General features: G+C 42.9%; 1 long non-coding RNA gene across 1 annotated transcript; it reads left to right on the plus strand.

Annotated features, from left to right (window-relative positions):
- Nucleotides 1–3,639: 3,639 nt before the first annotated feature.
- Nucleotides 3,640–22,881, plus strand: LOC120991573. Its single transcript, XR_005776727.1, has 3 exons — nucleotides 3,640–3,649; nucleotides 18,187–18,195; nucleotides 22,754–22,881. It is a non-coding gene; the product is annotated as an uncharacterized LOC120991573 (long non-coding RNA).
- Nucleotides 22,882–72,089: the final 49,208 nt, after the last annotated feature.

Consider the following 72,089-nt stretch of genomic DNA (forward strand, 5'->3'; position numbering starts at 1 on the left):
GCCAAAAAAAATGTGTTTTTTTTGACCCACAATGTCACAGTTGTAGTCACTGATTATATTTCACTATCAAATTTGCAGTGCAGGCCTCAAAGTTACTTTATGGAAAAAAATATATAATTTTTTCACCCACAAATGAAACAGATGGATTTACTGATTTTATTTCTGAGGCAAAACCAAGAAATAGAGAAGAGCTGTGGAATGTAGTCCAATCATCCTGGGCTGGAATACCTTTTCACAGGTGCCAGAAGTTGGTTGACTCAATGCAACACAGATGTACAGCAGTTCTCAGAAACAGTGGTTATACATCTAAATATTAGTTAAGTGATTCAAAGGAAAGCACAATCTTCAAACATTTTTCAGTTTATATAGTGAATGTTTAAGTTTGTAAAGAAGAATACAAACACTGCTATTTTTTTGAACAGTTTAACAGTTTAATCACTTTCTTAAATTTTTTTAGAGGAACAACACAAACAACACAAACTTGATATATTTTCCTTCATGTTTTGATTTGGAATTGAATGTGTAGTGTTCCCAATTCATTTGTGTGAATTGAAATAAAAGCTATTAGAAGGAATTTGAGCTTTATTCACTTTTTAAACACACTGCTACTATTTTGAACGCAACTGTACAGATTAAGGATTAAAGAGGAGTAAGGCAGACCCCTCCACATATGCCAAGAAACTAAAGAACAGAGACTTTTGTGCTGATTTATGTGGACAATCTCATAGATTGTTTTGAACAAGACGAGGACGAAACAAAAATACTACAAACTCTAAATGTGAATTTTGATATTAAAGACCTTGGAAACATAAGTCATTACCTTGGTATTCAGATTGAGAGAGAAAGAAAGATAGCTGTTTTGTCTGAACCAAAGGTACAAGATTCAAGAAATGATCTAAACTTTTAGCCTAACTGTTGCAAAACTAGTAAAGTCTGCTATGGAAATCACACTTAAACAGATGAAAAGGGTTAATCCCAGAACCATGCATATTGATGTAAAGTTCTTTTTTTTTTTTAAGGATCTTCAAGAACAAGGACTTCTTAACTTGAATTACTGACCAACTGCGGATATGATTGCAGATATATTCACAAAGCCTGTGAATGTTCAAAGACACTCCAGGCTAATATAGAAGCTGGGCCTTACTGATTAAGGCTTATGTCCCCTACACATATGTCTGGCAATCCGGCTCAATTCCCCTCCGACGTGAAGCAGAAAAAGCTTGGAGAACCGATCCCATAGTTTTCTATTGGATAGTTCTCATGCATCCGGCGCTTCAGTTGTGATGCTGGATGTCAAATATTGCCATACAGAAAAATGCTACATGCTCAGTTTTTCTGTGCGGCGCTATCTGTGTACATATATTAGTTGTGTCCAGCTCCAGCATAAAACAACTGGCCAAGCACAACTCATGCATGTGAAGGTAACCTTACCTGTTGAGAAGGGCAGTCGTACAGCAGCGGGTGTCAGACCTTCACCAATCAGATATTAGTGTTAAGGAAATTATCCAGCTTTTATGAAAGTGGATATAAAATTCATAAGATGTTTTCATTTTCTCTGTATACGTGATACAATGTGGTGACATTTGGAAAAGAACAAGCATAAGCTAAAAAAAACCTAAAGGAGTGAGCTGTGTATGTTAAGATAAGATAAGATTTGTACGTACTACTAAGCAAAAATATGCATCTTTTGCTAAAACATCTAAACTCATTAGTTAACACATTTTTGCTAAAGTGAAACTGGTAAAATACTAACCAATCAATAGATGGATTCAAAAGCCATTATTGAAATGTCTGTAAACCAATCATGTTTTACTTTGAGGGGTTACACCCTTTTGAACTGTGTATAAATAAAGGATGCAGGACACATTATGTTAGGGTCCTGACAAGGTTTTGAACTACTGTAAACTCAGACTTCTGTCATTTTCCTCCGTCGACGTCATTCACCTGAACATGAGGCAACGATCATCACGTGGCTGACCCTTGGCCTGCCACAACATTAGTGACCTATCCTTAGAGTAGGTAATAAATACCATGAGTCTAGAATCGTCCTTGTTGCAACTCAACAAGGAATAGATTTTTGCACAGTATTCTTTTGGGTGTGCACAAGTCTTTCATGTCTTTTTCCTCTTTTTGTATATTATTTATGACATGGGTAGCACCCTGTACTTTCATTTTACTCAATCAATGTGGTGCCCACCATTATACATTTTTCTGGGCAGTTATATAATAACATGCACTAGTGTAACAAGCATCATATGTTTAGACAGATGTTCTATTCTAATATCGTATGATTAAGCCCTAGGGGTGTACTGCCAGAAGAAATATTCTAAATAATTTAGTGTAGTCATTCAAATATTTCCCTCTTCTTTTAATGTGCTATACACTGTGTGCAGAATTATTAGGCAAATGAGTATTTTGACCACATCATCCTCTTTATGCATGTTGTCTTACTCCAAGCTGCATAGGCTCGAAAGCCTACTACCAATTAAGCATATTAGGTGATGTGCATCTCTGTAATGAGAAGGGGTGTGGTCTAATGACATCAACACCCTATATTAGGTGTGCATAATTATTAGGCAACTTCCTTTCCTTTGGCAAAATGGGTCAAAAGAAGGACTTGACAGGCTCAGAAAAGTCAAAAATAGTGAAATATCTTGCAGAGGGATGCAGCACTCTTAAAATTGCAAAGCTTCTGAAACGTGATCATCGAACAATCAAGCGTTTCATTCAAAATAGTCAACAGGGTCGCAAGAAGCGTGTGGAAAAACCAAGGCGCAAAATAACTGCCCATGAACTGAGAAAAGTCAAGCGTGCAGCTGCCAAGATGCCACTTGCCACCAGTTTGGCCATATTTCAGAGCTGCAACATCACTGGAGTGCCCAAAAGCATAAGGTGTGCAATACTCAGAGACATGGCCAAGGTAAGAAAGGCTGAAAGATGACCACCACTGAACAAGACACACAAGCTGAAACGTCAAGACTGGGCCAAGAAATATCTCAAGACTGATTTTTCTAAGGTTTTATGGACTGATGAAATGAGAGTGAGTCTTGATGGGCCAGATGGATGGGCCCGTGGCTGGATTGGTAAAGGGCAGAGAGCTCCAGTCCGACTCAGACGCCAGCAAGGTGGAGGTGGAGTACTGGTTTGGGCTGGTATCATCAAAGATGAGCTTGTGGGGCCTTTTCGGGTTGAGGATGGAGTCAAGCTCAACTCCCAGTCCTACTGCCAGTTTCTGGAAGACACCTTCTTCAAGCAGTGGTACAGGAAGAAGTCTGCATCCTTCAAGAAAAACATGATTTTCATGCAGGACAATGCTCCATCACACGCGTCCAAGTACTCCACAGCGTGGCTGGCAAGAAAGGGTATAAAAGAAGAAAATCTAATGACATGGCCTCCTTGTTCACCTGATCTGAACCCCATTGAGAACCTGTGGTCCATCATCAAATGTGAGATTTACAAGGAGGGAAAACAGTACACCTCTCTGAACAGTGTCTGGGAGGCTGTGGTTGCTGCTGCACGCAATGTTGATGGTGAACAGATCAAAACACTGACAGAATCCATGGATGGCAGGCTTTTGAGTGTCCTTGCAAAGAAAGGTGGCTATATTGGTCACTGATTTGTTTTTGTTTTGTTTTTGAATGTCAGAAATGTATATTTGTGAATGTTGAGATGTTATATTGGTTTCACTGGTAAAAATAAATAATTGAAATGGGTATATATTTGTTTTTTGTTAAGTTGCCTAATAATTATGCACAGTAATAGTCACCTGCACACACAGATATCCCCCTAAAATAGCTAAAACTAAAAACAAACTAAAAACTACTTCCAAAAATATTCAGCTTTGATCTTAATGAGTTTTTTGGGTTCATTGAGAACATGGTTGTTGTTCAATAATAAAATTAATCCTCAAAAATACAACTTGCCTAATAATTCTGCACTCCCTGTACAACTTAGAATTTCACTACTACTTGCAAATGTCAGATGCAGGCATGTTGAGTAACCCAAAGCTAATTAATTGCCAACACAGACGCAGTGGTTGAACACTAAGAAGTGGAAGAGTATCTCAGGAGGAGGTGCTGATGTCCAAGCTGCTTGACTCTGCAGCAGATGCAAAACCCAAGTGCTACTCATCAGTTTAATAAAATTATGACTCCTTAGCAATATTATTCATAATAACGCAACATGTTGTTAATTCTCAGATGATTCCAGTATAGCAAATATTATTACAGTCATACATGATCAACGCAAGGGAAGTGAATTTTAAGGGAAGTCATTCCAAAACTTCTGATATCAACATGATCCTAAACACCTATATAGGAATCCTTATGGGTAAATTAGGCCTAACAGAACATCTGGAAATGTAAAAACAGAAGTAATATTCAGCAATAAAGGTGATGTAATTAAATGAAGAAAAAAAACACAATAAAACAAGGACTTATTGGCTTTTAAATAACTCATTAAACATAAAATTCACAAAACTGGTTCTGTGGAAACTTTTATAACTATTTTATAACATTGGTATTGCACCCTTTGGCAGAAATAAACTGCAGCAAATGTTTCTTATAGCTATCTACTAGTTACTGATGTTGACTGGGAGAAACATTTTCTTTTGATTTTTTTTCAGCTGAGAGACGTTCTTTACATGTACAGCACCTCGAGGAGATTCAGATCAGAACTTTGACTTGGCCTTTAAGACCATCCAGCTGTTTTTCAGTCATTCAACTGTGGATTTACTGGTATGTTTAGGCTCTTTGTTATGTTGCATCCGCCTTTGGAAAAGCTTCAGTCTTCTGACAGATGGTCTTATGTTATCCTCAAGGGATGAGGTGCAATGAAGAATTAATAGGGAATTCTATGATGGTGAGCTGTACTAGCCCTGATGCAATGCATCCCCAAACTACAACAGATATCTCACTATGCTGTATAGTTGGTGTCAGGAACTTCTGATAAAAGATTGTCTTTGGTTATGTTTGGTTATCACTAGGGATGAGCGAACCCGAACTGTATAGTTCGGGTTCGTACCGAATTTTGGGGTGTCCCTGACACGGACCCGAACCCGAATATTTTCGTAAAAGTCTGGGTTCGGGTTCGGTGTTCGGCGCTTTCTTGGCGCTTTTTGAAAGGCTGCAAAGCAGCCAATCAACAAGCGTCATACTACTTGGCCCAAGAGGCCATCACAGCCATGCCTACTATTGGCATGGCTGTGATTGGCCAGTGCACCATGTGACCCAGCCTCTATTTAAGTTGGAGTCACGTAGCGCCGCACGTCACTCTGCTATGATCAGTATAGGGAGAGGTTGCAGCTGCGACGTTAGGGCGAGATTAGGCAGATTAACTCCTCCAAAAGACTTCATTCTGTGATCGATCTGCAGCTGTGGATCATTGAAGTGCTATTATTGACTTGCTCACTTTTTTGAGGCTGCCCAGAGCGTTTTTAGATCACTTTTTTTCTGGGGTGATCGGCGGCCATTTTGTGACTTGTGGTGCGCCAGCACGAGCTATCACCAAGTGTATTTAACCATCGATAGTGTGGTTATTTTGTGCTATATCCTACATCAGCTGCAGGCTGAGCCTGTGTCACCGAAGTGCATTTAACCATCAACAGTCTGGTTATTTTTTGGCCATATACTACATCAGCTGCAGGCTGAGCCTGTGTCACCCAAGTGCATTTAACCATCAACAGTCTGATTATTTTTTGGCCATATACTACATCAGCTGCAGGCTGAGCCTGTGTCACCCAAGTGTATTTAACCATCGATAGTGTGGTTATTTTGTGCTATATCCTACATCAGCTGCAGGCTGAGCCTGTGTCACCCAAGTGCATTTAACCATCAACAGTCTGATTATTTTTTGGCCATATACTACATCAGCTGCAGGCTGAGGCTGTGTCACCCAAGTGCATTTAACCATCAACAGTCTGATTATTTTTTGGCCATATACTACATCAGCTGCAGGCTGAGCCTGTGTCACCCAAGTGTATTTAACCATCGATAGTGTGGTTATTTTGTGCTATATCCTACATCAGCTGCAGGCTGAGCCTGTGTCACCCAAGTGCATTTAACCATCAACAGTCTGATTATTTTTTGGCCATATACTACATCTGGTGCAGGCTGAGCCTGTGTCACCCAAGTGCATTTAACCATCAACAGTCTGATTATTTTTTGGCCATATACTACATCTGGTGCAGGCAAAGCCTGTGTCACCCAAGTGCATTTAACCATCAACAGTGTGGTTATTTTTTGGCCATATATTACATCAGGGGCAAGTTGAGCCTGTCACCCAGCGCCTAAAAAATAGACCTGACATTTCTATTCAACCAAATCTGTACTGTTTTAGCTGGTCAAGTTATTTGTATTGACCGTAAAAGCACACTTTTTTTTCTGGGTTGAAAAAGCATTCCCAAATTTGCCATTCTCAAAATAACTAGTTTCTGGTATTTGAGGCCTACTTGAAATCTATCCCAAAAAGAAAATCTTACATTGAAGGTATTGATAGTGTCATTCAGAAAAACCTAAGACACACGCTAGCGTGCTGATAGAAGTGTGATTCTGTGATTAAACCTATACCTGTCACACAGCGCAAAAAAAAACAGGTCTCACATCTCTATTCAACCAAATCTGCACTGTTTTAGCTGGTCAAGTTATTTGTAGTGACCGTAAAAGCAGACTTTTTGTTCTGGGTTGAAAAAGCATTCCCAAATTTGCCATTCTCAAAATAACTAGTTTCTGGTATTTGAGGCCTACTTGAAATCTATCCCAAAAAGAAAATCTTACATTGAAGGTATTGGTAGTGTCATTCAGAAAAACCTAAGACACACGCTAGCGTGCTGATAGAAGTGTGATTCTGTGATTAAACCTATACTTGTCACACAGCGCAAAAAAAATCAGGTCTCACATTTCTATTCAACCAAATCTGCACTGTTTTAGCTGGTCAAGTTATTTGTAGTGACTGTAAAAGCACACTTTTTGTTCTGGGTTGAAAAAGCATTCCCAAATTTGCCATTCTCAAAATAACTAGTTTCTGGTATTTGAGGCCTACTTGAAATCTATCCCAAAAAGAAAATCTTACATTGAAGGTATTGATAGTGTCATTCAGAAAAACCTAAGACACACGCTAGCGTGCTGATAGAAGTGTGATTCTGTGATTAAACCTATACCTGTCACACAGCGCAAAAAAAAAACAGGTCTCACATCTCTATTCAACCAAATCTGCACTGTTTTAGCTGGTCAAGTTATTTGTAGTGATCGTAAAAGCAGACTTTTTGTTCTGGGTTCAAAAAGAATTCCCAAATTTGCCATTCTCAAAATAACTAGTTTCTGGTATTTGAGGCCTACTTGAAATCTATCCCAAAAAGAAAATCTTACATTGAAGGTATTGATAGTGTCATTCAGAAAAACCTAAGACACACGCTAGCATGCTGATAGAAGTGTGATTCTGTGATTAAACCTATACCTGTCACACAGGGCAAAAAAAAACAGGTCTCACATCTCTATTCAACCAAATCTGCACTGCTTTAGCTGGTCAAGTTATTTGTAGTGACCGTAAAAGCAGACTTTTTGTTCTGGGTTGAAAAAGCATTCCCAAATTTGCCATTCTCAAAATAACTAGTTTCTGGTATTTGAGGCCTACTTGAAATCTATCCCAAAAAGAAAATCTTACATTGAAGGTATTGATAGTGTCATTCAGAAAAACCTAAGACACACGCTAGCGTGCTGATAGAAGTGTGATTCTGTGATTAAACCTATACCTGTCACACAACGCAAAAAAAAACAGGTCTCACATCTCTATTCAACCAAATCTGCACTGTTTTAGCTGGTCAAGTTATTTGTAGTGACCGTAAAAGCACACTTTTTTTTCTGGGTTGAAAAAGCATTCCCAAATTTGCCATTCTCAAAATTGTGGTGAACGGGAACAATGAGGAAAACATCTAATAAGGGACTCGGACACGGACGTGGACATGGTCGTGGTGGTGTTAGTGGACCCTCTGGTGCTGGGAGAGGACGTGGCCGTTCTCCAACAGCCACACGTCCTAGTGAACCAACTACCTCAGGTCTCAGTAGCCAGCAGAATTTACAGCGATATTTGGTGGGGCCCAATGCCGTTCTAAGGATGGTAAGGCCTGAGCAGGTACAGGCATTAGTCAATTGGGTGGCCGACAGTGGATCCAGCACGTTTACATTATCTCCCACCCAGTCTTCTGCAGAAAGCGCACATATGGCGCATGAAAACCAAGCCCATCGGTCTGTCACATCACCTCCATGCATATCAGGGAAACTGTCTGAGCCTCAAGTTATACAGCAGTCTCTTATGCTGTTTGAAGACTCTGCTGCCAGGGTTTCCCAAGGGCATCCACCTAGCCCTTCCCCAGGGGTGGAAGAGATAGAATGCACTAACGCACAACCACTTATTTTTCCTGATGATGAGGACATGGGAATACCACCTCAGCACGTCTCTGATGATGACGAAACACAGGTGCCAACTGCTGCGTCTTTCTGCAGTGTGCAGACTGAACAGGAGGTCAGGGATCAAGACTGGGTGGAAGACGATGCAGGGGACGATGAGGTCCTAGACCCCACATGGAATGAAGGTCGTGCCACTGACTTTCACAGTTCGGAGGAAGAGGCAGTGGTGAGACCGAGCCAACAGCGTAGCAAAAGAGGGAGCAGTGGGAAAAATCAGAACACCCGCCGCCAAGAGACTCTGCCTGCTACTGACCGCCGCCATCTGGGACCGAGCACCCCAAAGGCAGCCTCAAGGAGTTCCCTGGCATGGCACTTCTTCAAACAATGTGCTGACGACAAGACCCGAGTGGTTTGCACGCTGTGCCATCAGAGCCTGAAGCGAGGCATTAACGTTCTGAACCTTAGCACAACCTGCATGACCAGGCACCTGCATGCAAAGCATGAACTGCAGTGGAGTAAACACCTTAAAAACAAGGAAGTCACTCAGGCTCCCCCTGCTACCTCTTCTGCTGCTGCCGCCTCGGCCTCTTCTGCTGCTGCGGCCGCCTCGGCCTCTTCTGCTGCTGCGGCCGCCGCCTCAGCCTCTTCCTCCGCCTCTGGAGGAACGTTGGCACCTGCCGCCCAGCAAACATGGGATGTACCATCAACACCACCACCTGCGTCACCAAGCATCTCAACCATGTAACACGGCAGCGTTCAGCTCTCCATCTCACAAACATTTGAGAGAAAGCGTAAATTCCCACCTACCCACCCTCGATCCCTGGCCCTGAATGCCAGCATTTCTAAACTACTGGCCTATGAAATGCTGTCATTTAGGCTGGTGGACACACACAGCTTCAAACAGCTCATGTCACTTGCTGTCCCACAGTATGTTGTTCCCAGCCGCCACTACTTCTCCAAGAGAGCCGTGCCTTCCCTGCACAAACAAGTGTCCGATAAAATCAAGTGTGCACTGCGCAATGCCATCTGTGGCAAAGTCCACCTAACCACAGATACGTGGACCAGTAAGCACGGCCAGGGACGCTATATCTCCCTAACTGCACACTGGGTAAATGAAGTGGCGGCTGGGCCCCAGGCGGAGAGCTGTTTGGCGCACGTCCTTCCGCCGCCAAGGATCGCAGGGCAACATTCTTTGCCTCCTGTCTCCTCCTCCTCCTACTCAGCTTCCTCCTCCTCTTCTTCCACCTGCTCATCCAGTCAGCCACACACCTTCACCACCAACTTCAGCACAGCACGGGGTAAACGTCAGCAGGCCATTCTGAAACTCATATGTTTGGGGGACAGGCCCCACACCGCACAGGAGTTGTGGCGGGGTATAGAACAACAGACCGACGAGTGGTTGCTGCCGGTGAGCCTCAAGCCCGGCCTGGTGGTGTGCGATAATGGGCGAAATCTCGTTGCAGCTCTGGGACTAGCCGGTTTGACGCACATCCCTTGCCTGGCGCATGTGCTGAATTTGGTGGTGCAGAAGTTCATTCGCAACTACCCCGACATGTCAGAGCTGCTGCATAAAGTGCGGGCCGTCTGCTCGCGCTTCCGGCGTCTGCGCTACAGCGTAACTTCGGCCTTCCCGCTCACCGCCTCATATGCGACGTGCCCACCAGGTGGAACTCCACCTTGCATATGCTGGACAGACTGTGCGAGCAGCAGCAGGCCATAGTGGAGTTTCAGCTGCAGCACGCACGGGTCAGTCGCACTGTGGATCAGACCCACTTCACCACCAATGACTGGGCCTCCATGCGAGACCTGTGTGCCCTGTTGCGCTGTTTCGAGTACTCCACCAACATGGCCAGTGGCGATGACGCCGTTATCAGCGTTACAATACCACTTCTATGTCTCCTTGAGAAAACACTTAGGGCGATGATGGAAGAGGAGGTGGCTCAGGAGGAAGAGGAGGAAGAGGGGTCATTTTTAGCACTTTCAGGCCAGTCTCTTCGAAGTGACTCAGAGGGAGTTTTTTTGCAACACCAGAGGCCAGGTACAAATGTGGCAAGACAGGGCCCACTACTGGAGGACGAGGATGAGGAGGAGGTGGAGGAGGATGAGGATGAAGCATGTTCACAGTGGGGTGGCACCCAAAGCAGCTCGGGCCCATCACTGGTGCGTGGCTGGAGGGAAACACAGGACGATGACGATACGCCTCCCACAGAGGACAGCTTGTCCTTAACTCTGGGCAGCCTGGCACACATGAGCGACTAAATGCTGCAGTGCCTGCGCAACGACAGCAGAGTTGCCCACATTTTAACGTGTGCGGACTACTGGGTTGCCACCCTGCTGGATCCCCGGTACAAAGACAATGTGCCCACCTTACTTCCTACACTGGAGCGTGATAGGAAGATGCGCGAGTACAAGCGCACGTTGGTAGACGCGCTACTGAGAGCATTCCCAAATGTCACAGGGGAACCAGTGGAAGCCCAAGGCGAAGGCAGAGGAGGAGCAAGAGGTCGCCAACGCAGCTGTGTCACGCCCAGCTCCTCTGAGGGCAGGGTTAGCGTGGCAGAGATGTGGAAAAGTTTTGTCAACACGCCACAGCTAACTGCACCACCACCTGATACGGAACGTGTTAGCAGGAGGCAACATTTCACTAACATGGTGGAACAGTACCTGTGCACACCCCTCCACGTACTGACTGATGGTTCGGCCCCATTCAACTTCTGGGTCTCCAAATTGTCCACGTGGCCAGAGCTAGCCTTTTATGCCTTGGAGGTGCTGGCCTGCCCGGCGGCCAGCGTTTTGTCTGAACGTGTATTCAGCACGGCAGGGGGCGTCATTACAGACAAACGCAGCCGCCTGTCTACAGCCAATGTGGACAAGCTGACGTTCATAAAAATGAACCAGGCATGGATCCCACAGGACCTGTCCATCCCTTGTGCAGATTAGATATTAACTACCTCCCCTTAACAATATATTATTCTACTCCAGGGCACTTCCTCATTCAATACTATTTTTAATTTCATTTTACCATTATATTGCGGGGCAACCCAAAGTTGAATGAACCTCTCCTCTGTCTGGGTGCCGGGGCCTAAATGTGTGACAGTGGCCTGTTCCAGTGGTGGGTGACGTGAAGCCTGATTCTCTGCTATGACATGAATACAGATTCTGCGCTGACATAAGGCCAGATTCTCTGTTACGGGACCTCTCTCCTCTGCCTGGGTGCCTGGGCCTAAATGTGTGACAGTGGCCTGTTCCAGTGGTGGGTGACGTGAAGCCTGATTCTCTGCTATGACATGAAGACAGATTCTGCGCTGACATAAGGCCAGATTCTCTGTTACGGGACCTCTCTCCTCTGCCTGGGTGCCGGGGCCTAAATGTGTGACAGTGGCCTGTTCCAGTGGTGGGTGACGTGAAGCCTGATTCTCTGCTATGACATGAAGACAGATTCTGCGCTGACATAAGGCCAGATTCTCTGTTACGGGACCTCTCTCCTCTGCCTGGGTGCCTGGGCCTAAATGTGTGACAGTGGCCTGTTCCAGTGGTGGGTGACGTGAAGCCTGATTCTCTGCTATGACATGAATACAGATTCTGCGCTGACATAAGCCCAGATTCTCTGTTACGGGACCTCTCTCCTCTGCCTGGGTGCCTGGGCCTAAATGTGTGACAGTGACCTGTTCCAGTGGTGGGTGACGTGAAGCCTGATTCTCTGCTATGACATGAAGACAGATTCTGCGCTGACATAAGGCCAGATTCTCTGTTACGGGACCTCTCTCCTCTGCCTTGGTGCCGGGGCCTAAATGTGTGACAGTGGCCTGTTCCAGTGGTGGGTGACGTGAAGCCTGATTCTCTGCTATGACATGAAGACAGATTCTGCGCTGACATAAGGCCAGATTCTCTGTTACGGGACCTCTCTCCTCTGCCTGGGTGCCTGGGCCTAAATGTGTGACAGTGGCCTGTTCCAGTGGTGGGTGACGTGAAGCCTGATTCTCTGCTATGACATGAAGACAGATTCTGTGCTGACATAAGGCCAGATTCTCTGTTACGGGACCTCTCTCCTCTGCCTGGGTGCCTGGGCCTAAATGTGTGACAGTGGCCTGTTCCAGTGGTGGGTGACGTGAAGCCTGATTCTCTGCTATGACATGAAGACAGATTCTGCGCTGACATAAGGCCAGATTCTCTGTTACGGGACCGCTCTCCTCTGTCTGGGTGCCGGGGCCTAAATGTGTGACAGTGGCCTGTTCCAGTGGTGGGTGACGTGAAGCCTGATTTTCTGCTATGACATGAAGACAGATTCTGCGCTGACATAAGGCCAGATTCTCTGTTACGGGACCTCTCCTCTGCCTGGGTGCCTGGGCCTAAATGTGTGACAGTGGCCTGTTCCAGTGGTGGGTGACGTGAAGCCTGATTCTCTGCTATGACATGAAGACTGATTCTGCGCTGACATGAAGCCAGATTCTCTGCTATGGCATGAAGAGACTGATTCTCTGCTGACATGAAGCCAGATTCTTTGCTATGGCATGAAGAGACTGATTCTCTGCTGACATGAAGCCAGATTCTCTGCTATGGGACCTCTGTCCAATTGATATTGGTTCATTTTTATTTTTTTAATTTGAATTTCCCTATCCACATTTGTTTGCAGGGGATTTACCTACATGTTGCTGCCTTTTGCAGCCCTCTAGCTCTTTCCTGGGCTGTTTTACAGCCTTTTTAGTGCCCAAAAGTTCGGGTCCCCATTGACTTCAATGGGGTTCGGGACGAAGTTCGGATCGGGTTCGGATCCCGAACCCGAACATTTACGGGAAGTTCGGCCGAACTTCTGGAACCCGAACATCCAGGTGTTCACTCAACTCTAGTTATCACCAAACGTCTAATGGATCGGGGCCAAAAACCTTTGCCTTGTTTGTTCAGAGTATTTTTTTTTTACAGGAATTGTGTTTGCCCTCATGTTCATGTGAAAACCTCAGTCTAAATCCTCATTCACACGTCAGTGTTTTGGTCAGTGATTTCCATCAGTGATTGTGAGCCAAAACCAGGATTGGAGCCTTAACAGAGATAAGGTATAAGGAAAAGATCTGCAGCTGTTCTCTGTTTGGAGCTGCACCTGGTTTTGGCTCAAAATCACTGATGGAAATCACTGACGGAACATTGACTGTATGAATGAGACATAAAACTTAGGACTCATTCACACGACCTTAATTTCAACGGGACTGCAAAAGATGCGGACAGCACACGGTGTAGTTCCATTCAGCGGCCCTGCAAAAAATATAGAGCATGTCCTATTCTTGTCTGCAATTGCAGACAAGAGTAGGCATTTTCTATAAAGGCCATAGTGGCCATGCGGATCTGTGGTTGCGTGAATGCGCCCTTATTTTTGTTTCCGATAGCAAAGGTTTCTTATTTGCACATTTTCCATGTACTGTAAATCTGATTTGTGCAGCCTCTTTCTAATAATAGACTCATGCACTTTGACATAAACAGTGGTGATGATCTCCTGACGGTCCTGTGAGGACATGCTGGGATTCTTATATACTTCATTCAGCATCTTGTGTTGAAGGTACAGGGAGCCTCTGAGGAGCTAGTGCAGAGTACTGCCTCAGGCCATCGCACCCAGGAGCTTGGTGCAGTGAAAGTGTAGATTGAAGAATCAGGCCAAATATACACTCACCTAAAGAATTATTAGGAACACCATACTAATACGGTGTTGGACCTCCTTTTGCCTTCAGAACTGCCTTAATTCTACGTGGCATTGATTCAACAAGGTGCGGATAGCATTCTTTAGAAATGTTGGCCCATATTGATAGGATAGCATCTTGCAGTTGATAGAGATTTGAGGGATGCACATCCAGGGCACAAAGCTCCCGTTCCACCACATCCCAAAGATGCTCTATTGGGTTGAGATCTGGTTACTGTGGGGGCCATTTTAGTACAGTGAACTCCTTGTCATGTTCAAGAAACCAATTTGAAATGATTTGAGCTTTGTGACATGGTGCATTATCCTGCTGGAAGTAGCCATCAGAGGATGGATACATGTTCTCATTCTGTTTACGCTGTTAAAGATGTGTGAATTTTATTCTATATTTTTGTATATCTAGGATTGTAATGAGTTAACTTTTTCTTCTCCAAGTGCCCACCCACCCCCTCTTTGTTTCAAGACTGGAGAAGAGAGGGGGGGGGGGAAAGAGCCGTGCACGCGCAGTGCCCCAACTTGGGATTAAGAGGACCGACCAAGCTGCTTTTTCCATCTCCAGGTTCCTAAAATCAATTCAGTTTGGTGTATCAGAGTTTGGTCTGTCACTGTGAAGGCAGTCGAAGGTACCCGGCCTAAATTTTTTTTCACAAAAGGCAATCCCACCCTGATATGGGACGTAACAGGGATTAAATTGATGAGAATAGTACTACAGAAAATACTACTCATATCGGGTGTGAGAGTAAATTGCATGGCGCAGACGCAGTGACCGTGGCGTGGATTCAAACAAAGGGGAGGGAGCCAGCGTTTTTTTTAACCATCTCCCCGTTCGAAAAATCAATTTAATAAATGGACCCCAGATTTGGGACGTAACAGGGATTAAACTGATGAGAATAGTACTACAGAAAATACCACTCATATCGGGTGTGACAGTAAATTGCACGGCGCAGACGCAGTGACCGTGGCGTGGATTCAAACAAAGGGGAGGGAGCCAGCGTTTTTTTAACCATCTCCCCGCTCGAAAAATCAATTTAATAAATGGACCCCAGATTGGGGACGTAACAGGGATTAAACTGATGAGAAGAGAGAACTACAGAAAATACCACTCATATCGGGTGTGAGAGTAAATTGCACGACGCAGTGACCGTGGCATGGATTCAAACAAAGGTGAGGGAGCCAGCGTTTTTTTTAACCATCTCCCCGTTCGAAAAATCCATTTAATAAATTGATCCCAGATTGGGGACCATACAGGGATTAAACTGATGAGAATAGTACTACAGAAAATACCACTCAGGGGTGTGACAGTAAATTGCACGGCGCAGACGCAATGACCATGGCGTGGATTCAAACAAAGGGGAGGGAGCCAGCGTTTTTTTTAACCATCTCCCCGTTCGAAAAATCAATTCAATTCACCTTTTGGGGACCCTTGGTGTTGTACGTGGCTGGGTGGAGGAAGAAACCTTCAATGACATCAACGGGACATGTCTAGCTTGGTATCCAACCTTGTGCAAATGGGAAGTTTGTGGTTGGGAAAATGGACTGTTTGCGGTTGTTTGCGGTGCATTAAAAGGGGAGTTTGGTCTGTCAATGTCTGTGAAGCGGGCGTAACCCTTACACTACCTGATCGATACAACATCATACCTGATCGTATACACACACTGGATGTTTTAAACCACGTTGTTCAAAAAAAAATTGGATTGTTAGGTGATTTATGCCCTTTATGGATTAAAATCCAACTCTGCATCAACTATGTAATTTTCCATGGAAGTTTTGCCATGGATCCCCCTCCGGCATGCCACAGTCCAGGCGTTAGTCCCCTTGAAACAACTTTTCCATCACTACTGTGGCTAGAAAGAGTCCCTGTGGGTTTTAAAATTCGCCTGCCTATTGTCTATGCCGGTTCACCCGGTTCGCGAACATTTGCAGAAATTCGCGTTCGCCGTTCGCGAACGAAAATTTTCATTTTCGCGACATCTCTAAGTCTGAGAGCCATCATTTTTTTTTTTTTTGGTCGATTACCTTGGGTAGGGTATGATTTTTGCGGGATGAGATGACGGTTTTATTGGCACTATTTTGGGGTGCGTGTGACTTTTTGATCGCTTGGTATTACACTTTTTGTGATGTAAGGTGACAAAAAATGGTTTATTTAGCACAGTTTTTATTTTTTATGGTGTTCATCTGAGGGGTTAGGTCATGTGATATGTTTATAGAGACGGTCGATACGGACGCGGCGATACCCAAACTTTATTTGGTGAAAATGACGTTTTGTTTATTTTTACTTGAAACTTTTAATTTTTTGGGGGGAAAACTTTTTTTTTTCAACTTTTTTTTCACTTTCTTTTTTGTCCAACTTTGGGACTTGAACTTTTGGGGGTCTAATCCTTTACAATGCATTCCAATACTTCTGTATTGGAATGCATTGGCTGTATGAGTAATACTGTGTGTATTACTCATACAGCTTCCGGCCTGTGAGATCCAGGGGGCTGGATCTCACAGGCTCTTCACCGGAAGGCAGCGCAATGCCTTCCTTAGACATCGCGCTGCCTTCCATGCCATAGGGTCCCCCCTACAGCCGCATGGGGACCCGATGGCACCGCCGCACAGTCGCCACAACCGCAGGTAAAAGCCGCAAACCGCAGGTCTGAATTGACCTGCGGTTTGCGGCGATCGCCGATACGGGGGGGTCACATGACCCCCCCCGGCGTTGTGACAGGATGCCCGCTGAATGATTTCAGTGGGCATCCTGTTCCTATTAACCCCCGCCGCAATGTCTGTTTAAAGTTAGGACGTACCGGTACGCCCTGAGTCCTTAAGGACTCGGGAAACAGGGCGTACCGGTACGCCCTAAGTCCCTAAGGGGTTAAATGGCTGTCTGGGCAGTTACGCTAATAGCATAACGCACAGGGAAGCCTTATGGGTTTTTCAGATACACCATTTACGCGCCATGCAAAACACGGTTGTGTTCATGTAGCCTAAGCCCCCTTGCACACGATCGTATGCTCTCCGAGACATGCGGTCCATGAGCATGCCATATGTTCCGGAGCGGCATACAACGTGCACACGGGAGCGCGCAGAATCATAGGTTACTATGCCAACAATGTATATTAACCATAGGTTAATATTGATGCTGTGCGCATTGGCCACCCGTGGGACGATTGTCCTGCATTCATATGAGCACAGGACTATAGTTCCATGGGCGGCCGATGCGGAGAGTATCATAGTAACCTCTGCTGCTGTGCGCTCCCATGTGCACGATGTATGCCACTCCGGGACATATGGCATGCTCATGGACCGTATGTCTCAAAGGGCATACAGTCGTGTGCAAGTGGCGTAAGTGTCTAAAGTAGCTAAAAAATATAAAAGACCCCAAAAAATAACATTAAACTGTGTCCCAACTATAGCTAATCCAAAAAACACTATAATGACCATAAACATATGTAACTTCTGGATTTTGATGTAAATCTGAAGTGTTTATACACCTACTCCACACAATGCACTAATTGTCTGCTAAACTAAATTGCATTAATATTTTATTTTATTTTAAACATACAGTAATCAATAAATGCCATAAACGAATGGCCAAGTTCCAGAAGGAGCATCAAAAGGATCTATTGGCTCTCCATAAGCTGCTGCGGCAGGTTTCTAAGAAGGTTCAGAGGATGCATAGGAGGAACCGTCAAATAATGAAGGAAATAGTGGATTTCCATGAAAAACTAACAAAGTAGCCCGAAAGGACAGTTATTGTTAAAATGTTGTTAGTTGTTATTGTTAAAATGTTGTTAAAAATATTGATCTGCCACAGACTCGATGTGCCCGATCTTGAAAGTTCTAGCAGTCTGAGGAACACATCGTTTCGTGTGTAGCTAATTTTGTACTTCTTTTTCTTGTTGTTTAAAAAAAGAATTATTTATTTAAACAAAAAATTTAAAAAGTCAAATAGTGTATTTTTTTTTATGTTAGCCCATTCCTGCTGCACACTTACAACATGATGCTGTCAGAGGTGTCTTGGTTTATTTTTGGTGTTGTCCTGGTATGGTGGGGGCCCATTCCTGGGAACACATTCCTGCTGCACACTTCAAACCTGATGCTGGCTATCGTGCTGAGTTAGGCCGAGTTATGTGTAGGCCTTATACTGGACCCTTAACATCTACCTGCTGCTGATGCTGAAGTCTGTCCTGACTTATGTGTGGGCCTTATACTCCACAGTTACCAATACTTGCTGTTGTAGCTCCTGACACTGCTGAGTTATGTAGGCCTTATACTCCACCGTTACCGATACTTTCTGTTGTAAGTCCTGACACTGCTGAGTGATGTGTGGGCCTTATACTCCACCGTTACTGTTACCGATACTACCTGTTGTGGGTCCTGACACTGCTAAGTTATGTGTGGGCCGTGTGCTACAGTGTTACCATGTACCTACTGCTGTCTGTCCTGAACAAGATGAGTTTGACCCTGGAATAAAGGGGCCTTACAACTAACTTATAAAATTACACTGTAACATCACATTATAAAAAAACAAAAGCACGCGTCCATTTTTTTAAATCGGAGAAGGTGCTTTTGCTCCATGTCACGCACCTTCTTATTGACTCGATGCTGCAGCTTTTTCATTTCCAGCATGTCATTCTTATATTCTTTTAAAAAAATTTCCAAGTGCTTTATGCATAAAGCACTTGGAATTTTTTTTAAAAGAATATAAGAATGACATGCTGGAAATGAAAAAGCTGCAGCATCGAGTCAATAAGAAGGTGCGTGACATGGAGCAAAAGCACCTTCTCCGATTTAAAAAAATGGACGCGTGCTTTTGTTTTTTTATAATGTAATGTTAAAAAAAAAAAAAAAAAAAATGTATTTCAATTACGGTTACTTACATGACAATTAATGCATTGTGTGTAGTATGTGTTTAAACACTGCCGATTTACATCTAAATACAATAACTATAGATTTTTACGTTAATTATATTTTGGTTTGCTTAGTGATAGTTCGGATAGAGTATAATGTTATTTATTTGATTAATTAATAGTTTTTAGGTAGTTTACAGAGTATGTCACATTTTTTTTATTTTCCCATTACACTAGTTTCTGTTGTCCCCTCATTGTTGCCACTTTTAACCACTTCACAGCCGGCCATTAAGAGTAGGCCTCAGCGATACGTGACTTGACGCAGAGGGACAGTCTATTACGGACCAACAGATACCCTGCCCCCAGGCATAAACGTTTGTGAACCGGAGTGCATATGCTGCTCAGCTAAACAGGCAGCCATGTTAACTCAGTGGCGGATCCAGAGCCTGGTCTCGGGAGGGGCACTTCCAGATTATTTTCTGTCCGCCGCCACAAAACAATGGTGCTTATAGAACAGACTACACAGTGTAGCGGTATACTGTATATTGTGTGGCACAGTGTAGACTATATGTGTATAACATAAACATATTTCACATGAAAACTTACAATTATTTGGCTTGGCCCTTGGGGATCTCGGACACCACTTCAACACTTGGCTGGGGGGCTCGGTGGAGCTGATGTTGTGTTTTATCCTAATGAGAAATATTTCATAATAAGGATTTGGAGAAGGGGCAGAGGAATAGCAGAGCAGGGAGAGGATGGTGCTGCTACTAGGGGGTCATACCATGGGGGAGTAATAAAGCCCACCATAATGCCCCCCCAGTAGAAATAATTCTCCTTATAATGTGACAGTGCAAAAAATACCCCCTTGTAATTCCCCCAGTTGAGCTAATGTCCCCATAGTGCCCTCATAATGTGCCAGTATAAAATACCCCTATATAGTGCCCCCAGTAAATGCCTCCATAGTGCTCCTCTCCCCCCTTCCTCCTAGTGCCCCCATAATGTACCAGTATAAAATGCCCCAGTAGATGCCCTCAGTGCCCCTCATAATTTGCAAGTATAAAATACCCCTTCTTAGTGCCCCCCGTAGATGACCCCATAGTACTCCTCTCCCCCCTTCCTCATAGTACCCACCATAATGTGTCCCAGTATAAAATTCTACTGTACAGAGCGCCCATATAAAACACCCCTTCTTTGTGGCCTCAGTAGATGCCCCTATAGTGCCCCCAATAATGTGCCAGTAATAACAGCCCCCTCATCATGTGCCAGTAATAACAGCCCCCATCATGTGCCAGTAATAACAGCCCCCCATCATGTGCCAGTAATGACAGCCCCCATTATGTGCCAGTAATGACAGCCCCCCATTATTTGCCAGTAATGACAGCCCCCCATTATGTGCCAGTAATGACAGCCCCCCATTATGTGCCAGTAATGACAGCCCCCCATTATGTGCCAGTAGCCAGAGACCCCCATTATGTGCCAGTAGCCAGAGACCCCCATTATGTGCTTATATTTACCTCCTTTATGTGCTTATACTTACCTCCTTGGCAGCGATGCGATGCAGGCCTCTTCCGGCCTGTGTCCCGCGCTGTACGGCTCAGGTGGCGCAATGACGTCATCGCGCCGCCTGCGCCAGCCTCTGATAGGCTGCCGGCCTAGTGCATCTCCCTCCCCTGCCTCAGCACAGTCATCTGAATCGCTGTCCTGAGTACGGCGATACAGATGACTATGGAGATGAACGATTCCACAATGGAAGAGTTCATCTCCCTGTGCCCCGCCGCCGCCCCCCCACTTTTGAGCAGCTCGGGGGGCGGGGGGGAAATTGCCCTGTTGCCCCCCCCCCCCGATCCACCAGTGTGTTAACTAAGGGCTGCTATTTTTCAGATTCATTACACATGTGCATTGCAGCTCCGGAGATGCAGGGTGGTGGGGGGATCATGGGATGCTTGTGAATATGTTATGTATTCCGAATTATAGTAATGCGTGCACATATTTACCCTCCTGGTGGGGGGTGTAAACCACCTCTTCCTCCTCCTCTTCTGGAGTTGGGGGGCGGAATCTGGTGGTTGGAAAGTTTCGGCATCCTCCGTCTCAACTTCCTCCGTATCGCAAATATCAGGGGGGGAAGTGGCATCAACATTTTCTGAGGGTCCGGCATCTTCTCCTTCCGCCTGCTCCTCACACTCCTCCTCCTCCATGGAAACCTCCTCTAAATTTTTTTATTTTTTTTTGTGGGGGCAGACGGAGGGAACGGGTTGACCTGGAATAATGACACAATGTTAAGAATTTAGACAAACAACTCAGAAATCATAACAAAGGTAAAGATCAAAAAAATTCCTCTATGGAGGAATCTGCATGGGATTATGAAATATTAATTTTGTTGGTAAATAACATGCCAAAACCAGTGTTATAGATGGGTAGAACTAGTCTAAATTACAAGGTAGGATAAGGTAACAGGGGATTTGTTAGGAAGGTGTCCTATAGGGTATTGTGACTGGGTTATTGACGTTTTGGGAAACCAAACAACAGTTCGGAAATTAGATAAGGGGTTATTGGATGGTGTTATGTTGGGTATATCATTTTTTGTGGCTGCCAGCCGCTGTCAAGCCGCATTTTAAAGATCTGCTGCCAACCCTCCCTCCCACCCTCCCTTCCTGTTGATTTAGTTGTCATGGTCACTTTATAATTAGAAGGATGGGTAAAGTCTCCCCTTTAACTGTGACTTTTACGGTGACCGCCCCTTGAACAATGACTTTGACGGTGACCGCCCCTTCAACAGTGACTTTGACGGTGACCCCCCTTTAATAGTGACTTTCACTGTGACTATCCTAGAGAGCCCGCAAGATTTCTTTCCAGGTAGCAAGGGATGTGTATACCAAGTTTCGTTGAAATCGATGCTTGCGTTTTAGAGTTTTTGCGGAACATACACACATACGCACATACGTCCTTTTTTATATATATATATATATATATATATATATATATACTGTATATACAAAATCTTGAATCCCATGCAAATTGTGTGGGGGATGTATGTAATGGTCGGGGACTTTGACCAGAATACTGAATGATGTTTGCAGTTTATGTATATATAAACAAAAATACCTATATATATTTATGTGTGTGTGTGAAATTTATGAAATCATCCGGTGACATCATACATCAGTACCGCGCTGTGTGTATAACTATATATATACAATCTCAGCGAGGTAGAGATGTATGATGTAACCGGAAAATTTGGTACATGTCACACCAGATATTAGGTAATCATTTGAAAAGGGATGAAATACGGATGTAGTAGAGCTAACACACATGCTTTATGAGACGTGTTATGTAAACTTAATGCAATTAAATGCGTTAAGCTATTTTATAAAATGACCTCACCTCTTCCTCAGTGGCTTAGTAAGCCACTGAGGAAGAGGTGAGGTCACCTCGAAACGCGTCTGGCAGACTAAAGGAACCAAACTATCAATTAAATTAAATTATCCTGCAGGATTAAGAAGTACAGATCCGAAAAAGCTGGAATCATTCAAGATAACTTCGACAACTTCGTCTTTTTCTTAAAACGTATCTATCTACTACCACGTGGGACGCCGATAGCTGAGCGCCACAACCACACCATACGAAAAGACAAAAGTTCTGGGTCTGGGTGAGTAGCTGAACTGTGAGAGGGATGCCTCTACAGTAAGCGCTATAGAATTTTATACGAACAAATGACTACCTGATCTTATGCAAGATACATCGTATTATTAATTTGAAAGTCACCCATTGATATAACTGCACTGCATTAGTGTCCTATTGAAAATAACAGACACTTCAGTGCATAAATCAAGGATTAGTGTTGAGCGGCATGTCCCATATTCGAATTCGCGAAATTTCGCGAATATTCGAAAGAATATTCGTAAAATATTCGTGAATATTCAAATTCGTTATTATTTCGCATATGCGATAATTCGATAATACATATTATGCGATACATTTAACACTAATCCGACAAGCGTCACTTCACTGTGTTGTTAGAATATACCATCGGATCTAAGTTTTCCATACGTTCGTGAAAACTCAGTTCCGATGGTATATTTTAACTAATGCGGCAGGGTTAATAGCATTTTTCAAAAATTTGCCTATTAGCTGGCTGGATAATTCGCTTATTCGCTATATTCGTTTATTCGCTACATAACCACTTAAAATAATGTGATGCTATTGTTCGCGCGCACGTGCGCGCGCATTATAGGCGTGGTTTATCGCAAGTACGTCAGGGTCAATAGCATTTTTCAAATATTCAAATATTCACCTAACCGCTGCCTGTTAGATAATTTGCCTATTCGATATAGTCGCTTATTCTCTCTATTCGTTTATTCGCTACATACACCACCTGTTAGTGTGTTGTGATTGTGCGCGTGCACATGCGCACGTGCGCGCGCGCGCATTATAGGCGTGGTTTATCGCAAGTACGTCAGCTCTATTTTAAGAGTGAATCTTCCTGAGAAGAGATAATGGTGGGCACAAAATTCCACGACGAAGAGGATGAACTCCTGCTAACCGTAAGTACAAAACTTCATGTCATAACATTTTGAACGCATGTTCGCACCATATCTGTATAGTATAGTAATTATTAAGCAATAGTATGTTTAATACTATATTCGCGCATGCGCAGTTATGCGGATATATATATGCGCACTAAATATAACTTTATTTTTAATCATGTCTGATTAGATAATCATCATTGTTGTAATAAGTATTGTTTTGACATCACAGCACTTTGTAAGAAGTATGTATGTATGTATGTATGGACAGCAAAAATGATGTTTTATTGTCTCCATGTTCTAAGAGCTATATATTTTTTTTTTTTTGAGAGATTTTCTTATGTAGGGTCTCATTTTTTGCGGGATGAGGTGACGATTTTATTGGTACCATTTTGTGGGACATACGCGTTTTTGATCACTTGGTGTTGCACCTTTTGTGATGCAAGGTGACAAAAATAGCTTTTTTTGACACATATTTTATTATTTTTTTTACGGTGTTCATCTGAGGGGTTAGATCATGTGATATTTTTATAGAGCTGGTTTTTACGGACGCGGCAATACCTAATATGTATACTTTTTTTAATTTGTTTTACTTTAACACAATAATAGCATTTTTGAAACCCAAAAAATTATGTTTTAGTGTCTCCATGTTCTAAGAGCTATATTTTTTTTATTTTTTGAGAGATTTTCTTATGTAGGGGCTCATTTTTTGCGGTATGAGGTGACGGTTTTATTGGTACCATTTTGTGGGTCATACGCGTTTTTGATCACTTGGTGTTGCACCTTTTGTGATGCAAGTTGACAAAAATAGTTTTTTTTGACACAGTTTTTTTTTTTTCACGGTGTTCACCCGAGGGGTTAGGTCATGTGATATTTTTATAGAGCTGGTTTTTACGGACGCGGCAATACCAAATATGTCTATTTTATTTTATTTTTTCTATTTTTAGAAAAAAAAATGTATTCCTTATTTGGGGCCTTTTTTTTTTTTACATGTGAAACTTTTTTTTATTTTATTTTTTCAACCCTTTATTTATTTATTTTTAATTTTACACTTTTCGTCCCCCATAAGGTCATACAAGACCTCTGGGGGACATTTACTTAACTTTTTCTTATTTTTTTCACTGTTGATTTCTCCTGTAACTGGAGCTGACATAGTAGCCCCAGTTACAGAAGAAATGCACCCCCCAGAGAGGCTGTACAGCAGTATACAGCGCTGTACAGCCTCAGAGCAGGGCTGATCGAGGTCTCTGAGAGACCTCACACAGCTCCTGCACTCTCCGGTCCCTGCGGTCACATGACCGCCGGGCCGGAACAGGAAGCGCACAGCGCTAGGTGATCGCTGTGTCTGCAGCGATCCGGAAGGCAAGGACACCTGGGCACTGTCCCTGCCTTCTCTCTGGGTTGCCCTGCTGTCACTGACAGCGGGCAACCAGATCAGCAGCTGCACGATTAGCGTGCAGCTGCACTTTCTGAACGGACGTTTTAAAACGTGGTTTCAGAAATAGAGGTCCACCTATAGGACGTTTATATCCTATGGGCGGACGGAAAGTGGTTAAAAACTCTCATAAGATAAGCATGGTCCTCACTGGAGTGAACTAGCGCATTTTTTTTGCAACTTTTTTAATAGTCCCAATAGTAAATCTGTCTAGAGATTCATCTACATAAGAAAACATGCCCACTGCGCAGTTTTAGCGTTTGCGCATTTTCTTGCAACTTTTTCACTCCATTATTCTGACTTGAGCTAATGATAAATCTGGACCCATGTCTTATTGGTCTGGAGAAGAATTGAAAATTTCTTCCTGCCATTATTTGCTGGTTCATTTAGCGTTACCCAGGGTGCACCACGGGGAGGCGAACCAGCTGTACACCCCATAGCGTACCGTCACTTATTAGACAGGTACATATCAGCTCAGCCGGCCAATATCCGATTGCTCAGACCCCACCCACATACAATCGCAATACAATCAGATCTTATAACGTGAACATTAAATATAATATTTCCACCTTCTAACAAATACTTTTTGCTGTGTTTTGGATGATATTTATTAATAATCCTTGTATTTCCTAAATTTTGTAATACATGTTTGCATCTTTATCCTGCAGCGCATGTTGTTGAAGGGTTATGAAAGGACCCGGAAGCAGGCAGAGAAGAGCGCAATAGTCATGGGGGTCGTCAACGTGTTAAAAAAAAAATTGGACGGACCCACGACAAAATGCAGATTGTGAAGAAGTGGTCCGATTTGAAAAGGAGGCACCCGGCCTGGGTCAAAGAGCTCAGTGAGAGAGTCTGCCCTGGTACTTTTTTTTTTTATCACCCGTTACAAATTATTACTTATTTTTACCTGTTGTGAAACATAGCAAATCATCCTTTAACCTCATACATCTCTCCCTCGCTGTGAGTGTATATATATATATATATATATTTATCCACACAGCGCGGTAGTGATGTATGATGTAACCGGCTGATTTTGTACTTTGCACACACACATAATAATAAATATATGTGTGTGTGTATATCTAGATAAACAGCAATCATCAATCTGTATTAGGGCTGTTTCACACGAGCGGATGCCGTGCGTGACATCCGCTGCGTGAATGACAGCCAAGACCCGATGCAGACTGCAGAAGCACGGAGCATTAACATGATTGATAATGCTCCGTGCCTCTCTGTGATCTCTATACTACAAAATCACAGTGACAACTTTATCTCGCTATGATTTCGTAGTATAGAGATCACAGAGAGGCACGGAGCATTATCAGTCATGTTAATGCTCCGTGCTTCTGCTGTCCGCATCGGGTCTTGGCTGTCATTCACGGAGCGGATGTCACGCACGGCATCCGCTCGTGTGAAACAGCCCTTAGGCCCCTTTCACACGGACGGATTAGGTCCAGATACGTCCAGGGTGTGTTCAGTGAAACTCGCACTATTTTGCAATAAAGTTGACTCAGTTTAATCTGCGATTGCATTCAGTTTTTTTACACGCGGGTGCAATGCGTTTTGATGCGTTTTTCACGTGCGTGATAAAAAACTTCAGGTTTAGACACAACATCTCTTAGCAACCATCAGTGAAAAACGGATCACACCCCCACTTGCTTGCGGATGCAATGCGTTTTTCACGCAGCCCCATTCACTTCTATGGGGCCAGGGCTGCTTGAAAAACGCAGAATATAGAACATGCTGCGATTTTCATGCAACGCAGAACTGATACGTCAAAAACAACGCTCATGTACACAGACCCATTGAAATGAATGGGTCAGGATTCAGTGTGGGTGCTATTCTTTCACGTAACGCATTGCACCCGCGCGGAAAACTTGCTCGTGTGAAAGGAGCTTTACAATAAAAGTCCCCATCCATCATTACATTACATACATCCCCCACTTAGGTTAGTTTCACAATAGCGGCATGGACGTCGCCAGGCTGTTCCCTCATGTGAACAGCTTGTCGGATCGGTCCTGCCGCTAGTGTACGTGTGGCCCCATACTACAGCTCCATCACCATTGACTTTCAAGGGATCGTGGCGTTATTCCTGGGCATGAACATCTGCAAACCATGCCGACATGTTCTAGTTTTATTCTGTGCACCTCTCAGCATGGTTTATCGTTGTAGCCTTGGTATGATGCCCCGTTCCCACTACAGTCAATGGGTCCGGAGCGGTATTCCTGAGCCACACGTACACTAGCGGCAGGACGGATCCGAGGTTCCAGAGCTCTCTGCTGCTATTGTGAAAATAGCCTTACTTAGCATTTATTATTAGTTCTGAGTTGTTTCTCTAAGGGCCCATTCACAAGTGCTCAATTTCATAATTTATTTTTCTGAACTGACTTGAGGACCCATTCATCTCTAAGGGGGCCGCACGATGTGCGTCCCGTCTCCAGAAAAGCGGACCCGCACTTCTGGATCCACATATCAGTTCTTTAAAAAAAATGAACGAATATATTTTTGCACTAAATATAACTTCATCTTTTATTATGTCTGATTAGATATTCATCATTGTTGTAATAAGTATTGTTTTGCCATCACAGCACTTTTTATTTAGCAAGTATGTATGTATGTATGTATGGGCAGCAAAGAAATATCAAGCACATGCACATTGCATATACATTTTCCTACCACACACTGTATACCACATACAAACACATAGTCTATTTATTAGAGTTTATGTCTTATTGGTCTGGAGAAAAACTAAAAATTTCTTCCTGCCATTATTTGCTGGTTCATTTAGCGTTTCCCAGGGTGCACCACGGGGAGGCGAACCAGCTGTACACCCCATACCGTACCGTCACTTCACTAGACAGGTACATCTCAGCTCAGCCGGCCAATATCCGATTGCTCAGACCCCACCCACAATCGCAATACAATCCGATCTTAAAACGTGAACATTAAATATAATATTTACACCATCTAACAAATACTTTTTGCTGTATTTTGGATGATATTTATTAATAATCCTTGTATTATTGTCCTCAATTGAGGCCAAGAATAGTCATATTATATTATTGCCATTGACGTGCGGTCTTCAAAATGCGTCACGCACATTGCCGGTGTCCTTTTTTTTTTTTTTTTGTGTGGGTGGATAAGAAAAACACATTACGGACGTTTAAATTGAGCCTAAATCCAAACGTTGTGTGATTACAGGGCTTCCAGTGCCAAAGGTCCGCCGCCGTCTAACCACGGCGGATTTCGATCTGGTGGAGGTCTCCGCTGGGGAGGAGGAGGAGGAGGATGAGCAGGCGGGCCCCTCCCACAGTCTTAGAGGTGCCACCAACCCACCTGATGTGGGGAATGTTGTGGAGGTGGCATCTGATGAACCCGGACCCTCTGTAGGGCCGAAAACATCTTGCCCAGCTCCTGCAGAGGAGGATATGCCCACCCCAGCTCCTGAGGAAGACGATCAGGCGTTGGTTACCACCCCGCACCAGGAGGGTAAATATGTGCATGCATCATTGTAATTATGTATACATCACATATTTAGAAACATTAACCCTCAGTACCCAATGCCCATTTTTACTTTAACGCTAATTAAAAAATTTTTTACAGACACCTAACACTGTCTGGCTATCTATTTAGGTACCGTATTACACTAATACAGGCACAGCAGTAATGACAGATTTAGCTGAAAATAAATGTGAGGCCTATTTTTTTCAAGCTGTGTGACAGATATATCTTTAAACACAGAATTAGACTTGTATCTGCACGGTAGCGTGTGTGTTAAGTTTTGCAGAATGACACTATCAGCACCTTGAATCTAATATACCCTTTTAGGGATAGATTTAAAGTAGGCCTGATACAGCAGAAACCACTAATTTTGAGAATGGCAAATTTGGGAATTGTTTTTCAACCCAGAACAAAAACTGTGCTTTTATGGTCACTACAAATAACTTGAAGTATATATAGAGGGCGGCTCACTAAAGCCCAAAAAGATGGAAAAGGTGCTCTATCCGAACAGAGCGTACCCAACGGAGAGAGAGATGCATGCGATAAAACAACTACAATCTACCCAAAATCTCACAATACGACCAGCAGACAAAGGGGGGGCCATCGTCCTACTAAATACAGAAGACTATACTATTGAATGTAAGAGACAACTAACAGACCCTGAAACATATTCTACCCTTAGTAAAGACCCGACAGAAAAATTCTATAAGGAACTAGTAACACTGACACAAGCAGGTAGAGAAAAGGGCATCCTTAATGAACAGGAATTCACATTCATAACCAATGCACAGAACAGAATCCCCATCTTTTACTGTCAAAGATTCACAAAAATCCAACCCATCCACCTGGTAGACCAATAATCTCAGGAATAGGATCCCTCACCTCCAATCTCTCCCAGTACATAGACAGACTACTGCAGCCCACAGTCAAACTTATCCCATCTTACATCAAGGACACAACAGATATAGTGAGAACACTGGAACAGGTTGAATATCAAAAACACTGGTTCCTGTGCACAATGGACGTAAATTCACTATACACCATCATTGACCACAATCACGGTACCGCTGCCCTGAGAGAACAATTAAATCACTACCAAACTCTACACATAGATCAGATAAACTTCTTAGTAGAGAGTGTACTTTTTATTCTCACTCATAACTATTTTATGTTTGACTCAGTGTTCTACTTACAACAACGCGGCACCGCCATGGGTACCAGGTTCGCCCCCAGCTATGCTAACATCTTTATGGCCCAGTGGGAACATGATTTCATCACACCACTGTTGGGGTCGAGCCTGGTACTATGGCGGAGATATATAGATGACATCATATTCATCTGGAGCGACACCAGGGACAAACTAAATAAATTTTTGGAGGACATCAACACAAACGACAGGAATATAACACTGACCACGAACATAAGTGAGACACAAATAGAATTCCTCGATCTATTGATCCAAACAAGAGACAACAAACTCCAGTGCAGTACCTATCAAAAGCCAGTGATGAAGAACAACTTCATATTACACTCAAGTTGTCACCTTCCTAGCTGGCTACTTAATATTCCGACAAGTCAATTTAGAAGACTTAAGAGGAATTGTACACTAGATAGCCAGTTTGAAATGGAAGCAAAAAGTTTGAAGACGCAATTCCTAGTCAAAAATTATCCAAAGACAATAATAGATAGATCACTAGACAGAGTAAGGGCAATGGATAGAACAACATTCTTTGACCAAATCACAAGAAACACGACTGTAAAAGAAGAAACTCCGCGAATTATTCTACCATATAATGCCCATTACAAAAAACTAGAAACAAGCATCCAAAAACATTGGCACCATATTCTGAGAGATAAAGTCATTGGTCAACTATTATCAGACAAACCACAAATCACATATACTAGAGCCCCAAATCTCGGTCTTAAAGTAGCACCAACAATAAAAAAGACTACAACTAAACCTAACCCAAGCTGGTTAACATTGCAAGGTTTTTTCAGATGCGGAAAATGCTATAGCTGTAAGATCACAAACTTTCCAAAAAAGACGACTACAGTAAAGGCAACCAATAGCACGTATATACACCAGATACGGGAACACCTTTCATGCCACTCCAGTAATGTGATCTATCTCCTGCAATGTCCCTGCTCCAAACAATACATTGGACGCACAAAAAGACTTCTCAAAACAAGAATAGCAGAGCATGTATCAAATATCAAAAAAGGTTACGAGTTGCACTCTGTCTCTAGACATTATAAAGAAAAGCATAATTGTGACCCATCATCACTCACCTATACAGCTTTAATAAAAATTACACGCCAATGGAGGGGTGGTAACCACATAGCGGCAATGTCCAGATCAGAGTCTAGAAAAATATTCGAATTTAACACAATGATTCCAAAAGGACTCAACGCGGAGATGGAAATATTTGGATTTCTATGAACACGAACCTACATCACAGATTGAATATATGGGTGGGGTGCCCCCCCTTGGGATCAGGAGTCGTAGTCAGGCTGTCTACCAGCATTCCGACCCCTCCTCCCGGGCGGGCCCCTCCCCCATATTCCACTCTCCACATCCTCTATCAACACCCTCTTCTAATCTGAAGTAACAACTCAGATATATGTATACACCACAATACAGGCAGAAGTCTTCCCAATAAAAACAATAATTATCCAACTAAAAGAACACCTGGATCCCCAATCCCCCTCTCTATATACATACATATATATACAATTAGGGAACCATAATACTCAGGAATCCACCTCCAATATAACATATCCAACATTGTTGATAATATCCCCAATCTAGAGGTCCCAGATTTATACTCATTCCTACATTCACCTTCGTAATAGAATGTAAGGACTCCTCTATAAGCTGATGATACGTATATATGTATATTCACATATACAAAAATGTGTATTGATACACACATAGCTATATTGATTTTATGAACTTTATTCTGTTTTTATCTTATCTTATTTTCATCTTTATTTTTATTTTTATCTTTATTATTATTACAAATATTATACATTGAGATACAATATTGCCGTATCTTGTCTGTTTTTTTATATCCATCACATTGTTCTGTTTGAATCCAATCCATTCTACCTGCAAGTCCAGGACAATTGTTACTAAACACCGATTATCAAAGTCCTTAACCACGCCTCCAGAACCTCAATTGGATCCAATCAGGACCATATATATAGGACAAAGTAAAAAGGCTACCCATTCCCACTGATGAAGGAGCAGCAAGCTCCGAAACGCGTATGGGGTAATTTGAGGTAGCCATACTCATACCAAGCTAGCTAAAAGGATCCTAGAATCTCAAAAGCTCCGGAGCTCCCTTAAACTTTTGAAAAAGCCGCAGCCTCTCATTCCCGCCATCGGACACCACGTGTAACGCCGATGAGAATCGAGCGGGAGAGTCAGCAAGCGCAAGTGACGTCACCGGAAGTGACGATCAGCCACAGCAGTAGACAGGCTGAGCACACAGCTCCGTAAGCAGAAACAAAGATTTCGAGCGGGAAGAACACACGTGGACGCCACCCGCCCGCCAGGAGCCGCTCACCAACCTGCCTCTGACCTACAGGAGGGTAACGTATCTGCTAAATCAGCAGCACTTTATTATAACACTACTGTTGGACAAATTGTGGAAACAAAACTACCGATCGGAGGTGAAACACCCTATTGATCCAGAACAAAGGGGGCAAACTTAGATCGGATTGAACTACCATTTCCCACAAAAGGGATGTCCCCAGTTCTCACCCACAGCTGTTCCCTTTCTTACCTCATTGGACAGTATACCTGCACCTATCTCCAATAGGTTTACTTAACCTTTGTATATATATTTTTATCTGACTTCTATTTATTGTAAATCTACCTCCTATGCATTGGTATTATTTGTGCATTGTCTAAACATTTACCTCCAAAGTATACGCCAACTGGCCTAATACTATTATCTACATTATGTCCAGCTGACATAGACCAGTCATATTGGCTCATACCGGCAATTTATTTTTTATGCATTGTTGTTATTATCCACTATTTATGCATTGTTATTATTCTGTCTCTATTTTATACTTCTAGGAGTACGATATTTTATACCTAAGTTTTATTACAAGACCCAATCAACTTTTATACTTATATTCATTGCCAACAGCTGGTATCTACCAGCCAGTTAATACTAATAAATTACTCATTTCCATGCATTACGTATGACTAGAGTGCCATCCCTTTACTACAAATAACTTGACCAGCTAAAACAGTGCTGATTTGGATGAATATAAATGTGAGGCCTATTTCTTTGGCGCTGGGTGACAGGCTCAACTTGCCCCTGATGTAGTATATGTGCAAAAAATAACCACACTATTGATGGTTAAATGCACTTGAAGAAAGCTTTACCTTGATGTAGGATATAGCAAAAAATAACCACACTATTGATGGTTAAATGTACTTGGTGGTAGCTTGTGCTGGCGCACCACAAGCCACAAAATGGCCGCCGATCACCCCAGAAAAAAGTGACTGAAAAACGCTCTGGGCAGCCTAAAAACACTGAGCGATTGAATATCAGCACTTCAATGATCCACAGCTGTAGATCGATCACAGAATGAAGTCTTTTGGAGGAGTTAATCTGCCTAATCTCGCCCTAACGTCGCAGCAGCAACCTCTCCCTATGCTTGAATCAGCAGAGTGACGTGCAGCGCTACGTGACCCAAGCTTATATAAATGACTCTTATTGTTAATTGATATATTTATTTCTTGTGTTTTCATAACAGTAACAAAGAAAATTTCGGAAAGAATTGCTCTAATGAAAAAGAGGCAAAAGAAAATAAAGCAATTACGAGCCCAGATCCGCAAATCACTCATAATGGTTCAAGAATTTGAAGGCCAATATGATGAGGACCTAAAGTACATCGCAAGCTTGCAGGAACAAATGCAAAAGTTGCCATAATTTAATTATAATATTTTTTTTATTAAAAAAGTTTTCTGAAGTTATATTGATTCCATACTTATTTTTCTATAAGGTTATGTTTTTGTATCATTTTAACTGCAGAGTTATCAGTAAAGGAGCCTTTAGTCCACGTTGAAAGTCAGCAGGGTTCGGACAGACAACAGCAGTAGGTACATCTTAATAGTGTAGTATAAGGCCTACACATAAATATTTTTTTCTTGACAGCAGCAGCAGGTAGTGTTGTATTATGAGGCATATACATAACAAATCAACTTGATCAAGACAGCAGCAGCAGGTAGAGCTAATGTATTCTGAGGGCTACAAGTCACCTTTAAATGTACAGCAGCAGCAGATATTTATAGTGTTGTATTATGAGGTATATACATAACAAATCAACTTGATCAGGACAGCAGCAGCAGGTAGATCTAACGTTGTATTCTGAGGCATACAAGTCAGCTTCATCTGGACAGCAGCAGTAGGTAAAGTTAACATTTTCGGTTGATTAGTAAATAGAAAAATCAACTTTATCAGGACAGCTGACGTGTTGTATAAGGACTTCACATAGCTACCAAAGGACAAACAACTAGCTTGACATAACTCTGTATGATCATGACAGACAGCATCTGCAGCTGGTAGATATTAAAGGTCGAGTATAAGACCTAAACATATCTCATCCTAACTCAGCAGGACAGGCAGCAGCAGGTAATGTGGATTCTCAAAAGGCTGAATGCTAACTCGCCGTGATCAGAACAGACAGCATCAGAATCCGCAGTAGTTAGATATTAACAGTGGATTATACGGCCTACACATAACTCTCAATGATCAGGAGAATAGAAGCAGTCATTGCTAACGGTGGAGTATAATGACCACACAGAACTCTGAAGTATCAGGCCAAGATCAGCATGCAGTTGGTAAGTTAAAGTAGTATTCTAATTACTACACAAAGTTTGGCATAACTAAGCAGTAATAGAGAGTGTCAGGTTATAATATTGCAGCAGACAAAATTTTGTAACAGATGGGGCTGTGGAAGAGCAATTATAAAAGTATTTAAAAAAAGATTGAACACCCAACTACAGCATGTGTATTCATCGCTTATATATACACTGTTGTCCAACAAAAATAAAATATTTAGAGCAAAAAAAATTTAACAGTTCATTATTAGTATTATATGCTATTGAAAAGCCCAATATAACATTGTACACTGCTCAAAAAAATAAAGGTAACACTTAAACAACACAATGTAACTCCAAGTCAATCACACTTCTGTGAAATCAAACTGTCCACTTAGGAAGCAACACTGAGTGACAATCAATTTCACATGCTGATGTGCGAATGGGATAGTCAACAGGTGGAAATTATAGGCAATTAGCAAGACACCCCCAATAAATGAGTGGTTCTACAGGTGGTGACAACAGACCACTTCTCAGTTCCTATGCTTCCTGGCTGATGTTTTGGTCACTTTTGAATGCTGGCGGTGCTTTCACTCTAGTGGTAGCATGAGACGGAGTCTACAACCCACACAAGTGGCTCAGGTAGTGCAGCTTATCCAGGATGGCACATCAATGCGAGCTGTGGCAAGAAGGTTTGCTGTGTCTGTCAGCGTAGTGTCCAGAGCATGGAGGCGCTACCAGGAGACAGGCCAGTACATCAGGAGATGTGGAGGAGGCCGTAGGAGGGCAACAACCCAGCAGCAGGACCGCTACCTCCGCCTTTGTGCAAGGAGGAACAGGAGGATCACTGTCAGAGCCCTGCAAAATGACCTCCAGCAGGCCACAAATGTGCATGTGTCTCCTCAAACGGTCAGAAACAGACTCCATGACGGTGATATGAGGGCCCGACGTCCATAGGTGGGGGTTGTGCTTACAGCACAACATCGTGCAGGACGTTTGGCATTTGCCAGAGAACACCAAGATTGGCAAATTCGCCACTGGTGCCCTGTGCTCTTCACAGATGAAAGCAGGTTCACACTGAGCACATGTGACAGAGTCTGTAGACGCCGTGGAGAACGTTGTGCTGCCTGCAACATCCTCCAGCATGACCGGTTTGGCATTGGGTCAGTAATGGTGTGGGGTGGCATTTCTTTGGAGGGCCACACAGACCTCCATGTGCTCGCCAGAGGTAGTCTGACTGCCATTAGGTACCGAGATGAGATCCTCAGACCCCTTTTTAGACCATATGCTGGTGCGGTTGACCCTGGGTTCCTCCTAATGAAAGACAATGCTAGACCTCATGTGGCTGGAGTGTGTCAGCAGTTCCTGCAAGACGAAGGCATTGATGCTATGGACTGGCCCGCCCGTTCCCCAGACCTGAATCCAATTGAGCACATCTGGGACATCATGTCTCGCTCTATCCACCAACGTCAAGTTGCACCACAGACTGTCCAGGAGTTGGCAGATGCTTTAGTCCAGGTCTGGGAGGAGATCCCTCAGGAGACCGTCTGCCACCTCATCAGGAGCATGCACAGGCATTGTAGGGAGGTCATACAGGCACGTGGAGGCCACACACACTACTGAGCCTCATTTTGACTTGTTTTAAGGACATTACATCAAAGTTGGATCACCCTGTAGTGTGGTTTTCCCCTTTAATTTTGAGTGTGACTCCAAATCCAGACCTCCATGGGTTGAAAAATTTGATTTCCATTTTTTAATTTTTGTGTGATTTTGTTGTCAGCAGATTCAACTATGTAAAGAACAAAGTATTTCAGAAGAATATTTAATTAACTCAGATCTAGGATGTGTTATTTTTGTGTTCCCTTTATTTTTTTGAGCAGTGTACAATAAATCATTTATCTAAAAGAAAAACGTAATTTATAATAGAAAATTATTTTTTAACGCACATTAATTCTCCTTTGTGTGAACACACTATTACCATTCAAATGTATTATTGAACAAAGCTTTAGATTACAAAATACAAATCTACATTAAAAATGTATTATATATAGAGTATCAACCAAATTTTAACAAAAAATAAATTGATACTTTTAAAAAAGTATCTTATTATAAAAAAAATTATCCAACTATCCATACTGTGATCCTAATTTCAACCTCAATAAGACAATATTGCATAGTAAAATTGTCTTAAGTTATATTAGTTACATTATTTGTAAAAATTGTAAAGATCAAATGTGTCTGAAAAAAAAAAAATAATTGACGAGTCAACAAAGAAATAACTAGCATGAATCAAATATAGTGTCCGTTTGTTAAACTGGACATGTCGGAGCATAGCTTCGTCAATAAAGACATCAACATGTGATGCAATGAGTAGAATCACTCACAAAATGGTGACATGGCTTCAAGATTATTATACTGTCAGCAGTTAATTTTGAAAGATTACAATCTTGAATTATATTACACTTGCATGTGAAAATAATCATTATATAATTGTCAAGAAGTAAGATTACATATAAATGTATATATCTATATATACATGTGGCAATAACGCTCCATTACCAAAACCGGATTACCACACGGATGAGTATAACGCCAGTAACACCCAACCATGTAGAGAGAACAACACGGAAGCCAGGCATCCTTTCCAGGACAACCGACAACACCATGTTAGAACCTAAGTCCGTATTAAAATAATAAATAAAACAAAAAACTTTTATTAGGTTTATCAATCAGTCTTGTACAATGTTAAGTGCACAAAACATTTGAAAATGGAAGCCCACATGCGGTCCCCACCTTGCTAAAGTAAGAACCACAACATGGACGCCAACAACCCAATTAAAGCAAAATTAAAAATTTTTAAATAAAATAAAATAAATTATTTTAATGAATCAAGCGTAAAACCACATGAATGTATTAAACAAAAACGTTTTTATTCTATCTATATTCCAATCAAATTCTTGACAATATACGATGAATAGTGCACATTCGCAAATATTAAACATGAACACCATTTTATGAAAATAATAATACTCAATACTTGTCATATTACAAGGGCTAATAAGTGGTCCATGCTGGTTCTCCTTTGCATGATCTTGAAAAAAAAAATTCCACGGTTCGATTTTAATAATTTACTATATTTCAGACACATTACTTGGCTGCATTAGGCCAAACAGTAGCAGTGAAATAGTAACGCAACAGTAGAAGGCTTACAAATCAAAGGGCCAAACAATTAAGGATAACTACTGAAACTACCATTAAAATAGAAAAATCTGTTGTCTAAAGGCCACAGATAGCTAAACTAAACTCTGCAGGAACAGGGCAGACAAAAGCAGGTAAATGTAAACACCATAGTAAAAGGTCTACATTATTTTCGCCTAACCCTGCAGGATAGGCAGCATCATAATTTAATGAGAAAATTGAAGAATAAAGAGTAATTATAACTACATGTTCAGGATAGACAGATGCAGCATCAACAAGATGGAAGTTTGACATGGTTGAGCATAAGGTCTAAACATAACTTGGCACAACTCAGTAGGAAATGCATAATCAACATTTAAATATAATGATGTAGTGTAAGGACTAAACCAAAATCAGCCTGATCAGCAAATTCAATAGCAGCATTAACAGGATGGATGATGGAAAATGTCTAGTAAAAGGCCTAAACATAGCTCTGAATAACTTATCAGGACAGACAGCATCACGTTCAAAGTTGGCAGCAGCAATGTGTACTGCTTAATGGGAAATCAACAGGCCATGGTAACCCCATAACTGAAATATGACATGTCAGGCAACAGCACGTTAAAAGTTGGCAGCAGCAATGTGTACTGCTGAATGGGAAATTAACAGGCCATGATAAGCCTATAAATGAAATATGACATGTCAGTCAGCAGCAGGTTCAAAGTTGGCAGCAACAATGTGTACTGCTTAATGGGAAACCAACAGGCCATGGTAAGCCCATAAATGAAATAAGACATTTTAGACAGCATCACGTTCAAAGCTGGCAGCAGCAATGTGTACTGCGGAATGGGAAATCAACAGGCCATGGTAAGCCCATAAATGAAATATGACATGTCAGTCAGCAGCAGGTACAAAGTTGGCAGCAGCAATGTGTACTGCTTAATGGGAAACCAACAGGCCATGGTAAGCCCATAAATGAAATAAGACATTTTAGACAGCATCACGTTCAAAGTTGGCAGCAGCAATGTGTACTGCTGAATGGGAAATCAACAGGCCATGGTAAGCCCATAAATGAAATATGACATGTCAGTCAGCAGCAGGTTCAAAGTTGGCAGCAGCAATGTGTACTGCTTAATGGGAAACCAACAGGCCATGGTAAGCCCATAAATGAAATAAGACATTTTAGACATCATCACGTTCAAAGTTGGCAGCAGCAATGTGTACTGCTGAATGGGAAATCAACAGGCCATGGTAAGCCCATAAATGAAATATGACATGTCAGTCAGCATCACGTTCAAAGTTGGCAGCAGCAATGTGTACTGCTGAATGGGAAATCAACAGGCCATGGTAACCCCATAACTGAAATATGACATGTCAGGCAACAGCACGTTCAAAGTTGGCAGCAGCAATGTGTACTGCTAAATGGGAAATCAACAGGCCATGATAAGCCCATAAATGAAATATGACATGTCAGTCAGCAGCAGGTTCAAAGTTGGCAGCAGCAATGTGTACTGATTAATGGGAAACCAACAGGCCATGGTAAGCCCATAAATGAAATAAGACATTTTAGACAGCATCACGTTCAAAGCTGGCAGCAGCAATGTGTACTGCGGAATGGGAAATCAACAGGCCATAGTAAGCCCAGAAATGAAATATGACATGTCAGTCAGCAGCAGGTTCAAAGTTGGCAGCAGCAATGTGTACTGCTTAATGGGAAACCAACAGGCCATGGTAAGCCCATAAATGAAATAAGACATTTTAGACATCATCACGTTCAAAGTTGGCAGCAGCAATGTGTACTGCTGAATGGGAAATCAACAGGCCATGGTAAGCCCATGAATGAAATATGACATGTCAGTCAGCATCACGTTCAAAGTTGGCAGCAGCAATGTGTACTGCTGAATGGGAAATCAACAGGCCATGGTAACCCCATAACTGAAATATGACATGTCAGGCAACAGCACGTTCAAAGTTGGCAGCAGCAATGTGTACTGCTAAATGGGAAATCAACAGGCCATGATAAGCCCATAAATGAAATATGACATGTCAGTCAGCAGCAGGTTCAAAGTTGGCAGCAGCAATGTGTACTGATTAATGGGAAACCAACAGGCCATGGTAAGCCCATGAATTAAATAAGACATTTTAGACAGCATCACGTTCAAAGCTGGCAGCAGCAATGTGTACTGCGGAATGGGAAATCAACAGGCCATGGTAAGCCCATAAATGAAATATGACATGTCAATCAGCAGCAGGTTCAAAGTTGGCAGCAGCAATGTGTACTGCTTAATGGGAAACCAACAGGCCATGGTAAGCCCATAAATGAAATAAGACATTTTAGACAGCATCACGTTCAAAGTTGGCAGCAGCAATGTGTACTGCTGAATGGGAAATCAACAGGCCATAGTAAGCCCATAAATGAAATATGACATGTCAGTCAGCAGCAGGTTCAAAGTTGGCAGCAGCAATGTGTACTGCCTAATGGGAAACCAACAGGCCATGGTAAGCCCATAAATGAAATAAGACATTTTAGACAGCATCACGTTCAAAGTTGGCAGCAGCAATGTGTACTGCTGAATGGGAAATCAACAGGCCATGGTAAGCCCATAAATGAAATATGACATGTCAGTCAGCAGCAGGTTCAAAGTTGGCAGCAGCAATGTCTACTGCTGAATAAGAAACCAACAGGCCATGGTAAGCCCATAAATGAAATAAGACATTTTAGACAGCATCATGTTCAAAGTTGGCAGCAGCAATGTGTACTGCTGAATGGGAAATTAACAGGCCATGGTAAGCCCATAAATGAAATATGACATGTCAGTCAGCAGCAGGTTCAAAGTTGGCAGCAGCAATGTGTACTGCTTAATGGGAAACCAACAGGCCATGGTAAGCCCATAAATGAAATAAGACATTTTAGACAGCATCACGTTCAAAGTTGGCAGCAGCAATGTGTACTGCTGAATGGGAAATCAACAGGCCATGGTAAGCCCATAAATGAAATATGACATGTCAGTCAGCAGCAGGTTCAAAGTTGGCAGCAGCAATGTGTACTGCTGAATGGGAATTCAACAGGCCATGGTAAGCCCATAAATGAAATATGACATGTCAGTCAGCAGCAGGTTTAAAGTTGGCAGCAGCAATGTGTACTGCTGAATGGGAAACCAACAGGCCATGGTAAGCCCATAAATGAAATAAGACATTTTAGACAGCATCACGTTCAAAGTTGGCAGCAGCAATGTGTACTGCGGAATGGGAAATCAACAGGCCATGGTAAGCCCATAAATGAAATATGACATGTCAGTCAGCAGCAGGTTCAAAGTTGGCAGCAGCAATGTGTACTGCTGAATGGGAAACCAACAGGCCATGGTAAGCCCATAAATGAAATAAGACATTTTAGACAGCATCACGTTCAAAGTTGGCAGCAGCAATGTGTACTGCTGAATGGGAAATCAACAGGCCATGGTAAGCCCATAAATGAAATATGACATGTCAGTCAGCAGCAGGTTCAAAGTTGGCAGCAGCAATGTGTACTGCTTAATGGGAAACCAACAGGCCATGGTAAGCCCATAAATGAAATAAGACATTTTAGACAGCATCACGTTCAAAGTTGGCAGCAGCAATGTGTACTGCTGAATGGGAAATCAACAGGCCATGGTAAGCCCATAAATGAAATATGACATGTCAGTCAGCAGCAGGTTCAAAGTTGGCAGCAGCAATGTGTACTGCTGAATGGGAAACCAACAGGCCATGGTAAGCCCATAAATGAAATAAGACATTTTAGACAGCATCACGTTCAAAGTTGGCAGCAGCAATGTGTACTGCTGAATGGGAAATCAACAGGCCATGGTAAGCCCATAAATGAAATATGACATGTCAGTCAGCAGCAGGTTCAAAGTTGGCAGCAGCAATGTCTACTGCTGAATGGGAAACCAACAGGCCATGGTAAGCCCATAAATGAAATAAGACATTTTAGACAGCATCACGTTCAAAGTTGGCAGCAGCAATGTGTACTGCTGAATGGGAAATCAACAGGCCATGGTAAGCCCATAAATGAAATATGACATGTCAGTCAGCAGCAGGTTCAAAGTTGGCAGCAGCAATGTGTACTGCTGAATGGGAAACCAACAGGCCATGGTAAGCCCATAAATGAAATAAGACATTTTAGACAGCATCACGTTCAAAGTTGGCAGCAGCAATGTGTACTGCTGAATGGGAAATCAACAGGCCATGGTAAGCCCATAAATGAAATATGACATGTCAGTCAGCAGCAGGTTCAAAGTTGGCAGCAGCAATGTGTACTGCCTAATGGGAAACCAACAGGCCATGGTAAGCCCATAAATGAAATAAGACATTTTAGACAGCATCACGTTCAAAGTTGGCAGCAGCAATGTGTACTGCGGAATGGGAAATCAACAGGCCATGGTAAGCCCATAAATGAAATATGACATGTCAGTCAGCAGCAGGTTCAAAGTTGGCAGTAGCAATGTGTACTGCTTAATGGGAAACCAACAGGCCATGGTAAGCCCATAAATGAAATAAGACATTTTAGACAGCATCACGTTCAAAGTTGGCAGCAGCAATGTGTACTGCTGAATGGGAAATCAACAGGCCATGGTAAGCCCATAAATGAAATATGACATGTCAGTCAGCAGCAGGTTCAAAGTTGGCAGCAGCAATGTGTACTGCTTAATGGGAAACCAACAGGCCATGGTAAGCCCATAAATGAAATAAGACATTTTAGACAGCATCACGTTCAAAGTTGGCAGCAGCAATGTGTACTGCTGAATGGGAAATCAACAGGCCATGGTAAGCCCATAAATGAAATATGACATGTCAGTCAGCAGCAGGTTCAAAGTTGGCAGCAGCAATGTCTACTGCTGAATGGGAAACCAACAGGCCATGGTAAGCCCATAAATGAAATAAGACATTTTAGACAGCATCACGTTCAAAGTTGGCAGCAGCAATGTGTACTGCTGAATGGGAAATCAACAGGCCATGGTAAGCCCATAAATGAAATATGACATGTCAGTCAGCAGCAGGTTCAAAGTTGGCAGCAGCAATGTGTACTGCTTAATGGGAAACCAACAGGCCATGGTAAGCCCATAAATGAAATAAGACATTTTAGACAGCATCACGTTCAAAGTTGGCAGCAGCAATGTGTACTGCTGAATGGGAAATCAACAGGCCATGGTAAGCCCATAAATGAAATATGACATGTCAGTCAGCAGCAGGTTCAAAGTTGGCAGCAGCAATGTGTACTGCTGAATGGGAAACCAACAGGCCATGGTAAGCCCATAAATGAAATAAGACATTTTAGACAGCATCACGTTCAAAGTTGGCAGCAGCAATGTGTACTGCTGAATAGGAAATCAACAGGCCATGGTAAGCCCATAAATGAAATATGACATGTCAGTCAGCAGCAGGTTCAAAGTTGGCAGCAGCAATGTGTACTGCTGAATGGGAAACCAACAGGCCATGGTAAGCCCATAAATGAAATAAGACATTTTAGACAGCATCACGTTCAAAGTTGGCAGCAGCAATGTGTACTGCTGAATGGGAAATCAACAGGCCATGGTAAGCCCATAAATGAAATATGACATGTCAGTCAGCAGCAGGTTCAAAGTTGGCAGCAGCAATGTCTACTGCTGAATGGGAAACCAACAGGCCATGGTAAGCCCATAAATGAAATAAGACATTTTAGACAGCATCACGTTCAAAGTTGGCAGCAGCAATGTGTACTGCTGAATGGGAAATCAACAGGCCATGGTAAGCCCATAAATGAAATATGACATGTCAGTCAGCAGCAGGTTCAAAGTTGGCAGCAGCAATGTGTACTGCTTAATGGGAAACCAACAGGCCATGGTAAGCCCATAAATGAAATAAGACATTTTAGACAGCATCACGTTCAAAGTTGGCAGCAGCAATGTGTACTGCTGAATGGGAAATCAACAGGCCATGGTAAGCCCATAAATGAAATATGACATGTCAGTCAGCAGCAGGTTCAAAGTTGGCAGCAGCAATGTGTACTGCTGAATGGGAAACCAACAGGCCATGGTAAGCCCATAAATGAAATAAGACATTTTAGACAGCATCACGTTCAAAGTTGGCAGCAGCAATGTGTACTGCTGAATGGGAAATCAACAGGCCATGGTAAGCCCATAAATAAAATATGACATGTCAGTCAACAGCAGGTTCAAAGTTGGCAGCAGCAATGTGTACTGCTGAATGGGAAACCAACAGGCCATGGTAAGCCCATAAATGAAATAAGACATTTTAGACAGCATCACGTTCAAAGTTGGCAGCAGCAATGTGTACTGCTGAATGGGAAATCAACAGGCCATGGTAAGCCCATAAATGAAATATGACATGTCAGTCAGCAGCAGGTTCAAAGTTGGCAGCAGCAATGTCTACTGCTGAATGGGAAACCAACAGGCCATGGTAAGCCCATAGTGCCCTCTGGCGTGTAGGAATCATCACACGGTTAGGCTGGCTGTGTAGCCGCAGTGTTCTGATACTGACTCAATATGCTTTAAACAATAAATTGTTGACTACCGATGCATGCGGCGTGTCTATTTAATTTATCTTTAGTTTTTGGATTGGTAACAATCAATTTAAGTCAAATTACATAAAGAAAATTAATTAATCTAATAATATATCAAATCATTAAAATAAATAATAGTAAATAAAAGCTATAATTAAAAAGTAATATATACATCAATAATAAGATTTAATAATTCATCAATAATTTTATAATTCATACACAACAATAAATACAAATCAGACAAATTTCATAATTGAATATTTATAATATCTAAATAAGTAAATATATAAATAAATATTTTTTTAAAAATTAAAAAAAAAACGAAGTTTTGGAGGGAGAGACAAGGAGAGGGATGGACAAGGGACCCTTCAACGGCCTGAACTGACAGCGGGGGACAAGAAGTCACTGCCGATCCAGGACTCGTTCATTTTAATGAATGTAAGTCTGTCCACTGACTCTGTGGACAGACGGGTCCGCTTGTCCGTGACCACCCCACCTGCCTCGCTAAATGTCCGCTCAGACAGTACGCTGGAGGGGGGGCAAGATAGTAACTCCAGCGCATACTGAGCGAGCTCGCGGCAGGTGTCCAGCCTGGCAACCCAGTACTCCATGGGGTCGTCGGTGCTCATGCTGTTGGAAGCACCAACGGACCCCATGTAGTCTGCCACCATGCGGGCCAGCCGCTGGTGGTGACTGCTGCTGCTGCTGCTACTGGGTCGCGCAGACTGGTAGAACGACCGCATCTCCCCCATAAGGTCACCTGCTCGGCTGGTGCTGCTGGGGCCAGCCACCTGCTGGGTGAGATGGGCGGGGAGAACTGGAGCGTGAGGCCGAGGGTTGGCCTGCTCCAGCCGCTTGATCAGACAGGCCCGCAGTTGATCCATCCGGGCCTGTCTACGGCAGGCTGGGATGAACTGCTCCAGTTTCCCCTTGCAGCGAGGGTCTAAAAGGGTGGCCAACCAATAATCTTCCCTTTCCTTGATTCTCTTGATCCGGGGGTCCCTCCGGAGGCATCGCAGCATGTGGGCAGCCATAGGGAAGAGGACAGCCCGCTGTGACTCTTCATGGATGCCCAGGACCATGACCTCTTGGTCCTCCTGCTGCTGTTGCTGATGCTCCCGGTCGGAGCTGCCCCACCCCCGGACTAACGGTGCCCCCAACACCGTCTCTCCCTCCTGACCAGGCCCAGACTCCTGGACGTCCACATCATCATCGTCCTCCTCCTCCTCGTCCTGGTGAAGCATTGCCTCCTCTTGCTCCACCAAGGCACTCTCCCCAGCCTCGAGCAGGCGATCTAGTGTCCTGTCCAGCAGGAACACTATGGGGAGCACGTCATTGAGGCCGACATGCTCCCCGCTGACCATCTTGGTCGCCTGCTCAAATGGGGCCAACACGTGGCAGACCTGCTGTATCTGCCCCCACTCCGCATTAGTGATGTATGGGAGTGGGTTGGTTGGCCCTGGAGTGCCTTGGTCCAGCAGGTATTCCCTCACCGCCCTTCGCTGCTCCCACAACCTCTCCAGCATGTGGAGGGTGGAGTTCCACCGCGTCACGCTGTCGACAATCAGCCTGTGAGGTGGCAGGCTGTTGTCCCGCTGCAGTCTGGACAGGGACGCGGCAGCAGTTGGGGAGCGTCTAAAGTGGCTGGCAATCCTCCGTACCCTTGGCACAATGTCACTCAACCCTTCGTATGTTCTGAGGAACTTCTGCACAACTAGGTTGAGGACATGTGCCATGCAGGGTATGTGGGTAAGACTGCCAGCATGGAGGGCGGCGAGGCGGTTGCTGCCGTTGTCACAGACAACCATACCTGCCTGGAGCCTTCGGGGTGTCAGCCACTTCTGGACCTGAGCCTGTAGTGCGGCCAGAACATCAGGTCCAGTGTGTCTCCGATCCCCTAAGCTCACAAGCTGGAGCACGGCCTGGCAGCAGACGTGCACCACACTTGCGTAGCTACGGGGACGCTTGCTGGGGGGCTCAGCAGCAGTGGAGACAGTGGCTTGTGAGGGGAGAGCAGCAGTTCTCCCCTGGACACCCCGGGGCGGCACCACAAAGTCAGATGCCGCCGTTCCCTCCCCGGCGCCTCGGAGGGAAACCCAATGGGCAGTAAAGCTGATATAGCGTCCCTGCCCATGCCTGCTGGTCCAAGCATCCATTGTCAGATGCACCCTGTCACTGACAGCATGATCCAGCGACAGGGATACATTCTGCACAATGTGCTGGTGTAGGGCAGGGACGCCAGTCCTGGCAAAGAAATGGCAGCTGGGGACACGCCATCTGGGTTGTGCCTGCTCCAACATCTGCCGGAATGGATTGCTGTCCACAAGATTGAAGGGCAGCAGATGTTGGGCGATAACCCTTGCCAGGAGCCCATTGAGTGAACGCACGCGTCGGTCCCCGGGGGCATAGGGCGCGGTGCGTTCAAAAAGGTCAGCAACCGTGGGCTGGCGCCGGACGGCAGTGGAGGACATAGAGGAGGGTGCGGTGGAGGCAGAGGTCTGGATGCCGGTACCAGTACCTCTAGGAGAGGGAGCGGGGGAGTGGGAACGCCTTGTTGGAAGTGGTTGGGGTGGCTGCAGAACAGTGGCAGGAGCTGCTGTCCCCTGCGCACTGCTGGTGGCGCCACTGCTGTGACCACCCCGCATCTGTTCCCACTCCCGCCAGTGGTTGACTCTCAGGTGCTGGGTGAGGGCAGTGGTACCCAGCCGAGCCGCAGACCTCCCTCTCCTCATCCTGGCATGGCACAGATTACAAATGCCAATTGTGGCATCATCTGGTGCCAGGGTGAAATAAGCCCAAACAGGCGACTTACGCACCACCCTCCTGTCAGATGGGGCGGTGCTGACTTGCGCCTGCTCGGGCTCGGTGCGGACAGGTGGAGGTGGCTGCTGCTGCCTCCTCCTACTGCCATTACCAGTGGAGCCCCTGACTCTGGGCTCACTGGCAACCTGTCGCACCATTTGCCTCTGGTGCCTACCTTCCTCCTCATCAGTGCTGCTGATGCCTGACAAGGGAGGTGGCACCCATTCTCTATCACCCTCCTCTTCGTCCCCTGATATGTCAGACACCGGGCCAACCAGTTGTGAACTGAGGCGAACAGCAGACGTGGGGCCCCTGATCTGGCTCCTCTGTCCCCTCGCTGACGCCTGGGTCTGATTAGGTGTGGGGTTTCGCTGGCTGAAACCGCCTGCACCTGTTGGAAGGGATGTCACTGGGGTACATACAGGTGGTACCCCCTCCATCTCCTCCTCCATCCCTTCCATAAGGTCCTGACCCTCAGGACTGAACTGCAAATCAGCCTCCTGCATTACCTCCCCCAAGATGTCCCTCTCACTGTCGCTGTCAAACAGGAGCAGGGACGATTCTTGGGGGCTGGGGGTTGGTCCTACAGGAGACGAAGTGCAGCTGCTGCTCGGAGCCGGGGCAGAGGACTTTGTGGCACTGGCTTGTGCCACTAGAGACATAACTTCCTCGGCATCCTGTGAGGTAATTCTCCTGCTGCCAGTCCCAAAAAATTCACGAATAAGGCGGACGCCCCTGACACCTGCGTCCGCACCTCGGTGGGTAGAGGAGCGGCCCCGTGCTGGCAGCTGTCCAGCACTGGGACCAACTACTCTCCTACCCCTGCTGCTTGAGCGTGAAGACCTCATTATTTTTATTTTTTGAATTTATAGAAAAATTAAATTATATAATTTGATTTTGGGAAAAAGTTTATTGGGATGGGGACTGTCGTACAATAAAGAAAACCACGCGGACAATACACCGAATAACAAGTAAAAGAAAAACACAAAAACGAATAAACTTTTTTTTGTCTTTTTTTTTTTTTTTAACTAACAAAGGACGTAGACACTGACACGACACAAACTAAACAGTAATAAACGAAAACTAAAACTTTTTTTTGGCTTTTTTTTTTTTTAACTAACAAAGGACGTAGACACTGACGCGGACAATACACCGAATAACCAGTAAAAGAAAAACACTAAAACGAATAAACTTTTTTTTGTCTTTTTTTTTTTTAACTAACAAAGGACGTAGACACTGACACGACACAAACTAAACAGTAATAAAGGAAAACTAAAGCCTACACTATAACCTACACCCTTCACTAGAAACTATCACCTAACTAATCTATTCACTAAACTAAATAAATTATTATATTTCTCCTAACTATGCCCTACACTGCACTCTGCACTAGAAACTATCAGCTAACTATTCACTAACCTAAATTATTATATTTCTCCTAACTATGCCCTACACTGCACTCTGCACTAGAAACTATCAGCTAACTATTCACTAACCTAAATTATTATATTTCTCCTAACTATGCCCTACACTGCACTCTGCACTAGAAACTATCAGCTAATCTATTCACTAACCTAAATAAATGATTATTTCTCCTAACTAGGCCCTACACTGCACCCTGCACTAGAAACTATCAGCTACACTAATCTATTCACTAACCTAAATAAATTATTATTTTTCTCCTAACTCTGTACCCTAATCTTTAACCTATCAGCTACACTAACCTACCCTATCTAACACTATCAGATTCAACAATTCGATTTAGAATTTGCTTTTAAAAAAGCAAAGCACTGCACAGTTTCAAGCTCCTCTCTCAATCACCACCACATGAAACTGCACAAAATGGCTGCCGTGACAAAATCTTATATAGTAATGGGGTGGGCAACTTTCTGATTGGTTGCTAGGGATGTTGCTAACCTGTTGGACTCCTTCTCATTGGCCCACAATCTAAAATGAGGGAGGGATTATTGTCCTCACGAAGAGCCGATATTCGCATGTGCGCTAATAAAATCGCATTACGAAATTTCGCGCCTCAATCACTTTCTCGGCAATGTGACTAAGATCTGAGCTTTTGGACCTTTGGGAAACAATCGAGATACAGTGGGGGCTGATGAAAGTAGTTGACAGAGTACAGATCAATGTAATCTGTACGGTGGAAACTAAAATAAAAAATACGAATATTCGTAAGATGAATTTTTCGAAGTTCTAAATATTCGCGAATATGGTGCTATACTATATGAATGCACAAGCCTTTGCCTCTCTGTTCTGGGGACAAGTGCTGATATTCGCCTGTGCGCTAATATAATCGCCTTACGAAGATTCGCAACTCAATTCACTAATGTATGAATGCAAAGCCCTTTGCCTCTGTTCTGGGACAAGTGCAGATATTCGCCTATGCGCTAATATAATCGCCTTACGAAGATTCGCACCTCAATAACTTTCTCGGCAATGTGACTAAGATCTGAGCTTTTGGACCTTTGGGAAACAATCGAGATACAGTGGGGGGTGATGAAAGTAGTTGACAGAGTACAGATCAATGTAATCTGTACGGTGGAAACTAAAATAAAAAATACGAATATTCGTAAGTCGAAATTTTCGAAGTTCTAAATGTTCGCGAATATGGTGCTATACTATATGAATGCACAGGCCTTTGCCTCTCTGTTCTGGGGACAAGTGCTGATATTCACCTGTGCGCTAATATAATCGCCTCTGTTCTGGGACAAGTGCAGATATTCGCCTATGCGATAATATAATCGCCTTACGAAGATTCGCACCTCTATCACTTTCTCGGCAATGTGACTAAGATCTGAGCTTTTGGACCTTTGGGAAACAATCAATTATATGTGTACTGTAATTTTGTTAAAAAATAAAAATAAATACGAATATTCGTTTTTACGAATATATAGCACTATATTCGCGAAATCTCGAAATTGCGATATTCGCGAAAAAAAATCGCTTTTCGAATATTTGCGCTCAACACTATTAAGGATATGTGCGATAAAAGACCGATTTTCGAAATTTGGTCGAATATATATTGCAATCGTGCACATTCTGTAAAGAACTTTGTATTGGATTGTTGACAAGGACATATAGACAAGTACACCTAGTGGACACTTGAAATTGCATTTGAATATTATTCGAAAAAATCCCATCCAAATAATTCTATGTGATACTCAGATTTTTATCCGATTTTTTATCCGATTTTTTTTATTCGATTTTTTAATTCGATTTTTTAATTGATTCTATCACATCTGATACCTTTTTCCATTTGTAATTGGTTATATGGTTATTAATACTTTTAATATATTGCATGTAAAGTTTAAGATATATTGTAGTATTATCCTTAATATTTTATCAATAATATTTTATTTGATCATTATATTAAATGTGTTATATACAGTACAGACCAAAAGTTTGGACACACCTTCTCGTTCAAAGAGTTTTCTTCATTTTCATGACTATGAAAATTATAGATTCACACTGAAGGCATCAAAACTATGAATTAACACATGTGGAATTATATACATAACAAACAAGTGTGAAACAACTGAAAATATGTCATATTCTAGGTTCTTCAAAGTAGCCACCTTTTGCTTTGATTACTGCTTTGCACACTCTTGGCATTCTCTTGATGAGCTTCAAGAGGTAGTCCCCTGAAATGGTTTTCACTTCACAGGTGTGCCCTGTCAGGTTTAATAAGTGGGATTTCTTGCCTTATAAATGGGGTTGGGACCATCAGTTGCGTTGAGGAGAAGTCAGGTGGATACACAGCTGAGAGTCCTACTGAATAGACTGTTAGAATTTGTATTATGGCAAGAAGAAAAAAGCAGCTAAGTAAAGAAAAACGAGTGGCCATCATTACTTTAAGAAATAAGGTCAGTCAGTCAGCCGAAAAATTGGGAAAACTTTGAAAGTAAGGGCTATTTGACCATGAAGGAGAGTGATGGGGTGCTGTGCCAGATGACCTGGCCTCCACAGTCACCGGCCCTGAACCCAATCGAGATGGTTTGGGGTGAGCTGGACCGCAGAGTGAGGGCAAAAGGGCCAACAAGTGCTAAGCATCTTTGGGAACTCCTTCAAAACTGTTGGAAGACCATTTTAAGGGACTACCTCTTGAAGCTCATCAAGAGAATGCCAAGAGTGTGCAAAGCAGTAATCAAAGCAAAAGGTGGCTACTTTGAAGAACCAAGAATATGACATATTTTCAGTTGTTTCACACTTGTTTGTTATGTATATAATTCCACATGTGTTAATTCATAGTTTTGATGCCTTCATAGTCATGAAAATAAAGAAAACTCTTTGAATGAGAAGGTGTGTCCAAACTTTTGGTCTGTACTGTATGTGAAATGCAGATGGTGAGTGCCTGCTGATTATTTGTTTAAATTAAGAGAGTAGGTGAATCACTTGCAGCAGGGCACCATTACCACGGTGACAAGTGGAGTGAGCCACTATAACTTACAATCCTAGTGTATTTTATAAAATGGCTTTTGTTTCAAGATTACGTGATGAGTTAAGAAATTTTAGTTAAGAGGTTGTGGGTTAACCATACTACATCTGTATGGATTAGCAGCATAACTGAATATATACAGTACTGAGTGTTGTAGAGAGAGATACAAAATTCATGTAAGCATTGTACCTGGGCATAATCGCTGACTATACTCTTCGACCCGATCTGGGTGTAGGCGCTTCAGGTCACACCACTTTTTTTGTATTGCTTTGTGATCGTGCCAGATCCCATGTTTTAAGTATGATTCGGCCCGGACAGACCGTATGATGGCATCTTTCTCATCTCTTTTCCGGGTCCTTGCATAGCCCTGCTCCAGAAAGCGCTAAAGGATAAAGATGCAAGCATATAATCCCAATTTTTTTATTATACAAATATTTAAAAAAATAACCTCTACAGAAATGCAAAAAGTAGTTTTTGAAGGGGAAATATTAGATTTAATGTTACCGTTATAAGATCGGATTGTATTGCGATTGTATGTGTGTGAGGTCTGAGCAATCAGATATTGGCCAGCTAAGCTGCGATGTACTTGTCTAGTTAAGTGATGGTACGGTATTGGGTGTACATTTGGTTCGCCTCTCCGTGGTGCACCCTGGGTAACGCTAAATGAACCAGCAAATACTTTTGGTCTGACAAAAAAAGGCTCATGGGCATAAAATTAAATCTATATATATTGTGTGTATGGTATATAGTGTGTGGTACATATTGCATGGCAGGAAAATGGACGTGCTATGTGCATGTGATAGATATTTATCTGTTGTCCATACATACATGCTACTGACATAGTGCTGCGAAGTAACAAGAATACTCAGTGCACCAATCAGTAGTATCTACTATAAAAAAAATTGTATCAATGTAGTTCTTATTCGCATACACGAATATTTAGCAACACTCGATCTACATATAAATAATTTCTACATAGATCGAGTGTTGCAAAATATTGTTCTACCATGCATGCAATATGAAATAAAATACAGTGCTGTAATACAAGATTACTTACAGTGAGAATAACTTCTTCTTCTTTTTAAAAGCGAATTCGTACCATTTTATATTGACAATTTTATTTCAGGCAGACTGCCAAACTCCACTAGTAGCAAAAGCAAAACCGAAACCAGGGCACATGCGATCATAACGTTCCTGATTTTCGGCTAAAAATCGGGAATATAAAGATTGATTCCACCCTGCTTCTTGCTATATAGCGAATATTCGAAAAAACTAATGTAGAATAGATCAATTTAGCTAATATAGTGCTATAATCTTCTTTGTCTAATAGTTGGAACTTTTTTTCTCTTCTGAGCTTCAGATTTAAAAAAAATGTTTGACTCTTAAAAAATTATAATAGTACTATAAATTGCTTTATGTTTGTATCTAGCGAATATTCGCTATTACTATATATTCTTGTTTTAGAATATGACAGTCAGAAAAACAAATATATAGCAATATAGCAAATATATTCGTTATTTAGAATATTGTTCTTTTTTTTTTTTTAAACCTGTACAGTTATTAGCATACTCCTCCCCGAGAAGCGTCCACGTCACCATGGGAGCACCTGTGGGTTAGAATATACCATCGGATCAGAGTTTTCACGATCTCAGGAAAAACTCATATCCGATAGTATATTCAAACCCACAGGCGTTCCCATGGTGACGGGGATGCTTGTCGGGGAGGAGTATGCGAACAACTGTACAGATTGGGGAAAAAATATATGAATATTCAAAAAAACTAATATATTCGCTATATATTCGCTTTTTAGAGTATTCGTAATTTATTGGGACATATAAAAATAAAAATAAAGGAATAAGTGCACTTATGTACAAGGATGGATGGTTGAGGCTGTTAGAACTGTCTATTCTGCGCAAGGTACAGACAAGTCCTGAGGGATCCAAGCCTGGTTCATTTTAATGAACTTGAGCTTGTCCACGTTGGCTGTGGACAGGCGGCTGCGTCTGTCTGTAATGACGCCTCCTGCCGTGCTAAACACACGTTCAGAGAGTACACTGCCTAGAGGGCAGGCCAGCACCTCCAAGGCATACAGGGCAAGCTCTGGCCATGTGGACAATTTGGAGACCCAGAAGTTGAATGGGGCAGAACCATCAGTCAGTACGTGTAGTCTTTTGCACAGGTACTGTTCCACCATGTTGTTCAAATGCTGCCTCCTTCTAACACGCTCCATATCAGCAGTTGGGGCCGGTTGTTGCGGCGAGGTGACAAAGCTTTTCCACATATCGGCCATGCTAACCCTGCCTTCTGAGCTGCTGGCGCTGACACAGCTGCGTTGGCGACCTCTTCCTCCTCCGCTGCCTTCGCCTTGTGGTTCCACTTGTCCCGGCGTCAGTCGGGAATGCTCTCATGAGCGCGTCTACCAGCGTGCGCCTGTAGTCGCGCATCTTCCGATCACACTCCAGTGAGGGAATTAAAGACGGCACATTGTCTTTGTAACGGGGATCCAGCAGGGTGGCCACCCAGTAGTCAGCACACGTTAAAATGTGGGCAACTCTGCTGTCATTGCGCAGGCACTGCAGCATGTAGTCGCTCATGTGTGCCAGGCTGCCCAGAGGTAAGGACAAGCTGTCCTCTGTGGGAGGCGTATCGTCTGCGTCCTCCGTATCCCCTCAGCCACGCACCAGTGATGGGTCCGAGCTGCGTTGGATGCCACCCCGCTGTGAACATGTTTCATCCCCATCCTCCTCCTTCTCATCCTCCTCCTCCTCATCCTCCAGTACTGGGCCCTGGCTGGACAAATTTGTACCTGGCCTCTGCTGTTGCAAAAATCTTCTTTCTGAGCCACTTCTAAAAGACTGGCCTGAAAGTGTTAGAGATGACCCCTCTTCCTCCTCCTCGTCCTGGGCCACATCCTCTTCCATCATCGCCCTAAGTGTTTTCTCAAGGAGACATAGAAGTGGTATTGTAACGCTGATAACGGCGTCATCGCCACTGGCCATGTTGGTGGAGTACTCAAAACAGCGCAACAGGGCACACAGGTCTCGCATGGAGGCCCAGTCATTGGTGGTGGAGTGGTGCTGTTCCGCAGTGCGACTCACCCGTGCGTGCTGCAGCTGAAACTCCACTATGGCCTGCTGCTGCTCGCACAGTCTCTCCAGCATGTGCAAGGTGGAGTTACACCTGGTGGGCACGTCGCATATGAGGCGGTGAGCGGGAAGGCAGAAGTTACGCTGTAGAGCAGACAGCCGAGCGGCGGCAGGATGAGGACGCTGGAAGCGCGCACAGACGGCCCGCACTTTACGCAGCAGCTCTGACATGTCGGGGTAGTTGTGAATGAATTTCTGCACCACCAAATTCAGCACATGCGCCAGGCAAGGGATGTGCGTCAAACCGGCTAGTCCCAGAGCTGCAACGAGATTTCGCCCATTATCGCACACCACCAGGCCGGGCTTGAGGCTCACTGGCAACAACCACTCGTCGGTCTGTTGTTCTATACCCCGCCACAACTCCTGCGCGGTGTGGGGCCTGTCCCCCAAACACATGTTGGTGGTGAAGGTCTGTCACTGACCGGATGAGGAGGTGGTAGAAGAGGAGGAGGAAGCCGAGTAGGAAGAGGAGGCAACAGGAGGCAAAGAATGATGCCCTGCGATCCTTGGCGGCGGAAGGACGTGCGCCAAACAGCTCTCTGCCTGGGGCCCAACCGCCACTACATTTACCCAGTGTGCAGTTAGGGAGATATAGCGTCCCTGGCCGTGCTTACTGGTCCAAGTATCTGTGGTTAGGTGGACCTTGCCACAGATGGCGTTGCGCAGTGCACACTTGATTTTATCCAAAACTTGGTTGTGCAGAGAGCGCACAGCTCTCCTGGAGAAGTAGTGGTGGCTGGGAAGGACGTACTGTGAGACAGCAAGCGACATGAGCTGTTTGAAGCTGACCGTCTCCACCAGCCTGAATGACAGCATTTCAAAGGCCAGTAGTTTAGAAATGCTAGCATTCAGGGCCAGGGATCGAGGGTGGCTAGGTGAGAATTTACGCCTTTTATCAAAGGTTTGTGAGATGGAGAGCTGAACGCTTCCGTGTGACATGGTGGAGATGCTTGGTGACAGAGGTGGTGTTGTTGGTTGCACATCCTCTGTTTGCTGGGCGGCAGGTGCCAACGTTCCTCCAGAGGCGGAGAAAGAGGCCGAGGCAGCAGCAGAAGAGGGAGCAGGAGGGGCCTGAGCCCTTTCTTGGTTTTGAAGGTGCTTACTCCACTGCAGCCCGTGTCTCGCATGTAGATGCTTGGTCATGCAGGTTGTGCTAAGGTTCAGAACGTTAATGCCTCGCTTCAGGCTCTGATGGCACAGCGTGCAAACCACTCGGGTCTTGTCGTCAGCACATTGTGTGAAGAAGTGCCATGCCAGGGAACTCCTTGAAGCTGCCTTTGGTGTGCTCGGTCCCTGGTGACGGTGGGCAGTAGAAGACAAACTGTTTTGGCGACGGCTGCTCTGCTTTTGCACCCTGCTCCCGCTTTTGCTACGCTGTTGGCTCGGTCTCACCACTGCCTCTTCCTCCGAACTCTGAAAGTCAGTGGCACGACCTTCATTCCATGTGGGGTCTAGGACCTCATCGTCCCCTGCATTGTCTTCCACCCAGTCTTCCTCCCTGACCTCCTTTTCGGTCTGCACACTGCAGAAAGACGCAGCAGTTGGCACCTGTGTTTCGTCATCATCAGAGACGTGCTAAGGTGGTATTCCCATGTCCTCTTCAGGAACATAAGTGGTTGCGCGTTAGTGCATTCTATGTCTTCCACCCCTGGGGAAGGGCTAGGTAGATGCCCTTGGGAAACCCTGCCAGCAGAGTCTTCAAACAGCATAAGAGACTGCTGCATGACTTGAGGCTCAGACAGGTTCCCCGATATGCACGGGGGTGATGTGACAGACTGATGGGCATGGGTTTCAGGTGCCACCTGTGCGCTTTCTGCAGAAGACTGGGTGGGAGATAATGTGAACGTGCTGGATCCACTGTCGGCCACACAATTGACTAGCGCCTGTACTTGCTCACGCCTTACCATCCTTAGAACGGCATTAGGCCCGACCAAATATCGCTGTAGATTCTGGCGGCTACTGAGACCTGAGGTAGTAGGTTCAGTAGGACGTGTAGCTGTGGCAGAACGGCCACGTCCTCTCCCTGCACCAGAGGCTCCACCAACACCACCACCACGACCATGACGCGTCCCTTGTTAGATCTTTGCTTCATAGTTAGCGTTCACAAAGCAAAGTAAAAAGTGGTTAAGTCTGTTAAAAATAATTAACCATCAATAAAAACCCTGATGTAGGGTATTGCACTTAATTTATCTTTTTAAACTCTATATGACAGCGGTATTTGTGGCCTACATTTCACAATAACATATGCACGTCTAATCCCATATGTGCAGCATATCAGAGGGTTTTTTCACCCCAGAAACCAAAAAGCCGTATTTCTGGCCTAAAAAAGACAGTCACTTATGCACGTCTTATCCCAGATGATCAGTATATCAGAGGGTTTTTTCACCCCAGTAACCAAAAAGCCGTATTTCTGGCCTAAATGTGACAGTCACTTATGCACGTCTAATCCCAGATGTGCAGTATATCAGAGGTTTTTTTCACCCCAGTAACCAAAAAGCCGTATTTCTGGCCTAAATTTGACAGTCACTTATGCACGTCTTATCCCAGATGTGCAGTATATCAGAGGGTTTTTTCACCCCAGTAACCAAAAAGCCATATTTCTGGCCTAAATGTGACAGTCACTTATGCATGCCTAATCCCAAATGTGCAGTATATTAGAGGGTTTTTTCACCCCAGTAGCCAAAAAGCTGTGTTTCTGGCCTAAATGTGACAGTCACTTATGCACGTCTTATCCCTGATGTGCAGTATATCAGAGGGTTTTTTCACCCCAGTAACCAAAAAGCCGTATTTCTGGCCTAAATGTGACAGTCACTTATGCAAGTCTAATCCCAGATGTGCAGTATATATTAGAGGTTTTTTTCACCTCAGTAACCAAAAAGATGTATTTCTGGCCTAAATGTGACAGTCACTTATGCACGTCTTATCCCAGATTTTGCAGTATATTAGAGGGTTTTTTCACCCCAGTAAGCAAAAAGATGTATTTCTGGCCTAAATGTGACAGTCACTTATGCACGTCTTATCCCAGATATGCAGTATATCATAGGTTTTTTTCACCCCAGAAACAAAATAGCCGTATTTCTGGCCTAAATGTGAAAGTCACTTATGCACGTCTTATCCCAGATGTGCAGTATATCAGAGGGATTTTTCACCCTAGTAACCAAAAATCCGTATTTCTGGCCTAAATGTGACAGTCACTTATGCACGTCCAATCCCAGATGTGCATTATATTAGAGGGTTTTTTCACCCCTGTAAGCAAAAAGATGTGTTTCTGGCCTAAATGTGACACTCACTTATGCATGTCTAATCCTCGATGTGCAGTATATTAGAGATTTTTTTCACCCCAGTAAGCAAAAAGATGTATTTCTGGCCTAAATGTGACAGTCACTTATGCACATCTAATCCCAGATGTGCAGTATATTAGAGGGTTTTTTCACCACAGTAAGCACAAAGATGTATTTCTGGCCTAAATGTGACAGTCACTTATGCCCGTCTAATCCCAGATGTGCAGTATATTAGAGGGTTTTTTCACCCCAGTAACCAAAAAGCCATATTTCTGGCCTAAATGTGACAGTCACTTATGCACGCCTTATCCCAGATATGCAGTATATCAGAGGGTTTTTTCACCCCAGTAAGCAAAAAGATGTATTTCTGGCCTAAATGTGACAGTCACTTATGCACGTCTAATCCCAGATGTGCAGTATATATTAGAGGGTTTTTTCACCCCAGTAACCAAATAGATGTATTTCTGGCCAAAATGTGACAGTCACTTATGCACGTCTAATTCCAGATGTGCAGTATATATTAGAGGGTTTTTTCACTGCAGTAACCAAAAAGCCGTATTTCTGGCCTAAATGTGACAGTCACTTATGCACGTGTAATCCCAGATGTGCAGTATATCAGAGGGTTTTTTCACCCCAGTAACCAAAAAGACGTATTTCTGGCCTAAAGGTGACAGTCACTTATGCATGTCTAATCCCAGATGTGCAGTATATTAGAGTGTTTTTTCACCCCAGTAACCAAAAAGACGTATTTCTGGCCTAAAGGTGACAGTCACTTATGCATGTCTAATCCCAGATGTGCAGTATATTAGAGTGTTTTTTCACCCCAGTAACCAAAAAGCGGTATTTCTGGCCTAAATGTGACAGTCACTTATGCATGTCTAATCCCAGATGTGCAGTATATATTAGAGGGTTTTTTCACCCCAGTAACCAAAAAGCCGTATTTCTGGCCTAAATGTGACAGTCACTTATGCACGTCTTATCCCAGATGTGCAGTATATCAGAGGTATTTTTCACCCTAGTAACCAAAAAGACGTATTTCTGGCCTAAATGTGACAGTCACTTATGCACGTCCAATCCCAGATGTGCAGTATATTAGAGGGTTTTTTCACCCCAGTAAGCAAAAAGATGTGTTTCTGGCCTAAATGTGACAGTCACTTATGCATGTCTAATCCCAGATGTGCAGTATATTAGAGGGTTTTTTCACCCCAGTAAGCACAAAGATGTATTTATGGCCTAAATGTGACAGTCACTTATGCCCATCTTATCCCAGATGTGCAGAATATCAGAGAGGGCTTTTTCACCCCAGTAATCAAAAAGCCGTATTTCTGGCTTAAATGTGACAGTCACTTATGCACGTCTTATCCCAGAAGTGCAATATATTAGAGGGTTTTTTCACCCCAGTAAGCAAAAAGATGTATTTCTGGACTTGCAGACATGCAGATAGCCTGTGCTGGTGCACTATCGTAGCATAAAATGGCTGCCGATTATGTATTGATATTGACAAACTGAAGTAATAAAAAGTTCGTTTTCAGCAGTAGTTGGCTTAGTTCAGGCTTAAAAATATTGTGCACTGCACCCATAAAACACATTTGCTATGAAGATCGCTGAGTAAAAAAAGCAGTTCTTGATAAGATTTCTCACTGATCTCTCCCTCACAGCAGCTGCAGCCTCTCCCTACACTAATCCGAGCAGAGTGACGGGCGGCGCTACGTGACTCCAGCCTAAATAGAGGCTGGGTCACATGCTGCAGTTGGCCAATCACAGCCATGCCAATAGTAGGCATAGCTGTGATGGCCTTTTGGGGCAAGTAGTATGACGCTTGTTGATTGGCTGCTGTGCAGCCTTTCAAAAAGCGCCAAGAAAGCGCCGAACACCGAACCCGAACTTTTACGTAAATGTTCGGGTCCGGGTGCCGAAAAACCTAAAGTTCGGGTTCGCTCAACTCTAATTATGTCTCATGTGTATTTGTATGGGGCTATTGGTAGGTTCGACTATTGGTGCTCTTGTATTATGGACTAGACTCCCTAGGATATTGTGTTATATGGTTTGAGGTATTGTTTTGTTTTAACAAATATAAATGTATAACAGTCTCTCTTTACTTAGTGCAAAATATAACTTGTAGCACATCTAGCAGTATTGAGTACAAAATACAGTTTCTGGCACCAGATGAGGAGGTATGGTGGTTGATTGAATGGCAAAAGGTTGGCACTAGCAAGCGCTTGTGGATTAAGACATTTACTGCAATACAGGCTTGATGTCAGTCTGGCCTAGCGATGGTTTAGGTAGGTGATGTTGTCTGTTGTTCTTCACCTTGTAGCAGTGTTTGTAAAGCTGTATTTTTCTGATCACTCTGGTGCCTTGTCCCTCTACATTTTCTTGAGCCAGGATTAAGTTGAGTTTCCTTCTGGTGTATTGGTCTAACAGGGGAATATGATATGGTTCCTGATAGTGGGAGCTCTTCTTTATCAGTCTCGCTAGACTGGAACTCCCCCACCTGGCAGGAGGTAGGACAAGCCCACTCCTACTTAACCCTGTTTCTGCCAACTATTGCCAACTATTACCTCTCCTGCTAGAATAAATGGCATAGCACCACATCACATTACATTGCATATAAAACATTAAACAAATGCAGATACCCCCAGTTCTGGGGTACTACACAGGATTAGTCTGGCCTAGGATGGTTGGCAGTTATTCCAAATCTTCTCCACTTTTACATGATCTTCTGGTCAGTAAAACATTAATGCCAAAATGTTTGGTGATCTTTTCTAATCTTTTTCCAGACTCATAGGCATCTATATCCTTCTTTCTAAAGGCGTCAGTGGGCTTTTTGGATCTTAAACGATGCAATTTATAGCAACAAAGAGCAAAGCAAATTAAATGTCTGAGTTTAAAATAAGACATGTTTTACCAAGATCCTCTCTAGGCACACAATAAGAAAATAACACAATACCGAATAGTGCTCACCATGTTGAACACAATAATAGATAAATATAGTAAAGTTTTACTTACATTCAAATTGAATCTCTTAAATGTACTGAGAACAATTTCACGTACATTTTCTACTTCATAGTTTAATGTTTACTTGCATGAATCATATATTGTCTGCTTGTAAATGTCTGTTTTTCTTCTGTCATGTTGAAAATTATTTCATGACAGGTAATGTGTTGTTCCATTTTATAACCTGAATCTAAGCCAACAAATAGATCTTTCTTCAAGTTAATAATGCCTGTATAAATCTCCATTTAAAGATTGAAAAATAGCTATTATACATGTGCAGGGGAGGATTATGAACCTAACCCCTTCCTGCTTAGTGACATACTATTAGTCCCAGCGCAGGGAGGTTTGATGACATCATTGCACCATCTGCGTCATGGTGCATGTGGTCATCATGTTTTCATTGCCAGTGGCGAGGTGGATGCATGGATGTGCAGGGAGCCATCAGCTCCAATGTGCCACTGTTGTATTCGACCGTATCACTGTCCTGAGGACAGTGATGCACTTAAAGTCAGGAGCACACCTGCAGCCGCTGGTCAGTTGCATAGGTATCTGACTGATGCAGGTGACTATGTATCCAACTGGTGGCCATGAGAAGGGCTTGGTTGGTCTACTGGGCATTAGCCAACTGGGGAGTTTCTTGGTAGTGTCTATAGCTACTTCACCCCTGTTAACGTGATTTTTTTCTCTGTGCTTTGAAAACATGAACTCCTACCAATTATAATGTAATTTAAAAATGAATGATTAGGCTGAGGTTACATCTAAGGATGAGCTGTATGGAGCAGGAGTTCCGTACAGTATTACAATGTATTGGCTCCGATGAGCCAAAGTTATTGCTTCGCAAAATCTTGCGAGACTTCGGGCAATAACTTCATATATTAATTTGTAATTGTAAAAAAATATTTCCCGAACTCGGGTTCTGTTCCAAGGTTCCAAGCTATAACTTTGGCTCATCGGAGCCAATACATTCTAATATTGTATGGAGCTCCTGCTCCGTACAGTATTACATATATTTAAAACTGTTGAAAAAAGACATAAGTACATCAAGTTCAACCAAGGGATAGGTGGGGCCGTGAATCCCAGAAGGAAGTGAGACTCAGATATCTACATGTTTTTCATAAGCATTAATGTTGTTTACTTTTAAGAATTCATTTAAACCCTTTTTAACCTCTTCCGGACACAGGGCATACAGGTACGCCCTTATGTCCTGGTACTTAAGGACACAGGGCGTACATGCACGCCCTGTGTATTTACAATCACCGCCGCTCGGTGGGCGGTGATCGGAACCCGGTGCCTGCTCAAATCATTGAGCAGGCACCTTGGCTAAATTCGAGGGGGGGTCCCGTGACCCCCCCGTGTTGGCGATCGCCGCAAACCGCAGGTCAATTCAGACCTGCAGTTTGCGGTTTTACCTTATCCGGCTGGCAGCGGTGCCATCGGGTCCCCATGCGGCTGTAGGGGGGACCCGATGGCATGGAAGGCAGCGCGATGCCCAAGGAAGGCAACTGCGCTGCCTTCTGGTGACGAGCCTATGAGTTACAGCCCCCTGGATCTCAGAGGCCGGAAGCTGTATGAGTAATACACACAGTATTACTCATTCAGCCAATGCATTAAAATACAGAAGTATTGGAATGCATTGTAAAAGGGATTAGACCCCCAAAAGTTGAAGTCCCAAAGTGGGACAAAAAATAAAGTAAAAAAAAAGTTGAAAACATTAAGTTTTCCCCCAAAAAATTAAAAGTTTCAAGTAAAAATAAACAAAAATGTCATTTTCCCCAAATAAAGTTAAAAAAAATTGGTAAAAAATAGGAAAAAGAAAAAAAGTAGACATATTAGATATCGCCGCGTCCGTATCGACCGGCTCTATAAACATATCACATGACCTAACCCCTCAGATGAATACGGTAAAAAAAAAAAAAAACTGTGCTAAATAAACCATTTTTTGTCACCTTACAACACAAAAAGTACAACAGTAAGCGATCAAAAAGGCGTATGCCCACAAAAATAGTACCAATCTAACCGTAACCTCATTCCGAAAAAAATGAGACCCTATCTAAGACAATCGCCCAAAAAATAAAAAAACTATGGCTCAGAATATGGAGACACTAAAACATCTTTTTTTTGTTTTAAAAAAGCTGTTATTGTGTAAAACTTAAGTAAATTTAAAAAAGTATACATATTAGGTATCGCCGCGTCCGTATCGACCGGCTCTATAAAAATATCACATGACCTAACCCCTCAGATAAATACCGTAAAAATAAATAAAAAAAAGGTGTAAAAAATGCCATTTTTTGTCATCTTACATCACAAAAAGTGTAATAGCAAGCGATCAAAAAGTCATATGCACCCCAAAATAGTGCTAATCAAACGGTTATCCCATCCCTCAAAAAATGAGACCCTACCTAAGATAATTGCCAAAAAACTGAAAATATTATGGCTCTCATACTATGGAGACACTAAAACATGATTTTTTTTTGCTTCAAAAATGATATTATTGTGTAAAACGTACATAAATAAAAAAATATATACATATTAGGTATCACCGCCTCCAAAATAACCTGCTCTATAAAAATATCACATTAACTAATCCCTCAGGTGAACACCGTAAAAAATAAAAAAAAAACGGTGTAAAAAAGCCATTTTTTGTCACCTTACATCACAAAAAGTGTAATAGCAAGCGATCAAAGAGTCATATTCACCCCAAAATATTAAGTATCGCCAAGTCCGTATCGACCGGCTCTATAAAAATATCACATGACCTAACCTGTCAGATGAATGTTGTAAATAACAAAAAAAAAAACGGTGCCAAAACAGCTATTTCTTGTTACCTCGCCTCACAAAAAGTGTAATATAGAGCAACCAAAAATCATATGTACCCTAAACTAGTAAAAACAAAACTTCCACCCTATCCCGTAGTTTCTAAAATGGGGCCACTTTTTTTGGAGTTTCTACTCTAGGGGTGCATCAGGGGGGCTTCAAATTGGACATGGTGTCAAAAAACCAGTCCAGCAAAATCTGCCTTCCAAAAACCGTATGGCATTCCTTTCCTTCTGCGCCGTGCTGTGTGCCCGTACAGCAGTTTACGACCACATATGGGGTGTTTCTGTAAACTACAGAATCAGGGCCATAAATATTGAGTTTTGTTTGGCTGTTAACCCTTGCTTTGTAACTAGAAAAAATATATAAAAATGGAAAATCTGCCAAAAAAGCGAAATTTTTAAATTGTATCTCTATTTTCCATTCATTCTTGTGGAACACCTAAAGGGTTAATCACGTTTGTAAAATCAGTTTTGAATACCTTGAGGGTGTAGTTTCTTAGATGGGGTCACTTTTATGGAGTTTCTACTCTAGGTGTGCATCAGGGGGGCTTCAAATGGGACATGGTGTCAAAAAAACCAGTCCAGCAAAATCTGCCTTCCAAAAACCATATGGCATTCCTTTCCTTCTGCGCTCTGCTGTGTGCACGTACACCTAAAGGGTTAACAACGTTTGTAAAATCAGTTTTGAATACCTTGAGGGGTGTAGTTTCTAGAATGGGGTTTCTATTATGTAAGCCTCACAAAGTGACTTCAGACCTGAATTGGTCCTTAATAAGTTGTTTTTTGAAAATTTCTGAGAAATTTCAAGATTTACTTCTAAACTTCTAAGCCTTGCAACGTCACCCAAGAATAAAATGTAATTCCCAAAATGATCCTAACATGAAGTAGACATATGGGTAATTTAAAGTAATAACTATTTTTTTAGGTATTACTATGTATTATAGAAGTAGAGAAATTGAAACTTGGAAATTTGCCATTTTTTTTCAAATTTTTGGCAAATTTGGTATTTTTTTATAAATAAAAATTATTATTTTTTACTCCATTTTACCAGTGTCATGAAGTACAATATGTGACGAAAAAACTATCTCAGATTGGTCTGGATAAGTAAAAGCGTTTTAAAGTTATCCCCACTTAAATTGACACTGGTCAGATTTGCAAAAAATGGCCTGGTCCTTAAGGTGAAATAAGGCTGTCCTTAAGGAGTTAAAACTATACACTGTTCCTGCTGTGATCAAGTCCTGAGGAATTCTATTCCACAGATTCACAGTCCTTACAGTAAAGAAGCTTTGACGCTTCTGGAGACTGAACTTTTTCTTCTCCAGTCGGTGGCAGTGCCCCCCTGTCCTTTGAGGGCATTTTACATGGAACAATCACCGTATTTTTTGTATGTCCCATTTATATATTTGTATAGGTTAATTATGTCCCCACTTAGATGTCTCTTCTCAAGACTAAATAAATTCTATTCTTTCAATCTTTCTTCATAACTAAGACCCTCCATGCCGTTTATCAGTTTAGTCGCTCTACTCTGTACTTTTTCAAGCTGCAGTGCGTCCTTTCTATGGACTGGTGCCCAGAACTGAAATGCCTATTCCAGAGGAGGCCGCACCAATGCTTTGTAAAGTGGTAATATTACATCCCTGCCCCGCGAGTCCATGCCTCGTTTAATGCATGACAATATCCTGCTGGCCTTAGAAGCAGCTGATTGACATTGTATGCTGTTTTTTAATCTCCCATCTACAAGGACACCCAAATCCTTCTCTATAAGTGACTTTCCCAGTGTTACATCACCTAGGACATATGAAGCACTGAGATTATTACTACCAAAATGCACAACTTTTCATTTATCTACATTGAACCTCATTTGCCAAGTTGATGCCCAATCACTTAGAGTGTTCAAGTCAGCTTGTAGTTTATGGCCATCTTCCATAGACTGTACAGTACTACATAGCTTGGTGTCATCTGCAAAAATAGAAATGGTGCTAATAATCCCGTCCTCGATATCATTAATAAATAAATTAAATAATAGAGGGCCCAGCACTGAACCTTGGGGTACACTACTTATAATCCCGGACCATTCTGAATAGGAATCATTGACCACAACTCTCTGAACAAGGTCCTTCAGCCAGTTATCAATCCAATTACAAACTATACTTTCTAAGTCTATAGACCTTACTTTACCCATTAAATGTCTATGAGGGACAGTATCAAAAGCCTTTGCAAAATCCAGAAACACTACATCCACAGCCGCCTGTCTGTCCAGGCTACTACTCACCTCCGCATAAAAACAAATCAGGTTAGTCTGACAACTTCTTTCCTTGGTAAACCCATGTTAGTTCTCATTTATAATATTATTTACAGTCACATACTCCTGTATATAGTCCCTTAAGAGTACTTCAAACATTTTTCCCACAACAGAAGTTAAACTAACTGGTCTATAATTACCTGTGAAGGACCTAGATCCTTTTTTGAATATGGGCACCACATTTGCCTTGCGCCAATTACTTGGCACTGTACCAGTACCTGGAGAATCTTTAAAAATTATAAACAGGGGCGCAGCAATGACTGAACTGAGCTCTTTAAGCACTCTTTCTCTCTTTTGCCACCTGCTGTTCGTTTAGTATTTTTGCTAATTTTATCTCATTTTTACAGATTTTATTATGCCCTTTGTAATCTTCAAACACTACAGCTGACCCCTCAGATTTGTATTTTTTAAATGCCATTTTTACAGTAGCTGTAAGCCATAGGGGGTTTCATTTTAGCCGTTTATACTTGTTACCTAAAAGAATACATTTTTAATGCAACTACTCAATGTGGATTTAAAGCTCTCCCATTTATCCTCAGTATTATTATGTGACAGTAGCTGCTCCCAATCTATGCCCTGAAATGCTGCCCTCAACCCAGAACAAAGTTTTATGCGAATCGACTTCGGATGTTTCATCCAAAGTCGATTCGCTCATTCCTAGTTACATCACTACTTTGATCATGCCATTACCAATCACTTTTCAAAGTTGCACAAATGATTGCAAATTTTTTTTAGAGGTAAAGCACTGGTATTGCTGTTACCCAAAGTTGTAGAAGCATGAAGTATTATTGCAAATGTGCCCTGGGAGTTCAAGCTGCAATAGAGTTCGCAGCAGGGATGGTTGGGATGCTAGGCCAGATATGCACATGTTGCCTGGACAACTGACAAATCACAGAGTAAAGCCGAAATATACACTCCTTAACACTGAATTTGCAACACCAAAAAGGACAATAAGGTTATGCAAATTGAGGAAGTAGCAGGTGTCACTAAGATCTGCAAATTATCTAATTTTCAAGCACCTGGAAAAAGCCCCTAACCTGCCAGAGCAGTGGATGGGAATGGTAACAGCTCTGGCTGCAGAAAGTATATCATGATGCCTTTCCTCACATTCAGTAGAGAATCAGAGTAGTAGTAGAATATCTGGAAGATTATATATTTTTTTCTTCGGTGGCTGTAATGTCCACAGCTGGATACAGGGTTTTAGAGATACAGCTGGCCAGATAGCATCCAGGTGTGAAGGGTTAAAAGTAGTGAAAGTAGGGGATTTGTAGCAAAGAGTAACAGCTTCTGTGGTGATGGCTGCAGCAGCAGCAGCCATATAGTAAATTTGACATGCAGGCAGACAGCATCAATGGCATGATGGTGGCAATGGCATGATGGCAGCAACAGCCGTACCGAACATGATGGTAGGCAACCAACATGATGGTAGGCAGGCAGGCAGACAGCAACAGTGGCAAGATAGGGCATCGTCAAGGTAGAAAGTATTCATCGGCCTCAGCCGGTGGAGTGTGAAAATGTTCCTGGATCCATGCCTGGTTCATTTTTTTATATTTTTTTTCCAACAATTTTATTTGTTCACAAAAAATTCATCATATGCTCAGGTAGAGTGGACAACAGAATTATGCGTCACATGGTGAACATTTTACATTATAATAAGAACATAACATATCAGAAACAAAACAAAAACAACTGTCTTCGTGAGCTATATTGAATTACACTATAATGGGTCTGGACTCTTTCCGTCAGTAAGGGTTCACATAATGGAAAACACCAACATTAATGATGTTCCCTAGGTAGGGAATGTATCCCTATAAAAGACTTAAGATCTGTTAAAATGGTACCTGACTGAACAATTGAAAGGTTCTTTAGGTAGATTACGTTAAAGTGAAAGGCCTCATTATGTTATCTATCTCTGAATATGAGAGGATGCGCATCAAGAAACCTTGCCATTTTCTGATAAACTTCCCTATTTTCTTTTCTTTGTTTCTCTCTACTTCCCTTCTTTCCAATGTCAGTAAGTTTTTTAAGTTCTGTAGTATATGTTCCTTCGTGGGGTAGGCAGGTTGTAGCCAATTTTGCAACAGGCTCCTCTTCGTGACCAGAGAGCATGAAACAGAACCGGCAGCTTCTGTTCTACCAGGTCTTCCTCCCCTTCCTTCTCCCAATAATGGAAAAGATAGATCATAGGGTAAAGTGGTATATCAAGTGCCCAAATATCCTTTATGAGGTTTGCCATTTGACTCCATACCTCCCCAGATTTTAGGCAGGACCACAACCCGTGAAACAAGTCAGTTTTTTGTGTATGGCATTTCGGACAGTATGTCAGCCTGTCTGGTTTGCTCGGTGTTGGAGGGAGATTAAATGCATATATGGCATTATGCATGATGCTGAAATGCGTATCCCTCCAAGTTTCGTTTATAATGTTATTTCTCACTGCCCACCACCCTTTCAAGATTTTGTTTCCTGCCTCCTGATCTTTTAATACTCATGCCCAAGGCCTGAAAGCCTGCTGAGGAAACCCATCTCCCAAGACTTCCCTGATTTGTGCGTACAGACAAGAAATGGACTGTGGGCCTGTCCCTCTCTGTATGATTTTATCCAAACTGGTTTGAGTAGTTTCCCTAGAAGGATCCAATAAACTCTCAGTAGTGATGAGCGGCAGGGGCAATATTCGAATTCACGATATTTCGCGAATATTTGGGCGAATATTCGAGAATTCGCGAATTCATGATCTCCAGGCATTATTTTCTTGATTGCGAAAATTCACATGAAATGCGCCTAGCATGAACTGGTATTTAAAAAAAAAAATTATATTCGCGATTACGAATATATTTAGCTATATTCTAAATATTCGCGAATTCTCAAAGTGCCGATATTCGCGATTAAAATTTGCAATTTGAATATTCGTGATCAACACTAACTCTCAGTAAGGAAATGTTTTACCTGTGCAAATTGGATGCTTTGAAAGGGGCTCAACTGATATTTATCTATGGTCTCTTGCTGCGTTAACCATCTGTTTTCTGTCCGGTGCATCATATGCGCCGCTGTTAAGATCCCTTTTTCTATCCACTCTCTAAATAGTCTATTACATCTCCTGTGTGCAAATTCAGGGTGATCCTACAAGGGCAAATATTTAGATATTCTTTGGCTAAGGCGAAATTGTTTCCTGAGGGCCTTCCAGGCAGCCCAGGTATGTCTAAAAAGAATTGAGTTTCTCAGATGCATTGGTAAGCCTTTCAGACTCGTATGAAGTAAAGTGCAGGGAGCATACGGCGAAACAAGGGCCTTCTCTAAAGGAAAATCTGAGTAGTGGCTTGTTTCCCTTACCTAATCTATGATGTGCCTAAAAAGACAGGACAAGTTGTATAGTCGCACGTCTGGCAAATTCACGCCACCTTTAATTTTAAGTGCCATAAGTTTTTTGATACCTATTCGGGGACGTCTCCCTTTCCACAAAAAACTAACAAGGTCACTGTGGAGCTTAGTGATATCCATATGCTTAATCAAAAGAGGCAATGTTTGCATTGGGTATAGAAGCCTCGAAAAGCTAATCATTTTAACCAAGTGCACTCTCCCCAAGAGAGACAAAGGAAGACCCTGACACTTCCTTAATTCCTGGGCAATTTTTTAAATATAGGCGTATAATTAAGACTGTATAATGATTCTGCTATATGACCTAGCTTAATTCCTAGATATTTAACAGTATTACTCGCTATAGGTATTCCACAAATGTGTGACTCTTGGCTAGCCAGACTTCTCCCTCAGGAGAGTGAACTTTGCCACATTTATTTTAAAACCGGAGAATGCGCCAAAATTCCCAATCTTGTCTAATATCATTTGGAGTTCCTCTTGGGGCTTCTCCACAAATAAGAGAATGTCGTCCGCCAAAAAAACTCATGCCTGGTTCATTTTGACAAAAGTGATGTTTTGGCTACTGGCAGAGGACAACTTGATCCGTTTAGGTGTTACCACGTCCCCTGCAGCGCTGAAAACCTTTTCCGAGAAACTGGGCCAGTTCAGGCCACTGTTCCAGTCTGTCTGCCCAAAAGTCCATGGGATCAGGGAACACGGTATGTGCTGGGGAAAGTAGGACTGAACCTGGGCTGTTTCCTGGTAATAAAGTAATTTGAACACACTTCCGACAGTCTAAAAGCTTGGCTATCCAGTACTCAGCAGGCTGCTTCATGTGAAGGATACAACTGTCCATGCATAAGCAAGCCAGCATGCAGCTCGCTATTCTGGCCAGTGTGTCCAAGGAGCCAGTTCTTTTGTGGCCGGTGCCATCATCATCATCCTCCTGCTCCTCCACCTCTAACTACTCCTCCTCCACTGGCAGCTCCTCATCCTCCATGGCACTTTCTCCTTGTGACCATGTACATGTACATCCGCAACATTCATTATGATATCGTGCAGGATGTTTTATATATTTTTTTCCGTGATTTGTTTAACTTGTCTTGAAGGAGTGGCACCTTCATTTGTGAATACGCTCCCATTTTGGGAGTAGTATTTATGTGCACTTTTGCCCCACCTATCTAATAGGCGACCTTGATTAAGGTGGTACATATAGTTGTGTGTGCTCCTCCTCCCACCAGTTGCTGTTGCACATGGAGGTAACTAGGAGCAACAAAGAAAAAGGGGGTCAGTCAGCACATCCCAAAGTGCAGGGGCACGTTGCTATGGCTGAGAACAAGACTGTTAAACAAAACATGCAATGCAACAGCTCACTGCAAACCAAATAAAGTACAAAATTGCATCATAATTGAAAATGCTATACTAATAAGTTAGAGATGCTTGGCAAATCGTTTTGTACAAAATTATTTGAGCCCGTCTGCCGCACGTCAAGGCGATCTCTAGTTAGACGGGTTCCTAACACAAAATTTTACCTGTTATGTGCCATGACGGCTATCATATAATTCAGAAAGTGCAGGTTCCAGATGCATGCTGGATCCGCCTGAATTTCTTTCATTTTAGGTGCCAAAATGGCCTCCATTATATCCACGGAAAGCGGTTACCAGCATGCATGCCGGGCCCACTCCACACAACCCCTGGCGCCAAAAGCTCACCAAGGACTGCTATTAGAGTCCACACACTATCTCTCTCCTGGTGCCAGATGGCTTCAGTGAGTGAGGGGGAGCAGGCCAAGCTATATACTAACACTAATTAAAATCAGCCAATGGGGCAGACGAGCTGGTCAGGAGTGCACGACTAAGGAGGCAGCCACACCTCCAGCACAAGCTGCAAGGAAAAAGGGGGTCAGTCAGCACATCCCAAAGCGCAGGGGCACGTTGCTATGGCTGAGAACAAGACTGTTAAACAAAACATGCAATGCAACAGCTCACTGCAAACCAAATAAAGTACAAAATTGCATCATAATTGCAAATGCTATAAAGTTAGAGATGCTTGGCAAATCGTTTTGTACAAAATTATTTGAGCCCGTCTGCCGCACGTCAACACTAAATTCTACCTGTTATGTGCCATGACGGCTTTCATATAATTCAGAAAGTGCAGGTTCCACATGCATGCTGGATCCGCCTGAATTTCTGTCATTTTAGGCGGATCCAGCATGCATGTGGAACCTGAACTTTCTGAATTATGATAGCCGTCATGGCACATAACAGGTAAAATTTAGTGTTAGGAAACCGTCTAACTAGAGATCGCCTTGACGTGCGGCAGACAGGCTAGAATAATTTTGCACAAAACGATTTGCCATGCATCTCTAACTTATTAGTATAGCATTTTCAATTATGATGCAATTTTGTACTTTATTTGGTTTGCAGTGAGCTGTTGCATTGCATGTTTTGTTTAACTAGGAGCAACACACTATATGTGCGGGCTCTGCGGTCCTGAACATAAATGCATAACTGCATAGGCAGGTTTAGCGTAGGACCCGCCTGAACTGAGACCACCTTGTTGCTTGGTAGGTGGGCTTAGATGTGTTTTGATCAAAATGTATTGACCAAGTGTCGCAGATTTTATCAATAGTGAGGGCTTAGTCCATATGTTATGCTTACATCTATTATTATAGTGCATTATTTTCTGTGATTGTACTGTGTTATTTGCAATAAAATATTTAGTTTTAGAAAATGCCTTTCTCTACTGAAAAAACATATTGCAAACTTGTAATGAGATTATTCTGCTTTCCAACTCAACCAGCCAACCACAAAAATACAGGAAAGGCAGTAATAGAATAAGAACAACAAGAATAAAGTTCTGTAGCAGCTATATTATTAAGCACTGTGCCCCATCTCCTCAATCTCTCAACCTGCTTTCCCTGACCAAAGACTCTCAATTATTTCTTTCTATTTTCTCTCTACACTGTCACTGTTACACTAGAAGAGATGGTTTCTAGTGACTCATTT

This window comes from Bufo bufo, chromosome 2 (assembly GCF_905171765.1).
Source record: "Bufo bufo chromosome 2, aBufBuf1.1, whole genome shotgun sequence".
Classification (NCBI taxonomy): domain Eukaryota; kingdom Metazoa; phylum Chordata; class Amphibia; order Anura; family Bufonidae; genus Bufo; species Bufo bufo.